This window comes from Bacillus rossius (genome assembly GCF_032445375.1).
Source record: "Bacillus rossius redtenbacheri isolate Brsri chromosome 9 unlocalized genomic scaffold, Brsri_v3 Brsri_v3_scf9_2, whole genome shotgun sequence".
In the NCBI taxonomy this organism is placed as follows: domain Eukaryota; kingdom Metazoa; phylum Arthropoda; class Insecta; order Phasmatodea; family Bacillidae; genus Bacillus; species Bacillus rossius.
This window is the reverse complement of record NW_026962013.1, coordinates 36,499,102-36,571,190: the sequence shown is the minus strand read 5'-3', so window position 1 is coordinate 36,571,190 and position 72,089 is coordinate 36,499,102. Positions and strand designations below refer to the sequence as shown.

Sequence of the window (72,089 nt, the reverse complement as noted above, 5' to 3'; positions counted from 1 at the left end):
TTACGTCCGGGAAAGGGAGCATTTGTATGATATATATAGCAAAGACTATCGGGATAAGCAACTGAGGGAAAAATCCTGGATATAAATAGCTTCTTTCTGTTTCCTTTGACGCAGTAATAAAAGAAGCATAATTTTATTTATTGCTGGCATGACTAATGTTATTTTTAAGACGGCACCCGTTTAATCCACTTGTCAAAGCCTGTCAACTTATTATCACATTCATAAAAACAAAAGTTAATTATCCCAAGTAAATTATTTTCACCAAAAGTTAACCTACAATTGAGAAAGTATGTGGCGGAAAGTTGTAGCACTGATATTTTAGAATAGTGACGGACGGACAGAGGGCGGATGTTTGAGAGTCGGTAATAATTGCCGAGAGAAATAACGGACCGAAATTGACGGACGGACGGGTGACGGACGGATGAAACGGATGATTGGGAGTCCAGCTTAAAGAAAAAATATTAATAGTGTTATTCCACAAGCACAAGGCAAATACACGACTATACAGAGAGTATAATAATTATCTCTTAAGTTTGTATTTACCACTAAATCTTTAAGTCGAATAAGAGAACTTATTCTCTTTTCTATAATTATGGTTTGCATTTTCCAATTTGCACTATAATTAGCAACAGACATGTAAAGTGATGAATGATAAATTTTCCTGTGACTATAAGTGAGACTTTCATTACTTTGATATATCAGTACGACATTGAATTCATGTTAGTATCACGTATCAATTTAAACTTCTGTTACTTAGGTTATACTGGAAGAAAATAATCGTATTTTTCCTTGTCTACATCAGCTAACAAGGAGTCCTTAGCGTTTCACCAGCTACTGTTGAGTCTGAACAGTTTTTTTTTCAGTACAGCTGGACTTGTGGACAAGAAAAGAAGTAACCCTGATCTCGAAAGAGTACACTTGCTCTTTATTTTCATAATAAAATTGGTAAACTTTGTGGAACTTAAAACACTGTGACTATTTTTTCCAGTGCTATTTTTAATATATATGTACATCTTATTTGTGAAAAATTCTGTCCTAATTGTATGTTAGGATTTATAAAATATTTTATCTAAAATTGTTTCTGGACATGCAAAATCGTTTTTTTAAATTTTGACTGTATTATGAAGAATTAGTTTGTATTTACTAATAGTATCAAGTATTGAGGGTATGGTGCTAAAAAAGCATAAAATATCAAGCACTGTAATCATGGTATCGCCCAGACACTACCCGAAGACCATCAACATTCTAGGCTTCTGCAATTACTGTTTTTTTTTAAATCAAATTTTTAATTGAATATCAAAATATTCACAAATATCAAATATTTTTCTAATTTAATTTTAATATACAATAATTTATTTTTTTACACTTCACATGAGTCCAAGAAAAATTTATCAAAAATACAGTAAAATTAAAATGTAAGGAACATACATGGAACCATAAAATTAAGGTGTAAAATTAAGGAAAATAAAAAAAAAACCTGGCAATGCATTTTCTTAAACCAGTAAAATATTTTGTTTTGTTAATCTGATTATGTATATACGTAAGAAAGATACATTTTAAATCATAATCACTGATTATTTATTTGTTAAATATAAAAACAATTTTTTAGGATGTAGAAAACAAATCTAAATTCCTCAGTAAAACATCTTAGCCTCATACGTTACTTTTTTTTTTTCCCAAAAAAAATATTTAGCAGACAAGTATAATCACAAATACACGTTAAATGCCTTTTTTAAATTCTACACATAATACTGCAATCAGCTGATATAGAGATACGCTCACGGGACAAACCACACTTCTAGAGCTGAGGAGCAGTTGGTCGGATACTCGGAGCACTGACCCGTGGTGTGTTCCGCAGACGGCTCGGACCACCGCAGCTGCTGCGCGCAGTGGGGCGTCCCCAGGAGGTGCCTGGACTGGTGTCGCGGGGAGCCGCTCCTCAACAACAAGTTCTGCGTGCTGTCCTACACCAAGCAGATCATGGCCTGCTTCCACCAGGGCCGAGGTGGGTGGTCGCTTGCACTGCCCGGGCAAACCTGCTCGCTCTGGTCCTTCCACCACGCCGAGTAGTATGAACTACCAAGACTTGACCTATCGTCCACGTCGGGTCATTAGGGACAATTGACAGGATGCATCGTGAAAGAAACTGGAGCAATCCAGGAAAAACCACGGCAACATCCATCATGTTTCCTAATTGAGAAAAATCTAGGTTTGATCAATCGCGGATCACGTGCTGGATTGCTCAGAGTGAGCCATCTGAATGCTCAACCACATTGACCCCTGCTCAATTTGCACTTGAAAGGCCCAGCTAATCAGGAGTGTATTTGTGTTATTCAGGTGGGATTTTAAGTGTGATGCTCGCTTGTGCTTCTAGCACGGTATCGCCTATAAGGGCAAGGCTGTGGACTGGCACACAGTATTCTCGTCATGCATAGGGCAACTATGAGATATGCAGGGTGTCTACCGACCCTGGAAAACCTGGAAAACCTGGAAAAATCAGGGAATATTGTAATCAGGGAAAAATCAGGGAATTTTTGTTTGGTAGGTTGTAGTTGGCAATACGTTTTTTGTTTATTGATCTGCTTGCATTGACGTAGCATCAAGTGTATCGCGTCCCATTATTTTATTTTTGGATGGAAAATAATGAACAGTTCCCACGTCCATTTTCTTTTATTTACCATCGAATTCGGAAGTGGCGTTAAATCACGTGATACAAACTGGTTCAAGCTGGTCTGTTATCCTGCTGACGTACGTACTGCAGCATGTGCTTCCCACGTTCGGATTATACCGACAGGTGCATTTAATTTTAAGTATCTATGGATGCCCTCAACGTAAACTGGGCATTTTTGTTAGCTTTGAAAATACATATCACATACACTTTTGGTGAAGATTCGCCATCGTTGCTAGAAATTGGTAGCTGTGGGCTTCATACGGTCCATGGTGCTTTCAAAACTGGAATTTCTGCTGCACAATGGGACGTTGTTAGTTTCTTGAGGCACAGTTACTATTTATTTAAGCATGTACCTGCAAGGAGGGCAGATTACATTAGAATAACTGGATCAGAGCTTTTTCCCAAGAAATTTTGTGCAATCAGATGGAATACTGCAGTTGCTGAGCATGCCATGAAAACGTTACCCCAACTAAATAAATTTGTTAGTGAAGTTTCTATTTCATCTGTGTCTTTCAGTGTAGTGAAAAGTGCTCTTGAAGATAATCTTCTAGAAGTAAAATTGACATTCTTCCACTCTTTGGCACCAGAGCTGGAATTGTTTCTCACAATGTTCCAAAGTGAAGCACCCATGGCACTTTTTCTCTATGATTCACTGGTAGACATTTTATTAGCTTTGGCAGGAAAGTTTTTGAAACCAGAGGTACTGAAGAGATTTAGGGAGAAACACAATGTATCTCTATTGGATGTAGATAACCAGAAAAATCTATTGACTGCTAACAATATCAAGTTGGGTTATTGTTGGAAGAAACTAATTACATCATAGCAAAGACACTTCGTTTATTTACTTCTTCACTTACAAAGCTCACTCACATAATTTTATACATCGATGACAACTAAAAGACAATGCAGGGCTGCAACTCCAACACATGAAATATCACTAATATAATAATTTACTTCCCAACACTTCCCTTTAAATTATTAATAGTTATATGTGTGCATATATATACACATATATATACATATATATATGTATCATATATGTGTATCATAAGGTACAATGCACTAGACAAGACCCATTTCAATCAAAAATTTGCAATGTTTCTCCTTTGACAAAGGTTTTGTCAGCATGTCCGATACCATTTGTTCAGTAGGTAAATAACATACTTGGATGGTCTTTTGCTGGACATGTTCTCTCAGGAAATGGTAACGTATGTCAATGTGCTTAGACCTCTGACTCACGACTCTGTTTTTTGACAGACAAATGGCCCCTCTGTTATCACAATATATGATGGATGGTCCAACCTCCTGAGGCTGCAATTCTTTTATCAATTCCCTAAGCCACAGAACCTCTTGGACAGTGAAACTGAGTGCTATATATTCTGCTTCCACTGTGCTCAGTGCCACTGTTCTTTGTTTCTTGCTGTGCCAGGAGATTAGACCCCCCATGAATTTAGAACTACAACCTGTTACTGAGTGCCTCCTGTTATTTTCGCTGCCCCAGTCTGCATCACTGAAAGCAATCATTTCCGGGTCAGAGTTCCTGTCATATTGCAGTTTCAGATTCTTTGTACCATTCAGGTACCTGAGGATGCGTTTAACGGCAACCCAATGACACATCATTGGATTACTGTTGAACTGACTGACGCAATTTACAGCTTGTGCAATGTCGGGCCTAGATATCTGACACAAATACAACAAACTACCAACCGCCTGCTGAAAAGGAACCTCTGTGTCATCTTTCTCGCTTTCTTCATAGCACTCATCACCTTCACTAAATTCTGTTGTATTTCTCGGAGTTCCCTGAAGTTTCACACCTAAATCCATGGGAGTTGCGATGGGCTTACTGTCAGACATTTTGAAGCGTACAAGGATCTCGTCGATATAGGGGCGTTGATCAATCCATAACTTGCCAGAGACACGATCCCTGGTGATGGACATCCCGAGGCAATATTTGGCTTCCCCTAGGTCCTTCATGTTGAACTTCATTTCAAGGCTTGACTTAACCATGTTTTTAAGATTTTCGTCGTTGGAGAACAACAGGAGGTCATCAACATATATAGCGACAACAATAACACTCTCGCCTTGATGTGTGAAGTAGATGCAAGGGTCTGCTTTTGATTGGTTAAGACCCATTTCGATGAGAACTTCATGGAGGCGTTGATTCCAACACCTACCACTCTGCTTTAGGCCATACATGGCCCTCCTCAGTCGCCAGACTTTGTTGTTTGGCTTTTCTCCAATTTCATCGGGTGGTTGTACGTAAATCTCTTCTTCGAGAAAACCATGTAGGTAAGCTGCCTTGACATCCATGTGTGCAATATTGAGATCGTCTTTCGTGGCTAGGGCAAACAGGTACCTGAGTGAGGAGTATTTGACAACTGGGGAGAACACATCTTCGTAATCTATACCTGGCCTTTGGCTACATCCTTTGACGACCAAGCGAGCTTTGTAATTTGGCTGATCTGAGGAGGAGTTCTTAAGCTTGAATACCCACTTGGTTTTCAAAGGTACTCTCCCTTTTGGTAAATCAGTCCACTCATATGTTTCATTGCATGAAAAAGATTTCAACTCTTCGTCCATTGCTGCTTTCCACTTCGAAGCCTGTGGACTCTCCAGAGCTTCCCTTGGAGTCAAGGGCTCATCTTTACCTGAAGCAAAGTATGATACAAAGTCCTTGTCACTTTTAGTTTTTCGGAGGCGTGTAGACCGTCGTAGGTGGAGTTCCTGTTCCAAAGGTTCCTTATCAGAAAAACCATAGAAAGGTTCTTCGGCACTGTCGGACATGTCTTCATTGGGATCACAACTGTCATGAGTTTCTTGATCCTCACTAGTACCATCTACCTCACAACTCTCGTTTGGAAGATCAGTCAGGGGCATTGTTAAAACATCCTTGTTAGGGCTGTCTTGCGTGTGACTTCTTTCTGGTGGACTCATGACTAAAGGGTTGCTCTGGCTAAGCATTTTGCCTTCCAGAAAAATTACATCACGGCTGACAGTTATTGCTTTGGTGGTAGGGTTTATCAAGCGATATCCCTTTGTGTCTTCACTATATCCCACGAATTTCATCTTCTCAGAACGGGCGTCCCATTTTTTTCTCTTTTCTTTGGGTACTTGAACCATGGCTTCACACCCAAACAACTTCAGATGGCTCAGGTTTGGTTTCTTCGAGTACCAAGCTTCATACGGGGTTTGGCCTTGGAGGGCTTTGGTGGGACTTCTATTATTCAAGTATACCGCTGTTGTAACAGCTTCTGCCCAGTATTCTTTAGGGAGGTGAGCATCTTGTAATAAACACCTAGCCTTATCGACTGTCTTTCTAATTGACCGTTCTCCCACTCCGTTCTGTTGAGGTGTATAGATGACAGTCCTTTGGTGCCTTATGCCTTTCTCTTTTAGGTATTGTGACATTTTATAATTCACGTACTCCGTCCCATTGTCTGATCGCAGCATTTTTATCTTCCTGTTGAGCTGGTTCTCTACCAACGCACAGTACTCTCTGAAAAAGTCAGGCACTTGATCCTTGGACTTTAAGACGTAGACATGGGTGTACCTGGAATAGTCGTCCACTAAGATAAAGAAGTACCTGTTGCCTCCAAGGGAAGTGGTTTCCATCGGTCCGCACAAGTCCGTGTGAATCAATTCAAGTGGTTCCTTAGACCGATATTCACTTCTTTTGAAGGGCTGTCGACTGTGCTTCCCTAAAATGCACACTTCACAGGGTTTTGCACTGTATTCAACACTCTCGACACCGATGGCCATACACTTTAGTGAAGCCATATCTTTCCTGTTTAGGTGACCTAATCGCCTATGCCATAAATCCTGTTGTAAGGTGATGACACAGGCCCGGTGATTAGTTGGTGTATCAAGCTGGTAAACTCCTCCATGTTCTGTTGCTGTGGCAATAAGCTTGTCCTCGCTGTTGTAGATTTTTCCACCATCACCATCAAAAATGACCTTGTTGCCCTTCTGTACAATTTTGTTGACAGAGAGAAGGTTAGTGGTAATGTTTGGTGAGTAGAACACATCCCTAACCTCAACAACATCGTCTCTCCCAGACACTGAAACACTGATATTTATGTTCCCCACTGATTCTGTTTTAATTGTCTCGCCATTCGCAGTGAAGATTTCCAGCTCACTTTTATTTGAATCCTTAGAATGTCTGTACTTGGTGATGTGCATTGAGGCACATGAGTCTAGATACCAACGTTCACATTCATTTGATGAATTAGAGAATAAGCATGCAAGAAATGCACTTCGGTCCTCTCCCTCCATCCGTTTTCCTCTACCATCACCAGTTCTAGTTTGGCTTCGGCACTCAGCCGCAAAATGTCCTACCTTGTTGCAATTATAACATCGGAATGTGTGAGGCCATCTCCTTTCAGGTTTGTTTACATTTAAGTAGTTCCTGTTGTTGCTGGCGGGATGTGTCTTATTTCGTTGACCACTGTAGAGTGCTGAATCTCCTGGTTTGCTTTCACTACATTTTACATCCTGCAAAAGCTTGATTTTAATGGTGTCTGCGGTAATCTGAGTACCAGAATTCTCTAATGCCATTATCATTGGTTTGTATTCGTCCGGTAGGCCTGCCAGCAACAACGTGCCAATCCATTCGTCTGAGATGTCAAATTTTAATTTCCCGGAGCCGCTGTGCCGTAGATATAATTTGATTGACGTACTCTTCGACAGAACTGCAATTATCTAGCCGGGTGAGGATCAGTTGTCTGAGTAACCCTACCTTGCGAGTCAGTCCCGAGTCCTCAAACAAAGTTTGTATGGTGTCCCAAGCTTCTTTCGATGTACAGCATTTTTCAATGTGGTGGATTAGGTCCTTTTCCACCAGAAACGATATCTTCGCTAGTGCTTTACCGTCTTTTCGTTTTTCGTTTTCATCTGTGATACCCTCATTTACGACATCCCAGTGGTCATCCAGCTTTAAAAGGGCCCTCATGTGGAATTTCCAAGAACAGTAGTTCTCGCGCCCTTTTAATTTCTCAACGAAGTTCAATGCATTCGCCGCCATGATACTTAAGTTGCGGAAAAACAAACAAAACAAAATTAAAATATTCGCGTACGCGCACGAATGTCTCCGATTTCTTTTTCAATTACAGTTCCTGGGCCCATAACCCATGTTGGAAGAAACTAATTACATCATAGCAAAGACACTTCGTTTATTTACTTCTTCACTTACAAAGCTCACTCACATAATTTTATACATCGATGACAACTAAAAGACAATGCAGGGCTGCAACTCCAACACATGAAATATCACTAATATAATAATTTACTTCCCAACAGTTATGCAGTACGCCATGCCATCAAGAAAGAGAAAGTACCAGAAAAGTCTGTCCTGTTACTGAAAAATTATGTTAGGACTTGTCTAAAGGTTATGGTAAAAAAAACTTCAAGACAAAAATCCCCTGAAGTACAAACTTACCAAGGGAATTTCCTGCTTATGTCCGTCTGTGGCTTTAAATTCGGGTGTGAGGAAACAGCGTTGTCTTCAAAAAAGGTGGCTATCAGGACAAAAAGCTGATAACATTGAGTGATCATATCAGTTGGTATGTTCCTCGCAAGATTCTGAAGCACTGTTCACGTCTTTTTCTTGAGAAGACAGGCCTTGATCACTTGTGGATGCTCATTCTTAAGGCACATACAGTAGCTGCCAAAACAGGCCTTCTAAAGTTTGTGAGGATGATGTTGGTACTTTCCCATTGAAATGCATCATTGGAAAGAGGATTTTCAGTGAATTCTAATCTGCTGACTGAAAACTTGCAGGAAGAAATACTGATCGCACAAAGACAGATGTACGACTTTGTTCAACGTTCTGGAGGTGTAGAGCATGTTGATACCTATCACCAAGTCCATGTTACAGTATGTAAGAAATGCTAGTTGTAGGCGTAAGGAAGCCCTGCAAACAAAACAAAAAGAAAAGGAAGCTACAGACAAGAAGAATGCAGAAAAAAGAAGAGTTGAAGAGGAGATCAAGGCATTGCAGTTGAAGATGGCTCGAGTGTTGGATTTGGCTCGTTCTGAAGCAAGTGCAATAGACGCAAAAGTTGAGTCACTGCAAAATTGATGGGAGCTTCCTTTTACTAATGTTTTTGCAAAAGTAAGTGTGTGAAATATTTGTAGCAGCATGTTTTATTTGCCATCAATTAAGTCACTTTGGCCACGTCTGGAAGAAGGTATTTTTTTTACTAATTTAAGTGAGTTGAAATAGGCTACTTTGAAACTCGTCAATGTACTGTTATGCAGTTTTTTCAGTTTCGTGGAATGTCGTAACTGTGTTAAAGAAAACCTGGAAAAATTCAGTTTTAGACCTGGAAAACCTGGAAAAATCAGGGAATTTCATTTACTAGATCTGGTAGACACCCTGGATATGGCAGAGAAATAAAGATAAAAGTGTAATGCAAGGCCCTTGAGTTCTTTCAAGAATCTTCACCTGGTATTTCATGCTTAAAAATTACTCTAAAAACACACATTTTAGTCATTTTCACTCTCTTAAAAATACAGTTTAAAAACTAATTACATAAACAGAACTATTCATCCACCCTCAGCGTATCCTTAATGGCTTTTTTTTTAATAGATTGTATATCTTGAGAAGTTTTCAAATCGCTTGGTTTCACACTGTATGTGCGCCTAAGTATGCAGACCCCTTTTTCTCTTTGTGAATTGTTTTCTCATCACATGGTGTCATAATAATTCTGTTATGTGTTCTCCCCTGTCATCTTGCATTATTCTTGCAAAGGCCAGCATACAACAGGGATCGGGAATAGTAAGTCCTAGTAATAAGCCACTAACTACCAAAAGATTCTGTACCATCATACATATTTTTAAGTAAAATATACCCACACTAAACCATACAACAAATTTTTTACTATAGCCATCTATCAATTTCCATAGTGTTTTCCACAGATAAAGTTTATAAATATTTTCATGATAATCTAAATGTTTCTATGTATTTAATTGTATCTTATACTGAAATTTTATAATTTTACTTTAATTTAACTAGAAAAAAAAACATTACTAGACGTAACTTAGATCTGTTTTTCATGAAATGTCTTTTTATATCCTTAACAAGTAAAAAAAAAAGTGAATATACTTGTTTGCTTTAAGATCGCCTGCCGGGACCTCCACAGAATGTAGCCGTGGAAGTCATAGACGCACACTCTGTACGTGTGAAGTGGGAACCTCCCGTGAAGAACCCGTCCAAGGTTGAAATGTACAGGTCTGTACACAAGTACAAGTCTTCTCTGATCTCTGTCTAACTTTTACTGGCTATGAACAGATGTATTATTTTTATTAATAACTTATCAAGTTATGTTGATCAAGTATGGATTATGATTAAGAACATTCCATTGGGTACACTTTACACAAGTTTTACTTAGGTTCTCAAAATTTGCAAAACAGAAATACAGATCAAAAAATGCTTATCTTATTAAAGTACGCAAGTAAAAGTGATATTGTTTAAAATTGGTTCTCTGAATGTGTATACAGTGTCGTCTCTACTTCTGATAGAGGTCAACATTCTGTCAACTATTTGAGAGATTTTAGATGTTTTTTGGTTCAGTTATGTTGCTTTATTTCTAATGCCATGTTTTTTTTTAATGTCTATACTATCTTAATCATACTTTTTGTTTTGTATTTATGATGTAGGAACAAAGTATTTATAAAGTATAAATAAAATTATTTCAAGAAGTCTTTAAATAAAACACTTATATCAACACTTATATCAACAATTATGTTGTCAGCTATTGTATTGTTTTTATTATTGAACTTTTTTTTACCATTTTCATAATATTTTGGGAAGAATGGTTCAACAAGGGCCAAGGCAGGAGAGATGTGAAATGTCAGTGAGAGAAGCAGAGTCAAAGACATAAACCAAGGGACTGGGAGCAAATAATTTTGCTGAGCCTCCTCCCTATTTTTACTGTACAACTTTTCAGATCCCACAATTCAAATGAAAATCTAATGACTGTCAATATTACAGTGGCCATAACTGTAAATGTTACCTGTGCGTATCCCATAACTTGTAATGTTTCCTGTAATTCTGTTAACCATATATTTATAATTTTTGTCATGACAGGGTAAATCGAAACTGATTCTGGGGCGTGCCTGGGCCTTCAGGATTCTGTCCCTTCTGAACGTCCCTGAAGAGAAGCTCTGAGTGGTGACACGTGAGTGTGTGTGAACAGGGTGTTCTGGAGGCAGCACATGGGCGGGGCCCGAGTGCCGCTGAAGAACGACACTGAGGCGACCAGCCTGGTGATCAAGGGGCTGAAGGAGGGAGTCACCTACGAGTGCGTGGTGAAGGCGGGCAACCACTACGGAACCAGCACGCTCACCGAGCCTACGCGCTTCATCACCGGCTCCTACATCACGTCCGCCGCCAGCCTAGGTGCGTGTCCCTGCAGCCAAGCAAAGCTCTAAGTAAAAGTCCCACCCAAGGCGATCCGGGTTTGATTCCCGTAAGGTTAGAGCTAGGATTTTAGGTGGATTTGGTGTATATTCTCAGGATACTCCCTTTTCTCTCACCCATTCATTTTATCGATGCTCCATCCTTATCTCATCACCTCTCCTCTCTAATGATTACCTATGTTAAAGGGACATAAAAAATCTTCAGGACCCCACCTACCAGGGAACACATAAGGTGTGCAGAACTTCAGAAAAACCACATAATTTAAAACTGTTCATGATATCCGAGTGCTAAGGGTGGTTGAGTAGTACTGTTTCTGTATTTTGTTTTTAAAATATATTTTCAGACAAATGAAAATGGCTAAAACACGTGTTTTACTGAATAACTGGTAGTATGAAATATCCAGTATAGATTTAGAAAGCACTCAAAGGGACTTACATTACACCGTTCTCTTCATTTCTCAGCCATATATTGTTATTGTTTTCACTCAGATCTCATATTTGTCCTATGCACGATAAAGAAAGCACACCAGTCCACAGCCACTCTTAGAAGCACCAGAGCTTTTTATCTCGCCTCATCAATGCAAATACAGCCCTGACTAGATGGGCCACTTAATTCATTCATTCATTCTACAAAAAGGCATCAAAGAGAGGAGATAACCCTTGCTGAATTTCAAAACAACAAAATGTATTCAGTTATTTGTTTGAAGAGCAATACTTGCACACATAATGGGTTAAAGTTAAAATGTTAGCTTCGAGCATCCTAGAAAAAAATCCTTCAATTTGATTCTAGGGTGTGTTAAAGTGATGTGACTGTTGATCTTGCCGATAGCCTGAGTTGGAAATGTTTCAGTCAAGCAGGTTGTATGAAATCATAAATATTTATAAATACTTCAGCATAACTACCGTATTTTTGCGTGTATAGGCCCCGCGCGTGTACAGGCCGCACCATAGATTTAAAAATTAAAAATTGGAAAAATAAAAAACTTGTGTACAGGCCGCACGAGGAATTTTAAGCGCCGGAGTGTTCATTATCGCCATCGGTAATAGGTGGCAACTGCACGCTCCCATGAAGCGACTGTAGGCCGCGCGTACTCTTGGCAACGCTGCAGTTACATGTGTTGTGCAGCACGACCTTGGCGCGTGACCTTGCCAGCTAGTCGCCTAGCCCGCGCCATGTTGATCAGCCTGTTGCTTCAGATCATCACGTGTGCGCGCTGCCTACAACCTTTCTCGGTCAAAACAAGTTCTTACACGTGAAAATGGGTAAAGTACGTGCAATGTACAGCGCTAAATTTAAACTACAAGTAGTTAGTTACGCGTTAGAACACGGAAAAAGGGCAGCTGCCCAAAAATTCAGTGTCGATGAAAAGAATGTTCGGCGTTGGTACAAGGAAAAAAATACGCTAGAATCATTACCGAAAAACAATGCTGTTTTATGCTGGTATCGGGCCTTTGGTGTTACTTTATTGTAATAGAAAATTGTTTCCTAGGTTAAAAAGAAAGTAAATAAATAAGTTGCGTGGATAGGCCGCACCCTAACTTTTTATCTAAAATTTAAGTAAAAAATGTGCGGCCTATACACGCAAAAATACGGTATTCCAAAAGCTTCCGTGCTAGACCAGGAGTGGGGATAACTGTCAACCCTCCAACGCACTGACCATTTTGTGTTTTGATAAACTATCTTCATTACTGGCATGGCAATAGTGATGCCGGAAGTTACTATGCGTGGAGTGAACCTTTTTTTTGGCACGGTGTGGCACGTAGGCAACGGCAGTTCGCACGTGGGTGTCGCAGTGGGCGTGGTGTTGGCGCTCGTGATAGTGGCGGCCGTCGTGGCCGGCGCAGTGTGGTTCCTGCGGAGCCGGCGCATGCTTGGCCGCAAGTCGAACGGGGGCGTGGCCTTCGAGAACCCCAGCTACCTGCGCGAGGTCAACATGGACCACATCACGGTAGGCGGACAGCCATGACACCCAGCAACTTATGTGAGGTGTGGCTGTGACAAGGCCTTGTTGTAGCACGCTTGTGTTAACCAATCTACTACAATATTCAAAATTAATTCAGACACATTCAGGGGAGGGGGGTCCCATTTCAGGTTGTTATTTTATATTGACGTTAAACACTGTTAAACTTGTAGACTTTATGAGTAGCTTAAATTACACTTTATATAGACATATATCATGGGACAGTGTTTTGTATTTATTAGGTCTCACTGTCACATTTGTATGCAATAATTAGTTGCAAGCATAGTTTATAGAATAAAGTAGTCATTAACCATGCACACCAGTAAAATACTCTTAATGTACCTTATACGGCTTATACCATTAAATGTATAATTGGATGTACAATAACCAAGCAGCTCATACCACACAATAAATTACCGTTATTTTTGGAACTGCTACAAAAAAATCTTAATTCTAGTTGTAATTATTATGTATTATGCTTTGTATGTAGCTTTGTGCTATACATTCAAATTTAAAAATTAATTTCAATTATTCATTATGTAAAATATTAGACATTCAACGACCTACTATAAAATAAAGGAACTAATTCAGCGGCTACAAAAGACATGATTTTTCAAATTCATGTATGCTCTAGAGTCAAGAGTATGAATTTATTGCAACTATTCTAGGTGAAGACTTATTTTACAGGTTTAGTTTTTCCCCCTTAATTAAACTTTCCTTTAAGTTTTTATGGTCACACAAAAAATTATTTGTCAAAGGGCTACATTATTTTCATTAGATTCATACATGATAGAAAATAATATTTAAGAACCACAATTTTTTTTCCCCCCTATGACAAATATTTCAAAATAGACCTCTCATCTCTAGTTACACAGTGATAAGAGTACTGATGTGTTTCTAAATTTGTCATTTTTCTAATAGTGATATTTCAACAACGGTAAAATTTAAAATATGTATCTGTATATTGTGTTGTTTCAAAATAATTTTTAAAGGATGAGTGATGTATTGAAACTTAATGCCATTGGCACTGTTTTTGAAAACTGTCAAAACTAAGAGAACTAAAATGACACCCAGTGTGTATGCTTTACTCAGGAACAAATATATGGATATTAGGTAAGCTGAAGAAAGTATGTATATTGTTTGAGGGAAAGGAAATTTATTTTGACATCACACTGATGCTAAAGAAAGACCTATAAGGGGCCCTGGGTTGAAGACTGAACTAAATACAATAACATTTGAATTGGTTTCGATTTAATGGCAAATTATTTAATTCCTAAACCTAAAGCACTTATGCTCCAAGGCAACTAAAATTGGTATCCAAGTTAGTTGACCGAACAAAGCAAGGTCTCATTAACTAGATGCTCGTATTTATTTATGTATGTGACTTTGTCCGACAATAACTTCCAAACCATTGTTTGGAATTTCATAAAATTTAATATAAAGGCAGGTATAGCCAATGGACTTTTTAAGTTCCTGTTTAAGCAAATTTTATCAAGGGGTTTGGATGTATTTAATATATACACATGCAGCTTTGAAAATCATAGGCATTACTTTAACTATTGGCTTGGAATCAGAAGAGATTTAGTTGTTGGTTGTCCATTACATTACAAATATGAATTATTAGGTTGGCATTATTTTAATTTAAACTGTATCCTAAACTTTGCCTCAGTATTAATAACTGATTTAATTTGGAAAATATTAATTAGTAGGTTGGTAGTATTTTACTTCAAACTGTTTCCTTGGTTTGTTCTTATGATAAGTAAGTAATTGCTAAATCTGATCAGTATTTACTTAACCTAAAAATGGAACATTGCAAAGTCTCAGTTTGGGGCGAACTACTAATAGTAATTGTGTTTCATGGTACCAGTAGTAGATGATGCATATTGGTTGTGTTTGACACAGATGCCTGCTAGTCAAGGGGACGGGACACTGCCCAACGGAACGGCCAATGGCGTCAACCCGTCCGGGGGCCAAGTGCCCCACCAGCAGGGCTGGAAGCACGAGACCCTGCATGTCCCGGCGCAGGCCGCGGAGGTGGCGCCCTCTCTCTACGAGGAGCTGAAGCTGGGCCACGACGGGGCGGGCTTCAAGCGGCTTAAATAGTACCGGCGGTTCCGTTTCGAGTCCGCGTTCTAAGCGCGTTCCGCTCCCCCGCCAGCGGTGGAGGAACAACAAGCGTGAGTCTCGAGAAACTGCGTCGTGATCGAACGGCTGACGGAATGAGGAGGACATTCCGAAGAGCACCAGTGAGATGGTTTCGTGGTTAGTTCTCGAACGCGCAAACACATGTGCTATGTTAACGTGTTGGAGTGACTTTTCCCAACTTGTAACAAAAAAAAAACTGTTTGTTACACCTTATCGTACATGCTGTTGATGGTTTTATTTAGCATGAGAAATTTTTCACTTTGTGTATCACTATTGATGCAAGTTGCAATTCGAAAAGTTAACACATTATGCTCTTGTTTTAGCAAAATTGTATGGTTAGTTAGAAAAGTTCACCAAACTCCAGAGAGAAAAAAAGTATATATCTGAAAAACTGTACTTATTTTGAAAAATATGTTTAAAAATATTACTGAAACATTAGCTCATTGTCATGATTTGACAAAAAAAAAATATTTCACAGAATATCTGACATTGTAAAGTATTAAGTCCAAATGGTTAGCATGTTGTGGAGATTTACAGTTGCCAGCAGTATGTGTCAAAGATTGTCACAGTATACTGTGTTATTAAACAAGTCACTAGTTTTATATTTTTAGTGAGTAAACAATTTAAACAAAAAAAATAAAATTAAGGTATGGTTAACATATTTCCCTTATCTCCTCATTCACTGGCTCTCAGTTGATTACTTTGACAAACATATCATACCATAAAATAAGTTTCCAATGTGCTTACTACACACCCTTTTTTTTAAAACAACATGCACTACATAATGTCATATATTCACTGTAAGAAACAATTCACAATGCATGCAGATAATTACAAAGGCCATTATAATTCATGCACTTTCTTAAATATTTATTACAAACCTAATTTATATCATGATTCATGACCCACAGAGTTTGATATATAATATATATAAAAATAATTTTAAAACATTATTGGCCATGTACAATCCTTACCTTCATTACATCTGCATTCACACACAATCACTCTCTCTCTCTCTCTCTCTCTCTCTCTCTCTCTCTCTCTCTCTCTCTCTCTCTCTCTCTCTCTCTCTCTTCCAAAATGGTATATTTTTTAAGTTTTAACTTACTCATTCTTTCATTTTCATATTTTTGATTAGAAACTCAGCATACATTTTACATAAAATCAAAAAATTACAAAATGTCAATTGGAGGTTTTATATACTATTTTAGCATTAACTTAAACAAATTTACATTTACTTCATTATTTACACCCACAAGCTAATTTCAGCCTTGTCTAACTAGGGTCAAAGGCACCCACAATATGAGGCTTATCAACTTGTTTCCTAGAGTTAAAAGTTGAGTTTTTCACAAACTTGCTTGCCTACCTCACACAAATCATTTTGTAAGCACAACAGTTATTTTAACTGTACATTATACATAATTGATATTTTAATTAAATGTTTTGTTCAGAAAACAATACATAGGAATTTAATTTGTCAAACTGCGAAACTTGGTTTCTTCCAGTGCTTAATTCAAACCAAAGTATGCAAGTGAACTGTAGTAACCTAAAATATTGAAAATAATTTAGGCACACAGTTTTGGAAATGCTAATTTATAATTTTATCTTCTCAAAAACACTTAACTAAATGCTGTTATAATCATTTATGTGAAGAGTAATTCAAACTATAATAAACTAATTATAATTAATGTCTTTTGACTTATAAACCTAATTAAAGATATTATGATGCAAATATGCTACCAAATGTGTTTCCATTCCATTCTCTGAAATTAAGCACTGGTATTACCTTACAAGAGCATTATGCAGCAGACATGGCAAATAACTAAGTCGGTTCAGTGGACCCTGGCTATTTTATGCACATTCTTCTCTTTAATCCCAATTAATTTCCATGAATTCTATTCCACTTCATTCACACTTTCCTAAAAGTTAAAATTTCTTTAACCCTACATAAGAGTGAAGTAATGGTTTTATTACAAGAACTGAAGTGTCATTTTCATTAATATATAGTAATAATAAACCATTCATACAAAATAATTAATGACCAGACAGACATATCTGCTCCCCATGCTGGATTGTGCCTTTCTCAGAAAAAAAATAAAAGAAACTGTCGTGTAAAAATGGTGGTAACCAGTGTCTATGTGTATGTATAGATGTGAACCAGCAGACCACGAATGATGAAACATGTTTCTTTATTGTCCCGTGCCACAAGCTGATTCTCTCATGAGACATAAGTGTGCCGAGTGTGAGGAATAGTTTTGCGTCTACTGTCTTGTCGATTAGGAAGCCTATCTTTTGTACAACATAGATTATAGAACAAATATGAACACACATTCTGTACAAAGATTAATGTAAAAAGAACACAGTGAAAAATAAACTAGATTTTCCCAAAAATAAAAGAATGTGACCTTTTACTTTTTTCTCTGTCTATATAAACAGTTCCTCCCTAATCCAATCCAGTAAAAATTAAGAATTACATTTTTGTTGCTACAAATATGTGTTAAAAGTGTAATGAGCTTTAAATACTAAATCATTACACACAAAGGTAAACAGATTTTCTTCAGTTTAAGGAGCCAGTTCCAATGCAGTTGGTATAGGGAAAAAAAATAACTTGTAAACTGTAATTGGAATAAATATAAAATAATTTTACAGTAATGCAATAGATAAGAAATACAATCACATACTTTAAGTACATTTCCAGTAATATCAACTGATATCAAGCTTTATAATAAAAAAAAGATAAATAATTTGGTAGAACATCCAAATCCATTTAGCTCATAAATATTAATTTATTGCACACCAAGAAAGGAAAGAAAATCTACAAAACAATAATGTTTAAATTAATGAATGTTGATGATTCACACACCTTTTTTTTTGCCAACCCAAACCTCTGGCTAGCTCAAGTGACGCTTTGCGACTTTTCCCACGAGACACATCACATGATCTAATTTCCCACGCATGAAGTACATGTCTCTCTCTAATGATGATGTAAACTGGCAAAACTATTGCATCAGCCTGTCTAGCTGGGAGAGAACCCCAACAATTCGCTCGTTGGCCAGACAGTCTTGGCATGCGACAGTGGCCAGAGCTGGAACTAGTCTGCAGCTGTGGTCGCACCGCTGGGGTTCCAGCCATTTCCCTCCCCTTTCACGAAGAGTCACAACCTGAAATACCGTGTATCTAAACCACCCACTACTGCTGCTCTAAGCCGTGTGTTTCCTTCAACAAGCCATCACGTTCACCTAAGACCTAATAGGACTCACGAAAAAAATTCTAAACCTAAAGTCACTAGTCAGTTTTTAGTTTGGCAGTGTACGTATTATGATAAACATAATATAGAAAATAAAATAAATTTCTAAAATTTCACCCTACAAATTACTGCTAAAACTTTTTTTTAAATTTAAGTCATCAGTATGGTAAACATTATATCAAATAAGTCAAAACAATATCAATCTAAAGTAAAAATATAAGTTATAAAACTGACATGAATCCTTTATTTTGAAGATTAATCCAGAAATCTCTTAACCAGTCCAGGAACACTACATTCTTTAGCTACCATTTTACCACATCATATGTGAGATTGACCTACAGGATGTGTCCAGGTCCGACATTTCATATACATATCAGTTTGAAATAATAAAGGAGGGAAACAATTTGTATTAGTTTGTTCAGTTATTTTACATTATATCTGTCCGTGATTTGAAAAATTCCTTTGTAATAATTTTATAGGTTTTATTTAGTCTTGACACTATGGATAATCCATTTGGTAATTGAAGACATTTGAAGGGTGCAGGGGAAAAACCAACAGGGTCCATAAAACTAAATTGTGCAGGAGAGAGAAAAGAAAGTTTGAAACGTTATAAGTGATATAATGTAGTGTCCATGTTTGTATAAATTATTTAAAAAATTAGTTTAGACCTCGTTGTGTTCCCCTTGAAAATACAGTAATATTCTGTTTTTATTTTATTGCACAATTAATTATTTACTGAAACAGTGACTGGACTCTGTTGGTTATTCCCCTGGATTTTGTAATAGGCTCAATATATTTCTGGAAATATTGTTTATTATTGAATGTTTTATTAGACTATTAAGTCTGAAAACAACAAGAAACAATCTACAGAGTATATACCTTCGTTAAATTATTTGAGGTCAATGGTTTCTTTTTATGTTCAACTAACATTAAAACAATATAAGATATAAAATTCTGATAGCAAAAAAAAAAGATGATTTTCTATTTAATTGTGTGACAGTATCTTTCCACAGATATCTTTATAATATTGAAATTATCAGCACACATCTAGATATCACTTTCCTCATCAGGGATGTCATTATCATGGCTGTGCTGATGAATAGCAAGAAGTTGTCTGTAGTATTCCTTGGATCCCTCATCTTCACAGAACTTTGACAGGATTTCCAGGTCTCGACACTTCTCATTGGGCAGAGGAATAGGTGCAAGGTAGAGCTGGGCAGGTTCTTGAAGATTTGGCAGTGTGGATTTTTTCTGCCGCTTCTTCAATTGATCCTTTACAAGTGCAGAGAAGAACACTCCATTGTACATTTCTCTGTGATCTACGGTTTTTGGATCTGATTGAACGAATCTTAGCTGTTTTACTGGCCTTATAGCAAAAGGAAGCTTCTTCTTGTACAATTTTGAAGAAAGAAATCCACCCCAGGCTTTGAACATTGTTTGGCCACATGATACAACAACAAACGGATTCGGCTTGGCTCTGGCCCCTTCGATAACTTCTCTCCAGGCATTAGGAGTTTCAGCCTTTGCATGCTTAAGGATTAATCCCATATTTTTATCAGGTTCCATGAAAGAATGGCCACGCACCGGGTATGTAACAGTAACCATCTCAAAACGCCTTAATTCTGTAGTTACATAGTGCAGGAACTGAATGATATTATGATTTTTGTTTTGTCCTGCACATGAGTCGGCGAAGATATGAAGCTTTTGAATGCCAGTGTCCAGATAGGTGTAGAAAAAATGATACAGCATTGAGCAAACATCATCTGACCCCTTTTTTGCCACTGTCTGGTGATAGGTATACATTATTGAGGAGCCACTTGATAAAACATGTACATTGAAGATGTAAAACGCAAGCTGTCTTCTAAAGTACACCTCACTTGAGGTTATGTTTGGCGTAGGAAGATTTGCCCCGAAATCAATAGCAATGGCCTCAACAGTTGGAGACTGCATAGCTTCCTTTTTGGCACTTCTTTTCTTTTTGTATAACCAGTCAGCTTTCTTGAGGTGAAGTGTTCTCTCATCTTCTAGCCTCCTATGATCCTCCTGCAACTTCACTAGATCCTCATTACTTGTAGCACTGTCAATTTTTCTAGCGGTATCGGTGAGTTTGGCTTTATGTTCATCACACCAACAGCATGTTTCGGTTCGAGGATAGCCGAAAGCAATGTTGAACTCAGACACGAAAATTTTTCGGAATGTTTCATAAGAGATGTCAATATTGAGATGTTTAGTCAAAAATAGCCCAAGAAGTTTTTTGACATTCAATTCCTCTGGAAGATACACTTTTTGAGAGTCTTTCAAGCTGTAGTGTGCTTTACGTCCCTTTAAACTACCAAAAAACTGCATCACAGCTTCACGGGTCTGTTCAGTGAACTTATGAGGGCGATTAGCGTGTTTGCCTCGTCCATCAATAGGTGACGTGCCTGTTGTTCTCAAAGATGTTTTGATTGTGTGTAACCGGGAGGGTTTAATTCCAAACAGTGACTGGAACCCTTTAAAGAATACTGGTACTTATACTGTACAGCCACTCCTTACCACACGAACTTTGTAGCTATAGGAACTATCATTTAACCTAGCATCTTCTACATTCTTCCTTGGTCTTCGCCGTGCCACAGGATGTGTTGAAATAAGGCCTGAGAGATAACTGTTCTGTGCATTAGTACCACCTTCATGTCCAATGTTGTTGAATGTTCTTATTAATTCATTTCGTTCAGCCAAAGAAATATTCTGAAAACATTCAAACCGTTTACACTGACAGTCAACTCCAGTTTCAAATGTCGTTGCCCGCAGCTGCTTGGTAACATCTTTGAGGCGACCAAATTTCATGCGTTTTTTCGTTGTTGTTTCATCACGTGCATGTACATTTTCATCACTCACTTCACTTTCAAGTAATTGAAATTCGTCTTCAATCATTGTTTGCACACAAGTTACTACAGAAATTGAAGAATTATTTCATTCACCATGAAACATTGATTGTAAGAATCTTTTATAACTGGTATAACACAATACAATCTGCATCAATAAACACAAACACACAAACAACATAAAACAATAAAAACCGTCTGGGCCAAAGATAATATAACACACAGCAGTGCAATACCCTACAAGAATCACATAAGTCAGAACTAGGACTGTGTTGGTTATTCCCCTGTTTCAGATGGACTCTGTTGGTTTTTCCCCTGCACTATAAAAATAAAAGCTGCAATACCTTTGGACTGCATCGTTTTTTCCATTTTATCAACTTGCAATGTTACAATAAAGCATGACAGCACTGAATTACAATCATAACCTCAATTTTAACTTTTTTGGACTCTGTTGGATTTTCCCCTGCACCCTTCATTTGTTAAGTGTAGTCATGTGTTATTTATCCTAAATAAGTACACACTTAAAGACAAATACAAACAGTAAGTAATTTTTCTGTACCAAATTCAACAAAAACACATCAATATGTTAATTTTATTACAATTTCTATTAAGCCAAATTTAGGCAAAATCATACCAAACATGGATCAAATCATAACTTTTGATCCTAAAGTTTTAAATAAATGGATTAATTAAATATAAAAACCAAACCAAAATAACCAAAATAATAACAAACTAAGAAATGTCAACATTGCCTTCACTTTAATTGTACTCATAGTACATAATAGGGATATCTGTAATTGCTATCTAGACTCCATTAAAATGTCCAATAAATTTTAAAAGTCAGGGTGCAATCCTTTTCGTTCACATGCAAATATAACCTGAGAAAAGAGCATATTTCTATAATTTTGTAGGCGCACTGGCCAACATGATTTATATGCATTAATGGTACAATAAGTTCTTTCAACAAGATATGCAAAGTGATAAATAGTGGCATTTAGCGAGGATACAAAAAATTGCAATACATGACAATTTACGCAGGACATCACTTAGATTGATGCAAATAACAACGGAGCAGAAATTTTTTTTAATTCAAGCTGTAATAAAAAATTAAAAAGCCAGCTACTATAATCATGAGGGTTCTTAACATGCATGTGTACGGTAGACTACATTTAGACCTTTATCTAATAAGCACACGCTCAACCATCATATAGGATAAAATGCGTGATTTTAAATATATGAATTCAATACATAAATGCACTGTCAGAGCTGCTTCCCACAAAACTGTGTGTTAATTTCTGAATTGTAAAATCATTACAATTTTCCTTTGATTTTCATAGAGAATCAAACCATTAAATCCCTTTCACAAGAGTGGTTTGTTGATGCAGTCACAGTGCCACCAGGTACTCTGTGGTGAATGGTTACTTTAGTGTTGGGCAACTCTCATGCAATGCAACATTTTTGGTATTTGAAATCCACAACAAAATATTCAAACAAGATCAAGTATTTTAAAACAATCTTACCATGAACACTTAATCTAAGCATCTTTAACTAAATGAAGAATAGTAATTATCACTTTTTATTAATTATTATTTGTGAAGTCTAGGGCTTCTAGTCACATACTAATACCAAGTAAATTTATAAGTAAAATATAATTACTCTTATCAATCCAAATCATGCAGCAATGTGTATTGTAAAGAAGTTATATGCAATTGTTCAATTATAGTTTGCAGTACCTAATTTAAAAAAACATTAGTTATTGTTGAGTTTTTATACTTTATCTCATTGCAAAACACGAAGCATAAATCACAGTCAAAATCACATTACAGTAAATCCCTGTTGATAAATTTCTCAAGGTACAATTTAGACTTGTTACCAGAAAATCTTATTAAAAGGTTAAATTTGTATGTGTTAATAAAATAGGTCAAATTATAAATTTTTTAAACTTAGTATTCAGGAAATTTACTTGAGTGGGAATTTCTTAAGAGGGTTATACTGTATTTCATATTAAAAATGATTCATAAAAATAAAACTACAAAATCTTCTTCCTAACCATGAAATTTCAAAGGTTTTCCTACACACAGAAAAAAAAACAAAAATGGAAAACAAAGTGATTTATTTCATCACACATAAAACAACCATAACAAGGAACAACAAATGAACTAACAAAAATATAATCTCGATTACAACTTATTTTAACAGAAACTAAGACTCCTCGCTGTCTTTGCGCAAAAACCTGTATTAATTCAGAAGCAAACTGGCACTTCTGCCACCATCACAGTCCCCGACAGGATGCATCGCACAGCAACTGAACACCAAGTGTCCAGTGCAGCCTCAAACTGGCCAAGCTTTGAATTAATATACAAGTCTACCTCCGGCCAGTTACTCTAGTCTGCGGACATCAATATTCTGCCAGCAGAATATTAACTGCCTCAGTAGTCTGACATTTCACTTGAACCATTTAAAATTTGTGCAATAAAACCAAGTATGTTTATGTGGCCACTGCATAACTAGTTTCCATGCAATAAACTGATCTGAGCACTGATACAGTATAAATACCAATAATATTCCATTATTCCACAGTCTAATTAACACAATATGAACAAGAAAATTTTAATTTATTTTAACAATATACTTAATTATCTGAATCTTGAGTTAAAAACAAGTTTTTATCACCATACCAACTAAATACTTTCAACCTACAAAAAAAATATACTTAAAGAGACTGTACATCTAATAATTGTACCACCAAACAAATAAGTTTCCTTATTAAATCAAAACTTGCATCAACTAAAAAAACTACAAATATTTCTGAGTATTATTTATTTGAACAGATCCTGCAGCAAAACGGGGTTCACAATCGGAAGCCTACGCATGCACACATGTATTCGCACATGTAGAAGGATGCTGAGCAAGAAGGACCACCCAGCAGGGCTGACGTGACGTTACCTGTCCAGGTCAAGTTCCAACAAGTGAGCAGACAACCTTCAACTGCACCACTCAGCTTCCCCAGGTCTGAACACATGGATACCTCAAACTCCTGCCCGCGTGGGTGTCTACCCTGAGGGTGGGAGGGGAGGTGAGGGGATTAAAACACCGCCTGCCCCAAAAGAAGGGCTGCTGAATGCAAGAAGCAAATTTTTTTGATTATTTGCAATTAAATTCAGGATTGTAACCTGCATTTCAGTCACTTTCATTCCAACTAGCATGAAGCAAGCATGCTAATCAACTTGTCTTCCAACCATCTCTAATGTTCACTTCCAACTATGTATTCCATTGTGTACTGCTGTAACAAGTTAAGACGTAGTTAAATTTTAAAAAAATTTAATTCACACTGATGCTTCATGTTACCCTAATCTTTGAAGACAATGTTTTTAATTTATCTAGACACCCTTTAGTAGTCTTAGAGTTACCAATTCTATAATTATAAAAATCTATGAAATATAATTTACAGTATTTAACCGCATATAGAATGCACATTTATGTTGATTTTTAGTGTAAAAAAATGTAGTGCAACCACATGTAAGTTTTTTATACTTTGGATTTAATAATAATAATAATAATAATAATGCAATATGTGGTTGAATATGTGCGTAAATAGCTAACCTATGTTGATTTTTAATAAATACAATACAAGTAAGTATACATAATTTGTTTAGTCAAAATATTGCAGCAGTCGTGAGAAGCTCCGTAAAAAGCACAGTTGTAGGTGTGAACTTATCTGCCGCTGGCTAGTGTGGCAAGTAACTTGCACTGCTCTGGCTACGAGAGGAGGGGAAAATCTAAAAATAAACCAACCAGAAAGAGAATAAGTGTGTTTGTGTGAGAGTGTGCATATGAGTGAGGCCGTGGCAGTGTTGATGGTTCTTCCTTCCTCTCATCGTTGTAAATGTCCCGTGAACTGGCACCCAGACAATTAATTTACTATCTATCTTGACATGTTTTTATGAGACAACTGTCCCCCAACCATTATTGTTTTTGCATGAGATTTCCCATGCTATTTTGTGAAAAAACTGCAGCTATTTTGCTTTTTATACATGTACCTTTTATATTCCTTCAGGCCCCCACAAGTTTGCTGGTACCTAATGCGAGTGCTAGTTTTTATAGAAAGCACTGACAAAGAGTAGCTTTCCCCTCTTCTCTCTCTGGCAAAGGGATGCATAAAAAAATGAAATAAAATAGATGAAAGGGAAACAAGGATATAGTGAGCCATCTCACACTCTCCCACAGTAAACAGAAAAAGAAGAACAGAGGATCAACACCAGTGCTGTTATTTCTTACGCACCAATAAGCTTAGATATGGAAAACAAAGACTTCAATTGTATCTGTGGAACTCTAGTGAAGACAGATATACGGTGCAACCCATATGGTGAAAATGTTTGATTTTTTTTGAGCAAACTTAAAGGTGCAACCCATAAGCAAGGGCAACCCTTTTGCGGGTAAATACAGTAATTCAATTCAAATAATCTTGCAGTATATCATAAGGTTTCATGTTGTTGCAATCTGTTTTTGTTGATGTTCTTGGAAGAAAATTGAGGAATAACATACAATATACAAATATGAAAGCCCCACTGGAACTTGAGCTAGATCGATGCCTCAACACAAGCACATGCTGTTTGGGGACTTAGCTCTACAAACCTGTAATGAACTATACAAATACCTATGTACCCAATATCAGCCTTTCTACCATGACCTACCTACCTTACTGTTTAAAATGGTACAAAGCACACTTTCTGCACAAAAATCCAAAATTTTTCAAATGCAACTAAACTATTTTTGACATCTTTTTGTAACAAAGTATTACATATGGAGGAAATGTACTACCATCACTTCTATTCTAAAGTACAGCCATTGTTTGTCATAGTCTTACTGCAACAAGATGTTTTTTTACAATAATCATGCACAGTTTCTTGTAACAATCTGTTATTATACAAAAAAAATTATCCAAACTCGTCATAGATGCAACTAAGGTTTAGAAGGCTTGAGTAATTTGAAAATATTACAGTTACCAAACAGGAAACATAGTATTTACCATTTATAACCATTATTTTGACATCTGAGCAAGCCAAAAGTTGTGGTACTAGAACATGTTACAATACTTCAAATAGCATTTCACATCAATGGCTACATCTACAAAGTTTGATTTAAAATTAAATTTAAAAAGGTCATTTTAGCAGGTAATACAAAAATAATGAATCATTAAATATATATTTAAACACAAAAAATATCAGGTAGTGTGTGAAAAATGAATTTTTATAAAGCACGTTGCAGGCTGCTTTAAATAGTCCATAAATATTCTTTGATCAAAAACTCTACAATGTTGAGAAAAAATTTAATGCTGAACAAACACAAAATAAACGTATTAGAATTCTTCTTTTGTAATGTATGCACATGATATGAACTATTTGTCTTGCTTAAAGAGTTAAGGTCTCTGTCCAAAGATAATAAATTCTAGATTTAAAATTACTACCATGGTGCGACTTCTGAAAATTTTTTATACAGTTGTTCGTTTCATTGTCCATAGACCCCAAAAACATAGTCAACTCAAAATTTTATATACATATACACACACATATATCACAATTTTATGGACACGATAACTACCTTAATTTTAAACCAATAACTTCCCAACTGATATATCAAATCAAGTAATGGAATTTTTTGGTTAAGTTCGTTAACGGGCAAACTTCCAACAAAGAGGGGAAGGTTTTTTGCAAAACAAAAAAATTGCTACAATTCCCATAATATGTCAAATATCCCATCTGTTTGAAAGTATTACCACTTTTGTCTAAATACATTTTTGACAAATTTTGTCTAAATACATTTTTGATACGACCAACCATAACACTAAAGGTGGAAAAAACAAGGGTTGGAGGAGAAATAAAATTTAAAACTCCCTTAGTAGGCACACTGTCAATTCCATTCAAATTATTTGTAAATGGTATAATTATTATCTAAAACTCTTGTCTGAAACAATGTTTGATAAAAAGAACCATTGCAACAAGGAGTAGAAAAAAAAGGGATGAAGGACAAAAAAAATGCATAACTCCCTTAGTATGCACACCATCAAATACGTTAATACTGTTTTTTTTAATATTATAACTTTAATCAAAAAATTTTTGTCTCAAACAATTTTTGATAAAACTAACCATTCCTGCAGGAGGTTGTAAAAAAACAGGGGTGGAAATAAAAAAATTGTAATTGCTGTACTATATACAGTGTTGATAAAAGTACTCGGATAAAGTAATTGGGCTCAATTATAATTACTGTGGTGACAATGTAACTAATTACAAGTAAAAATTACTTTACATAGAAGTAATCAGTAAAATTACAATTACAATTACTTTCCGCTACCATTTTAAAACTGACTTACGATTCAATTTTTTTACACACTGTTACATTAATATACATACATATGTTTTGTTTAAAAAAATGATTTCATGTAATGATTAAATTTATTATCTTTAATTAAATGAATAATATTTGAGGACAAACTTTCTTCAATAACATCAAAAGACTTCATACAAGTAGCTACCTGTAATAAAAGTAACATTCTTTAAATTTTGGAATTGACCTAACAAAACAATTACAATCGTGGAAATACAGTAGCTAATGTCAGTAAATGAGTAAATGTTGTAAAAAACAGTGTTAATACATATCATTAATAAAATTCATTATCTAGTTTGCTTACCATGATGTGTTTCCTTAAATTTGAAGCAGTGCTCCATGCTGATCTGAGTACATATTTTATTTCCCAAAAATAACTTACACTTCACAGACATATTCTCTTTGCTCTGCTTCCCAGATAATTCAAAATATTTATCAAGGTAACTAAACGGAAAAATTCTATCTTCATTACTAACGACTTCTTCAGCATTTGAATTTGTTGCAGTATCACTTCGGTTACCTATACCATCCATGATTGTGAAGCATTTGCGAGTAGTGGACACAACAAAAGTAAACAAAGTGAAGACAAGACAAGAAGGCAATGATATCTAGAACCTGACAAGCCACTTATGTGCTTTGTCATTTTTGATCATAGATGTTGTGCATACGATCGTAGCACTTCAAGCGTAAAATTATAAACTTTACCAATACATAAATGTATATTCTTTTTGTTCTTAATTGTATTCATTATACGTTCCGAGAATAAAAGTAACGGCAAGTATATATAAAGTATCGCTTACCTTAATGTATCGATTACAATTAATGTTATGTATTCCGATTACAAGTACGAATTACATTTTTTAAATGTAACTCATTACAAGTATAAATTACTTGAAAAGTAATCGTTACAAGTAATCCGATTACATGTAATTCGTTACTTAACAACACTGACTATATACACTATTAAATTCATTTTTATTTACTGTGAAACCCTAAAATATTATCTAAAACTTTGGTCTGAAAAAATTTTTGTTTAGACAAATCATTACTGTAAGGGGTTGAAAAAACATGTTTAAACAAAAATATTAATAAAACTTCCGTACCTCATACACTATTAAATCCGTTTTTATTCATTTTAACTTCCTAAATTTGGTCTAAAACTTTTGCATATAGTAAATTTTTATGTAACCAACCATTAACGTAAGGTATGGAAATAACATGAGTTAAAAACAAAAAAAAAAATTAGTTAGGTATACTATCAAATCAGTTATAATTTATTGTAAAAATCCTGAACATAATCTTAAACTATTGGCTGAAACAATTTTTGATGAAACAAACTATTACAGTAAAAACAGAGGAAGTTGTAACTAAGAATATTTAAACTTCTTAAATATCAAAATTGTTGGAATTTATTTCTAACCGTGTTAATATTATCATAAGCCTTGGTCCAAAGAAAATTTTTATACGCAAGGGATAAAGAAATAGTGTTTGATGATCAAAAAAATTCACTGCTACCTTAGTAGGCATACTATTAAAAATTGTTCTAAGCTATTCTATGCTGGATGCATTGAGTTAAAAACATTCAAAATATTTTCACTGCATGGATTATTAAAAAAATGTCCTTTTTTTTAATGTTCCAGAAGTTTATAGAAGTTTCACGAACAACTCCTGAATAAGAAGGTTCTTCAAAATCTACCTAAGCCTGTAGGCTGTGACAAAAATATTTTTTTCTTTGAGGTTATTAACACAAAAATCATTAAAATATTTGAGTACTTTTTTGTGTGCAAATGCTAACTGCGTGTGATTTTCGTATACAGAAATAAGTACAAAAAATTTTCTCTAATGAGAGAAAATCTGTAATTACATACATGCAGTATATTAAAAAAAAAATTAATTAAAACGACAGACATTAATACATCCTGTAATTAAATATTATTGCTACAAAATATTTTAGCCATGGAACAATTCCAAAATAAAAGACTGTAACAATCATTCGGCCTTTGAAATATGAAATATACAGGGTTGTATTTGTCAAGAAGTTTATGACACAAAACAAAATGTATTGAACACTACACTTACAGCATCACTATCATGTTTAAATGAACTAGAAAAAGAAAATTTAAATATTTTATTACAAAAAATGTAAATAACATTTAAAACAAAATGAAGTAGGGTTAAGCCTTGGGTAAATATATTACAGGTAACAAATTAAAAGAAATAATAGGTTCACTGGCTATTATTACATTTTTGACATTGACATTACAAATAATTATGCAACCGATCACAAATAATTTTACAGTAATTTAAATATTTTCAATATTTTCTTAATAAGTGTACTCACTGAAACTTTTCTTTTAAAGCCATACAATACAAGAATCTGCATTACACTTAATTTCTTTGCTTTGCACACATTGACAAGAAACTGTGCATTTTCAGAATACAGTGTAAACTCTATATAACGACACTTAATGGACTCAGCATTTTTCGGCGTTATAGAGAGTGGTCGTTAAATGGAGAGAAATAAAAGATATAGGTAATTTTACTATTCTATAATAATATGTATTTACTAATATAGTACACATTTTACACATGAACATTAATATTCCTACAAATAACAACAGGAACACTTATTGCGTATAGTCTATTATTTTTTCTTTTTTTTTCCCATATTGTAGACACGGTAGAGCGACTAAACCGTAAATCCAAAGCGTCTTCCAACATCACTGATCTTTTCTCTTGCCTCTATTGAGCGTATTAATACAACATTTTCGTCAAAACACGAATATTTACATTTACTTGCCATGTTTACATTTCAAAAGTCTGTAAGCAACTGCGATAATGATAAAGTGTAACAACATGACAAAAGTCTAGTGACCTAGGTAAACTTGTGCAAGTTCATCATACAAAAACCAAAGACAAAACATCTTAGAATCTCCGGTACATCAGTCGAAGTAAATACGTGCTATATAATACAACATAACAGCAAACAAAAGAACGTACACAGCTGCAGTTCTTATCAACTTCGACAACTTAGACAGTACTGCTTAATGATTTATAATGCAGTATTGTCGTCGTTAAATAGAGTGAGCGTGACGCTATAAAGAGTGTATTATTGTATAGAAAACAAGGTAAACCAACCAAAGTCAAGCAATTTCAACGTTTTAACAAGTTTGTCGTTAAATCGAGTGACGTTATAAAGAGTTTACACTGTATTTCATATCGCAGAAGCATCTGTGTGTTTAATGAAATAAAAAAATTTCTATGTAAAAATAACTATGTATTCTATATAATCTTTGAACAAAAATCAGCAAAGGGTCAACAGGTACAATGATCACAACATGAGCAACCAGAGATTCATTTTGTGGTACACCCCACACAGCATTAAAATGATGAGCATGCCAACAAAATTGTGTTGCAAGCTCAACAAATAAAAAACAAATCTAGTACTCCAAAACTCCTAAACACCCCTTAGGAAATAGATATCAACACAAACATATGTCATTCACAATAAATGATTTCATCAATTTTCATGTTACGAATAATAAGTTACCTACTTATACTAATATAATCCTGCATAAAAACTATACTGAAACACAATATCACATACACATGATGACATATTAAAAGTATGGGTCCAAATATCATTGTGTATACAAGATAACTTTGAAGATTGTTTTACAAATTACACACCTAAATATTGCTGTGTACAATATAGTCACTATAAAATTACCTACTTAAGTTTCCAAATGATAACTTGTTATGACGTGGATCTTGCCGTTTCCTAAAGGGCAAGATGATGATGGCATATCTAACATTCAAATGTTCAGCAGGCTCAAGTGATGACCAGTAAAAATGATGTCAAGTTGTTCCGTCGAGAAAGTCCTACAAAATGCACACACCAATAAATACTTAACCGAACTCATTCTCATTCTTAAAAACAACCAACAGTAAAGGATTAGTGTTCAGTCAATGTGCACCAAACAATTCCAATCCAAATACTTGTTCAAATATTATCTAACAGTGCTAAATCATTGATTACATTTTCTATTTCCTGACAAACATAAAGTAGGCGAGTGAGTAGTGAATCCTGCTCACTTTAACTTGCATAATACAGTTAAGTTTGTGCAATGACTCTACATGCTGCATTGAAGATACATAAAATAAATGATGATGAGTCTTTTTACCCATTACTGGGTGTCCTGAGCACAGGCAAGGTCACGGTGAAGACAGCCGTTACGTCCCTACGCTTGCCAAGGGGGACGGTTCCGCGGTGGTTTGCCACTACTTCCCGCAGGATGAGGGTGAAAGGGTCATCACAAACACCCTGTCCTGAACCCAGGGAGGAGGTTTGAAAAATCCTTGGCCCGCCAGCCAGACACGCCTACTATACTGAATTACGTGTACAGGCATAAAATAAATAATAATGCAAAAATAATCCTCAGGGGAACACTTAGAAAAATTAAATAATTGGTTTTAAAAATTATATTTTCTAACTATATTGTGCTAATACTGAAAACAGGCTTCATAAAACAAGTTAAAAAAAGTTCCTGGAAATTATTTTTCATGTCTTCCACCACCATTACTGTTTATTTTAGGGCTTTTTCATTACTTTCGTAACCAGTCCTCTTGTAACATTCGTGCCTGAAGAGAGAGTACCTGTGGCAAGTGCTAAGGATCTGCTCCATGCTCCGGCTGTCCTTGCTCCTCTGCCTCCTTGCCGCCGTAGTGGTGGTACTGGACGTACCGCCCCAGCTGCACCACCTGGGCACACTCGTTGGTGAAGTGGCACGCAAACAGCAGCATGTTCCTCGGCTGCACTCGCACAGCGAACCTCATGAACATCAGCGAGTACACGCACAGAGCTGGAACAGGGAAGACCGCACTCACGTCACGTCCGAGCTCAAGTGTGAACTACGGCATGCAGTCACGTCGACGTCTGGGTTCATTTGAGACCACAAGTGGTGGTGAGATGGAAGAGAAGCACTGTCAGAATAATTAACGAGTGTGAGAAGTTGGAGTCCCCAAGAAAATCCGTTGCCTCATTGACTATGTTTTCCACTTGTGAAAAACCTTTGCGTCAGCCCAACGGGAATCAAACACTGTGATACCTTATAGTACAATAATAGTACAGTAGTGAAAATTATGGTGCAGGTATAACAAATTTTCAGAAAAATTACTTTTGTAGGAGGTTTAACATTTTAAAAGTGCTCTTACCATTTTTATAACCTACTTTTGGACATTGAACCCTGTATACTAGTAAAAACTTAACCAACTTGAAAAAAGAATTGGCTAGGTTTATCCAAGGTGCCTTAGTTTTCCCACATCTAGGTGACCGTAACTAAAGTAAAAGGTTTGGTTACGTTTGGTCAAACATATTACAAATAACTTTAAATCATTGAAGTTCAACAATTAATTTTCTTACTTTACCAAACAGTGAACATTGCCGCCATTTTACATCAAGAAAAACAAAAAACTTGTGGTACAAAAACTAAACTTTCCACAGAAAATCTTTTCATCTCTTGGGCACTATTTAATTACAGTTCGTTTGTAGCATTGCAGAACCCTACCCTCCTAAATAAATAATTTTCTTTTAAACTTCTTTTTTTATAAGTAAATATAAATAAGTTAATGTTTTTAGAGTGGTGTGTATGTTATGAGACAGTATAATCAGACGTTATGGCTATAATTATATGTTATTTTCACTTGCTATGTGTTTTAAGAATGTACCTTATATTTTAACAGACATTTTCTATCATTAGTAATTTTTATGTAATTATTCACAAATGAGCCGTTGTACTATAATTTTACCTGTTTAGGCCTACTTTTTCAGGTTTTTCTCAATAAGTTTAATTTTTGTAAAGTAATTTGTATTATGATTGCTGTTCTTAATTTTTATTAACGTGTTGTAATATAATTATAAATCACGGGACTGTGTCTGGGCTGGTGTGATGGTTAGAAAGAGAGGCATGAGAGGCCTGTAAGTGTAAGTGAGAAAGAAACAGTGCTTCCCCGCCAACCGAGATAAAGACGGTAATTCCCCCACTGCGTGGGAACTGAGTGATAACTGCTGTCTCACGGTGTGGGAGAGAGAACGAGAATGGAAGTCCCCGTTTCGATGTGAAATTGAAAAGAGATAGATCAGGGGAAGCCCAGAGTTCTGTATGTAAAAGGTTTTTTCATGTATTGTAACTTGTTCTGTGATTGGCTTGTATCTGTAAGCGTGAATGAAGCGTGCGTGTGATTGGTCGGTGAGGTCATGTGACGTCTACTCCCTGCGTGGAGAAGAGTGTGGCAGGACTTCACCAGTCGTCTGTCGATCGCTGCCAGGCGAGGCCGCGTTTCGGCGGCTCGCTGTTTTTCGCTGGGTGCGGCCCTGTTCGAGGTCGCACCATCTTCGTGTACTTGCAGTAAATCATTACTGAAGGACTTCATCTGCACTATTTTTTTGTTAATTCTCATCACGCGAACTGCGGGCATTTTTCGACGGGCAGATGTATGTGGAATGAGTGAGAAACCTCTTTTGAAAGTGTTTGGATTCGACTGTGCATTCTAATTGGAAAGAATAAAACTAAAACTACAATCGACGCATTAAATCTTTTTATTTTTGTAAATAACGAACCGTTACACGTTGTCTACTTGGCAGGGTTACCATTTACACAAAGGGTTCCACATAGGGGCCTGCATTGCCATCTGGGACGTAAAATTGTAAATTAACAATGTCCTAAAAAATGTTTAACAGCACGGCCCGGACCAAAAATGTCAAATTCAACTACATCAAATTTTTAAATTTGACGAGCCACCACTCAGGAAACCTACTCTCGCAGATGCCCAAGTAGTGACTAACACGGCAACCTACGAATCAGGCTTCTTGCCGACCGGGAATAAACTGCACTTGTGACAGACACCCTCAACAACCAATCACAGAGCATCTTACAATTATGACTAATGACAAAAAAAATTTTGATAGTGAAAACGGACCATGATGTCTCAAGACACCTATAAGCCCCATCATGTGATCGTTTTTCCCACACTCAATACCTGTCTCTATCTTATCACTTCTTTAATTGATAAAAAGTTGCATCAGCCCAAATATTCTAGAACCTCCTAGAACTATCACTGTATCCACACACTAATAAATAAAGAAATATAATAAACACACCTAAAAAATAAGTGAAAGCCCAAGCAAAAATTCGTGAAAATAATTTCAAGCCATTTGATCACAATAAAGTAAATAAACCATAAATATATATTTTTTAACTCTTAAATTATGTAAATTATGATCATGAAACACATGGCAAACACAATAATACCTCTAATAAGAAAAAAACAGTCATTGCAATTAGAAAACCTAACCATCCACTGAAAATGATCAGAAATGATATTAATTACATATTAAAACTATTTAAAACGTGGAGAAACTCGGATTGTTACAACCTGAAGAAAAAGGTTTAGCTCAGATTATTAAAGTCAATGATTTATCAAGAAATTATAATTACAGCTTCAATAAAATATATTGTAAACAGTTTGTTGCTATTTATTCTTCCTTTAAAGGAAATACTAAAATTGTTACAATGTCGCCAGTTCATTATTACAACACCGTTCTATACAAAGGGTTTCACACACAATTTGAACTTCCCCAAACTAGCTCAACGCTCAGAAACAAATGACCAAATGTTTGACTTTACTTTATAAAAAATACAATGATTACATCCCATGATTTCTTTTCTGCAGATTAATATGTACTGTTCAAATAAAAAAATTTTGTTCCTATACGTTGGTCGTGGGTGGTATGGGTTCTACACAACTTTCAAATTTTAAGTGAGCCATTAGGTAGTAAAGAAATGTACAAAATGTATTTTATTTGTGTGTTTCTGTGAAAGTTCAACTCGGTAAATTTTTCCAAAAATACTTTTCCAGAACACTAACATTCCTAATGGTACATACCTACAAATCTGCAAAAAATAAATTATTGTATTAAATACATCAAACTTTCTTAAATTATGTAAATATATGTTGGTAATGGAAAAGTAAAATTTTCCAGAATGCTGTCACCTGTGATAAAAATTCATAGATAAATTTGTCCCAAACAACAGACTATACAGCATGGTCAAACCACAGATGTAACTGTCTCTTCACGCCACAGAAATATTAATTTGTGAGCCATCGGCCGACCACTAACCACCCTGGCAACTTCCGAAGATTGACTGAATACAAAGGTGGATGATGCGTTGCACCCTCTTCTCCAGGCGAGATGGAAGTGAACGCTTGGCCCAATCACAACACATCTTTCACACACCAGCCTCTGAAAGAGCTTTTTATAATACAAGAAACCATCCACAATCCCTAGCGATATTACTACCATGTACCTAGATAATGAAAAAAATTTATCTCTTCCTCAACCATACTCTCTGCCTCTCTATTAACACATTGATAAAATGTCTGTAAAGCTCTATTTTCACACTATTGTTTTTATTACATCATTTAAATGTTCTACAACAATTCCAGTACCAGAGCATTGGTAAATAAATGAATAGGTAGAGCAAATAAAAAAATTAAACATAACCTACTGCATAATATTACTAAAATACATACATCCCCTTTACCATTAATACAATCCAACCATACAATCCACTGGTATTTATGAAATGAATGGAACTGCATACTGAAATGAGCAGAGGTACTGAAATGTTATAATTAATTATATAATGTAAGATTTGGGAATATTTATTTCTTATTTAGAAAAATATCTAAGAATAATTTAATAATCAAAAGGCAGATCTGGGACAAAATATAACTACATTTGTTGGATTAGAATATTTATATCTTGTTAGGTTATCCACTAAATTTTTGCTTGATCAATATGGTTAAGACCTAATTAAATAAAATCTAATTTAGACTAATTATAAGAATAAAATGAATTGTTAGTATTATTATAGACAAATTAAATAACTTAAATAACTAACTTTAACATAACCTAACATTTACTCACCAACTGTCATTTTTCCACTAATGAACTTGGGACTTTTCTGAGTGTCTGCAATTGCTGCAATTGGTATACCCCAGTTGGCTATAGGTCCCCAAAAATGTGTACTGCAAAAATAAATAAAAATCCATGCCAAAATGTCTAAAATTTATTCATTTATCATTCACTCATGTCCATAAAAAAGAACATGGGACTTTGTCCACATTAAATTTATACAAATACATATGTGTACACATTTAAGCTAAAACTACACAGGAAATAAGCAAATTTTTTTTTTAAATGTATTAAATTATTGTTATACAATATAGGTAAATGTATACATTTTGTTTCATATTTATGTTTACTTTTATCATGCCTAACTAAATTTATTTTCATTGTCACTGTTACAAAAATTTAGGTCAACTTTACATCTCTATACTAGATATCACCTATGTGATAGTAGGGGAAATGCGTGACGTATGGAAATTGGCGAATGAAAAGTGAAATGGTGGAAGAAACATTCAGTCTGTTACTTTGGTATCAATGGAAGACAGAGCAATGATGATGTTTGTTATTCCAGCAGAATTATATACATATTTTATTTTACAAAACAACAATTCTTGGCTATCGAAGTGTATACAACAGTCCCTCCCAGTCTCATATATATACTGTGACACTGGTGTTTAAATTTTTAAAAATTATGATGGTGTCGCTTACGTCCTTAACACCTCTATACATTCTTACGAGACAATCAATAACAAAAATTCAAAGACCTGACATAATTTGTTTGTGTGTGTGTGTATATATATATACACACACACACACAAGTTTTTTTTTGGCAAGGATCTTTCGACATACAAAATAAAAACAGCAAACCTTGTGTACCACCAAGGCTGGGTACCCAATTAAAAAACATACACAAGTGCATAGCAGGCCAAGTGCATGGATGTGCACACAACTTGTGTGAAATTGATTCACAATTAAAATCTTACTGTTAATTTTAGCCAGTGAAATTTTGTGACGTGTCCTACATCTGTTGGCAGTGTAAATAACTACATTAACTACCAAATGATTATCCTGTGACATCTGACCAGCAATTTGTGAGCACAATAAGAGTTATATAAAATTTTTAGTTAACTATTTTAAACAAAACACTTTTTTTTTTTTTTTTTTTTTTTTTACAATTTTTCCTAGTGACATATAAGTAATAGCATTAATTTATTTTTAAAGCATGAATTCCACCTAAGCATTGTGCGCACGACCTACTGTTAATGTAACTGTATTACATTTTCAATTGTGCACACAGCTCAGTGTTGCCAGCCATAATACACACAAATTTGGGCACACTCAGATCTACATTCAGGTACTTTTGGGTACAAGTTCTCAGTTCAGGTGTCAATCTAGTACATACAAAAAATACATACGGAAACAAAATATTGCTGTCTTCTTTAATACAAATATGATACACACTGCTCTGTTAAATCTCATAATAGCATGATGACATAACATTCATAGGTTTAATACAATATTGGCAGTGCGTATGGTTTTAAAATGGGTTGTTGAGTTGTTGGATTTTGTGGGCCAGGACGAGAGGGAATAATGTAAACGTTGACTACTACTATTCAAACTACACATAAAAAATTGTATTTTCAGGTTAAAGGTTAGTGTAAAATTATTGTAAATATTGACAAATATAAATACGGAGACACAAGTTTGTTCTGTACTTTAATTTTATAGCCGACACTGTTTTCAATGAGAGATATCTTTGATCAGTTGTCGTGACCCTACTGTTTATTTGATACAAGCTGCAACTTGATCCTGTGGTTCTCCAAAAGACAGAGATGTTTAATACAGTATGTTACAGTCAGGAAAAAGATGGTTTTCCGCTCTAATTGGTTTTCCATTCCAAGTAAATATTATTTAATATTTATTTTCTAAAAAAACATTTTCCTTAATTCGGGTACATTTGCATACCCGAGCGCATGGGCGTATATAAGGGAGGGGTTCAGGGGGTCCAGACCCCCCCCCCCTTAGCATACGACATAATTAAAATTAGCAGAATATTGATGACGGATAATATAATTTGTGCCACAAAATATGAGCACTCGTCACAACAATGAACTACCTATATATGCTACGTGGACACTGCGCCTTGCACATCCCCCCTCCCGACTCTTGCGCACCATTCATACTGCACATGTGCCGCACCCGCCTCCCGCACGATGCGCTTACTGCGCATACGCACAACAGTCGAGTCTCGCGACCTTGATAGAACCACGCGCCAACATGTTTTTTCAAACCATCTTTTGTTGCTATTAAATGTCTACTCTTGAATAAAAATTTATTATGAAACGGTCAACAAACCAAGTATCACTTTTGGATTTTTTTTTGCAAAAAATGAGAGAGTGAAATCCCACCTTGAAGAAGTTGACTGACTGCTCGACTGGAAAATCTGTCATCCGAGAAGATTTACTAGAATTTATCAACGTAGAAGATGTTTCAGCTCAAGCGTTAGCGAAGACTATTATAACGCATCTCTTAAGCTATAATTTGAACATGGATAAATTTATTGGACAAGGGTTTGATGGTGCTGCAGTGATGAGTGGTCGCTTACGAGGCGTGAGAACAATTATCGCAGAACAATACCCAAAAGCGCAATTCGTACACTATGTGGCTCACGTTCTGAATTTGGTTCTAGCGCATTCAAGTGAGGTAACCATGATAAGAAACTGTATCAGAACCATAAAAAGTATATAGTAAACTTTTTTTCGTCAATCTCCACTTAGAGACAGTCTTATGAAGAAAATTGCGGATCAAAATAACTAATCTCATTCAATGCTTCTCTCTTTGTGAGACGCGATGGACAGAAAAACATGTGGCTGTTGAGAGATTCGCAGAAATGCTTCCAGTAGTACGCAGCACTTGAAACACTTCAGGATTCTGCTAATAGAAATGTCAGCACTGAAGCATACCAAATGCAAACAGCTATGGAAAACAGCCAATCAACGTGTCATTAGTTGTACCGAGAAAAGTATTTTCATATACAGTAAATCTAAATAAGGCAATGCAAAAGATCAATGTCGATTTTACCAATATTTGCAGTTGTGTAAAAACAATAAAAAATACTTTACAAAATATTCGGAATGAAAACGAGTTCGCGATCCTTTTCGAGCAAGCAAAGAATATCAGTTTAAACGACATAAATGTTCCAAGAACGACTGGAAGGCAAACTCAGCGCAGTAATGTTCCAGGAGAAACTGCTGAGATATATTATTGTCGAAAAGTATTTTACCCTTTCATTGACCATGTGATTACAAAACTTGATGCACGTTTTAAACCACATGAAGAAACAATAGAAGGGATTCAAATGCTTCTGCCTGAGAAGATCAATAAGGATCCAGGATAAGTGAAAGGCTTAAAAAAAAAAATAGCACTATTATTTTTGGGAGAAACTGAGGCAAATAATTTTTCAAGTGAATATGAAATATGGCAGAATCATTGGGAACATATGGCCAACAAACCATTCACCGCACTAGAAAGTCTAGATCAGTGCGAGAATCAATTTTTTCCTACTATAAAAAAGCTGCTCACTATTTTGGCCACACTCCCAGTGTCCACAGCAACCCCAGAAAGATGTTTTTCAACCCTAAAGAGGTAAAAAACTACTTAAGAAACAGCATGGGAAATGAACGACTAACTGGGCTTGCGTTGATGAGCGTTCATCATGACATAGTTTCTGAACTGGATTCAGATTAAATCATAAATATGTTCGCCATAAGACGTAAAAGGCTAAATTTAATACTTTGAAGTTTTCAATTTTTTAACTTTTTACCTATAATTTATTATTTTATTTTGAAGGGTTTTTTATGCCAAATTTTAATTGATTATAGTCTTTTTATGTCAAAATGTTTTATGTTGATTGTGCAATATGGAAATAAATAAAAACCGGAGCATCACAAACAAAGATAAAATAAAAATAACTATGTAGTTTAAAAAAAATAATATTTATATACAATATTATGTTTATGTTATCTATCTTCTACTTTGTTACTTTTATTATAGTTAAATAAATTCTTTACGAACATTACTTACAAATTTTATTTTAATGTAGGTACTTAAAGTAACTATGGTAAATCTGTATTGTACGGATTAGCGCCAAAAAAAATCGTACAAATATGAAATAACTTTCATTATATGCTATCTTACGTCCTCTTTTCAGAACCGCCTGCGGAGATAAAAAATTCCAATTACTTTTGGAGATATCGAATTTTTTAATATTCATTTTTTGGCGATTTTTTTAAAAAAAAAATTTAAAAATCCGAAAATACCTTTATTCTGTGCTCTTTAACTTCCTCTTTTCATTAAACCCGGCGGAGATCAGAAATTCCAAATACTTTAGGAGATATTGAATTTTTTAATTTTCATGTTGTGCACTGATGCGACGTTAAGCGGGAAGCCTACGATTCACACATCTTTCTGGACATACCCGAATACTCACGTTGGCAAGCCTTCTTTTATTAAAATTAGCAAGAAGTAATTAAAAATACTTTAAAACATTGTACATGGTTGGTTCTATTAGGTAACTATAGCAACATTAAAAAAACTGTATAATCATTTTATGGTCGCTTAGCAAATAACATTTTAATATGTAGCTATCCAACGCTAGGAAACCGTTTACATGATTTCACAGTATTTTTAATGTAGCTATCCTAACCAAATCAACCATCCACAATGTTTTGAAGTATTTATAATGTAGCTAACAACCTAATTGACCATTAGTTTTCATGAGTTGCAAATTTATTTACAATAAACAAAAAAAAAAAAACGAAGATGCACGATCGGGCGTCTGCCTCTCGTCTGTTGAAACAAGGCTTGCCAACGTGAGTATTCGGGTATGTCCAGAAGGATGAGTGAATCGTAGGCTTCCCGCGTTCACCATTGTTGCTTGTTTACAAGTATTATTATTTATTTTTTTCGCGACTTAGTTCAACGACTACATCACGTAAAAAGAAAATTACGTGAGTTCCTACTGTTCATCCATTTTCCCGGTTTGTTAGGTCAGGTCAGCTACATTATAAATACTTTAAAACTAAACAACCATTAAAATTAATTTTTATTATTTTTAATGTCCGTTCAGTTTCAAAGTATTTATACTGTAGCTGACCTGACCTAATCTACCTTTGTCCCGTTTTGTTAGGTCAGGTCAGGTCAGATCAGTTACATTATAAATACTTAAAACTATACAAGTAAAATTAATTGATATTATTTTTAATTTCCGTTTATTTTGAAGTATTTATCATGTAACTAACGTTACCTAATGGAAAATTTCTGTTATTTAGGCATTCACGCGCACACGGCAAAATATAAAATGGCGTCTGTTGAATGATTACATAGGGCTTGTATTGCAAAATAAGAACGGCTATATCTCCAGAAGTAATTGGAATTTTTAATCTCCGCAGGCAGTTTTGAAAAGAGGACGATAAAGAGCATATAATGAAAGTTTTTTCATATTTGTACGATTTTTTTTGGCGCTAATCCGTACAATACAGATTTACCGTAACTATTGTTTGTATGTAGCTTAATTATATGTAGCTGAACTAGGGTGTGCCCATTTCATGTTTAAGTAATTTCTAAATGACTATGATTTGAGCGTTTAGATTTTTAGCTTTTACCCGCGGACCCCCTCCATGTGAAAGCTATTGCTACGGCCATGCCCGAGCGGACTTCTCGGGTACCAGGTACAGACATAAATATCTGGGTACGCGTACCCGAATTCGGATACATCTGTCAACACTGACTCAGCTTAAAATTTGCAGTATGTTGGTGAATTTTTTTTAAGAGCAAAAACTTGTATCTTATTTATTTTTTTTTTTTGCAGATTCTTCAAAAAATTAAGTTATTCCATCTTTAATTACATAAAAATAAGACTAGATGAAAATTGCAAATGATACAAATCCATACAATTTAAAAAATAAAAAGAACGTAACTTTTTAAAAACATTTTCTTACCTCATTAAATAATCACGAAACTCTTTGCTTTTCAATTGGGTCATTAATTTAGCACCTAAAGCTGCCATTATCAAATTTAAATCACGTACCAATGTTTCAGAAATAATATAGTTTTAATATATTTAGTGTTTTACTATAACTTACACCAAAACGATACTTTATTACAAAAAAAAGTTCGTCTGATTTCGTCATAACACATAGAAGTTAGAACTGGTTTGGTATGGCGCTCTGAGATAATATTTTAGTTGTACAAATTTGTGGTCCCAATAATGTTTTTTTACGAGGCTGCATTTTCCGGGTCTCGTGGAAACATGGTGACGAAACATAACGAACATGTATGTGTTCAATCACAACAATGCGCCTTGTCACACAGCCATTTCATTAAACAAGATTTTGGTCAGTTAAAACATTCTTATGGCACCTTATTCGCCTGACTTGAGTCCTTGTGACTTTGCCCTAACCAAGGGCGCCCATATGATAAATTGTAGGGGGGGGCCAGACTTAGGGATCGTCCATTAATCACGTGAGGCTCGAAAAGGGGGGGGGGGGGGTGTCGGGAAAAATCACGAAATATCACAATGTTGGAGGGGGGGGGTGTATAGAGATATCACGTGTATTTATTTTTTCGCCCGATTTCTACTAAACCGAAAAGCTATGCGTGACCTTGACTCGCCCTAGCCAGGCAACAATATCCCCGCCCGCCGCAACATGAACCACCCGGCTCGGCTTGCCAGTCGCCAGTAAGACTGTGAATGTGGCGCCGAATACATGGGTAAATCACATATAAGCCTTTCCTTTATTATTTTTATGCTAGTGAGAATAAACCTGCAACCTTAATGTGTGTCTGGACATTTTTATCACTGTGCTTAATTTTAACATACTAGGAAGAAGATAATATTCTGAATTTTTGAAAAATATTTTGTACCAAAAAAATACACGTGATTTATTGTGAGGGGGGGGGGGGGTAGTCTAAAACCTCGCCACAAATCACTAAGGGTGAGGGGGGGTTAAAAATTTGCTTAAAAAAAAACATCACGTGATTAATGGACGACCCCTTAGGGGTATGAAGTATTTTTAATATTTTGGAGGACTTAACTGCGGCTTGTTACTAGCCATAAAATAGTTCCAGTTCTGACCCTATTAAAATTTTTTGTCCAGTTACTAAAATACTAGACCACAGTACTCATTTGCCATAAAAAAATCTATATTAGCTACTTTATTAATTAATTATTAACTATTTTATTGAAACAAATGAATTTTTAGCAACAAAAATGCAGGAATACAGTCCTTATACTTTTACCGCGTCTTGGGTACACGGATATTAAGAATACAGTTCTTCAACTAATTCCTCTCTTTGCCCATAAATAAATATCGCGTACAAATTAAATTAAAATAATTATAAAGTTTAAAACGTGTTGGTCAAAAGATTCAACTTTGGGAGAGAAACGATTTAAATATGTTATCACAGTCAGAAAACAGTTGTTTTTAAATGTAACACCTGTACTACGCTTATAATTATAGTCAATAATTGTTTCACAATTAAATGAATATTACTATGTTTCGATATGAATCATAATTGCTTATCATTTAGAATTAGCACAGATGGATTCAGTTGTCGAGGACTATAAGTTTATTTAGTGATAGAAAAGCGCAGAAAAAATTAGTTTATTATTTAACTAGACAATTTAACCAAACAGTATTTAGAGGTTAAGGAATTAAGTGACAACAAAACCAATGAAAATAATCGAAAATTTCTAAATGCTGACATAACTCATGTCAGCTTTCCACAGAAGAGTTTAGTTCAGCGCAATTAATCCACACAAAACAACTGGACACTATGTCGACGCGTATTTTAAGGATATAAGAAGATCCACGTCACAGTATATTTTTTTTTTTTCGTGTCGTGTGGTGCGGGCCCCCATTTGTGGTGCGGGCCCATAGGCTACAGCCTAGATAGCCTGATTTTACGGAGCCCGGACTCAACGAAGCCGCGATTTTACGAATACATTTTTCAGGAACCATCTAAAATTCGGAAAATTTGACACCAAAATTTATTTAATAAAAAATTAATAAACACTATGAAAACATATAAAAATATTAATTTTAATGCACAGCGTATTCATATTTTTAAGCTAATACAACATCCATTTACCGTTAGTGAATATTGTATACGTTATTGCGTCATCAAACTCAAAATCGAAAAGAAAAAATGGACTAGGTACACTATTTGTCGCATAGTTCGAAATTTCTTCGATTGAAAAATTATGTCAAGGCCGTAAAAATATTTATTTTACCGCAAATGAACTATACTCAACATTCCTTACCCATTCCAACATTTCCAGCTCGTGAGCATAGCAACTGAGCTTGAAACCTTGTGAAGCGTGAGAGAAAGAAACGATATTGAGTAGCTACTTCCTCTCCTTTCCGCTAATATCCAGCAACCCATGCCATTAGGCATTATCTTGACATGTGTCGCATTCATTACCTTCGCTGCATCGGTTTGCCAGTAAAAAACGCTCAAAAATGGTATAAGTGACGCAGCAAGTAGACGTGACGAGCGGTTTTTTAACTAAGCATTTTTTAACTTACTATACAAACAAATAATTCCCTATGGCTATCACAAATTCAAGGGATGCTCGCACTAAAATGTACTGTGTTTTTAATGAATGTCTGTCGTTACAGAGCAGCGTTTTTCTTCACCAAATAAGCCTATGATTAGAGACCGTAAAAATTCGCGGATTCCTTTCGAGACAGGCTGGAATCCAAACTCGTTTAGCTTAATGCTGCGTCAGTGATTGGACCGCAATTTACCTGAAGGACTCTGAGCCAATGGCAAACACTCAACAAAAGAAGTATCGAATCATAAGAATCGCAATAAACAGGTGTCCCGAGTCGGTAGCCAATAGCCAGGTGATATTTGCCCGAGTACATAGAGAATCGTGGAGTCTATCCTAGTGGTCATTGAAACCGCGAATTTTTCCAATCCCTACCTATGATCACTTTTATGAAACAGTACAGGTGTACACTGAACTGTGTGCTTGTTCTCCTCGATTATGTTACTAAAAGTGCGTTCATTAATATTTTTCAAGCCGATCTGTTAAAGATTAACTGATAAATATGATAAGGTAAAGTCCATAAAAATGCAAGGCAGGGAATTCTTCCAGCTCATCAACCCTACCCTGGATAGTCTCGTCTGTGTTCAGTCGTCTCTGGCAAGGAGTGGACAAGTTTGCAAACTCAAATATAAATTTATTTTAGTAGCACGCGTCTTACGAAAAGGAAAGATATCCAAGAAAGGCATGTCGGACAACCTACTGTCACCACACAAAAGTTAACATGATGCAATGCGTGGTGCAACTGTGTTTAGTCGCTGTGATGTCACTTTTATATCACTCGTGCAATGAGGCAAGTTGTGGAATGTTAAAAAAAATAAGGGAACGCAGGGGAGGGCAGAGGGCAGACGGCAGTCATTGTTTTTACCATTTAATATTATATATATTCCGTTCAATAAATTATAACATCTATCTTCACGGGATGGGGTGTTTAAAATTTTATGAAGATAACGATTTTACGAATGCAATCCAAACGACCGTGAGCGTACGTAAAATCGAGATTCCAGTGTAAATTGCTTCCGAGTCTACTGAAGGTAGCGGAATCCTTATTCCTTTAAACACTTTTGAAGGGAAAAAGTGGTTTTCCTCTAAATTCAAAATTCCAAAATAAATTTTACGTTGTAGACTTTTCTGAAAAATAATTCTTATTTGAGTAACTTTAAAGGTGTTAGCTTACCTTAAAAATTGTGAATATTTTGAGCGGATGTGACGAATGAGGAAAACTAAGAAACACTACATAATAACAATCGTTTTTATCTTTACACTTTTCACTGATTTATTTACACTTAAGTTATTTATACTGACTGAATACACTAAACTAAATCTATACCAGATGCATAAAAATGTAGACCTAAAGACTATTGAAAAATCTCTGTTTTGAGATGTTATTTGTGAACATTCACATTATTATGACGAAAAAGTAGCAAAACATTTCGCCGTCTACAAGTACATGTCAACTGTCGCGTCGTCTAACTCTGACTTGTCTAAATCTGTTGTGTTGTGTTATCGCGTGAGCTTGGGCGGGATTACGAAGGGGAATGACTCGCCATGGGCGTTGCGCTTGAACAGCGTTTTCTCCCTGTTCACAACACCTTATATCGCAGCAGCAGAAACTAATGCTTGAACTAACATTAAAAATGAAGTAGACGTGTAAAAAACGATATACAATAATATCTTCGTGTTGAAACATTTCTACATAATACCGAATTTAAATAATTTTCTTTAAAGTAAAACACCTGACTACACTATATATTTTTCCTTTTCTGAAAGCTAGGGGGGGGCCACGGCCCCCCCCTGCCCCCGGGTATGGGCGCCCTTGGCCCTAACCCAAGTTTATTAAACCACATCAAGGAAAGTCATTTTTGGACACTCGAAAACAAATGACTGTAATCAAAAATCTCAAGGCTATTTTAATATTCGAAGTAGCACTATTATGACAATTGGAAAAACCATCTTCAGCGTCGTGGACCCGGCACGAGAGGCAGCGGACGTATGAGCGACGTCGCTCCGGGATGGTAAGAGAGGACACGAGCAGGTGTGGTATCATTAGTAGCTTTAAGCTGTGCCGTGCGGGAGTATCACAGTTTTTTCAGTCGCACAGCTTTCCAGTCACGTCATAGTCATAGTCATTTTCTCATGCGTGTTCTGAACTTAAGTTTTGCGAGTCATGGAGTATTTTTGGTAAATTGGACAATCGTCGTCACAAGTATTGCTTTCTTCCGTGTCTCCCCAGTCAATGTGTTGTACAGTTGGACAGTTATCATATCGAACTCGAGTCATTGCGTGTTTAAGTCTTTGCTGCTTGGGTATTTATTGTCACGGGCGAGACGTCCCATATTTTCAGTATAATAAAAGTGCGCGGAACTGGGCTACGCCCTATAGAGATTGTCACAGGCGGACCCACGGCATCCCCATGTAAAGTGTTTGCCGAAATGTGTATAAAGGACCTGGAAACTTTATTTAATTTTCTTTTAATTCTGGAGACTAGATCCCTCGGCCATGTGACCCGAACCCCCCTCTACCGAACCCCTGAGTAGCAGGCAATTCCGAAGCAATTTCAGGGACTAGTCGACCAGTTTACGATAATAGTGTTGTAGCATGCTATATGCTAGTTGTAAATCCCGGAAGGGAAGATGTCTGTTGAGAGGTATAAATGACGCGGCAGTGAGACTTCAGAATACCCTTAACGCTAATATTGAGTTAGTTTACTAAGTTTTTTTTTTAAATTGGAAACCATACCCACATCCTAACTATTCTCAATAATTATTTCGTCTTCAATAAAAATACTAATAATGTATCTATATATTTCACTTTTGTCGCACACACGAACTTTTTTATTACGAATCTTGATTTAAACTGAATTTCAGATGTTTAACAGGTAAATAAATGTACAAAGTCATAAAATGTTCAAAATTTAATCCATGATTGTGAGCCATTATTTTAATTTCAAAATAATATTAAGATTGAAATGATTAAGTTACTTAGTTCCGCATTAAAATTAATAGATTTCAAGAGTTAAAACTTAAATCTTATTTTGACATGGCATCGTTTCTGGACCGTGCGAAAATGTGATGGACGTCTATTCGATTTTGATTTTTTTTTCACGTAAAAAAAAATTCTCTAAGTATGAAAATGTTTTATCAAATTTACTGTGAAGTACTATTTGTTACTATTAACTGTTATACACAACTAAAATAGAAAAAGAAGTAATGTGATGCCCAAAATAGTAAAAAAAAAATATATATATTAAAAAAAGGAACTTAATAATGAACTAAGGACCACGTGAAAATGAAAGGTAGTAGGTCAGCGTTGCGGTAGTACGTAGTAGGGTGTTTGTCTTTAAGAAATAGATTGTTTAATATCTTATGTGTAAATATATAAAACGTGTTGTGCACTAGTGAAGACGGAACACTTTTTAAGGAATATTGATTACGAAAATATTTTAAATGCAGGTATGACCTACAAAATATTTACAATACCATATTAGGTCATAGGTCGTAATCCATGCTTTGGTCAAAACACGTGTTTCATTTTGTAGGGTAATGAAAGGCAATATTGCATGCACAAAGTGCTCTCCTAATTATTACTTAGTCAGTCCAGAAAATGATTTAAAAATCATCGTAATCGTTAATCATCACAAACAGTGTTATTCTATAGTTGTGGTGTCTTTGGGAAGGGAAAAAAATTAAATTCCGAAATGACTAAAGGGCCGCATACTCGAAGTTTAACCGTCAGTTTAAATGAATCCTGATAGGAAGAATAAACTTAACTATTAACTAAAATGAGTAAATGGAGCCACAGCTTATCTTTGTCTAGTTTTAGAGTATTTCCTTTAGTTGTGTAAGATATCTTGTAAAATTTTTTTTACCACTTCACGATTAGCATGTGGTTTTAATTACTTTTACCTTTTTCACTTGTACATCGTAGGAGGTGGCCTTTTTGAATTTATTTCAAATGCCACAGCTTGAGAAGGGATCTGTACGTTTCTATAAATGTAGTAGGCTCTCCCGTTTTGAAGCGGCCATCGTGAAATCATCCATGCAACTGACGAATCTGAACAATCACTTGAATTAACTGCCAGTCAAACGGAGGGAACAGAGGATTCAGGGCTCAGGAAATATGCTGGAGGTCTCGTTGGATAGAACTGCGCAGTTACTTCAGTTAATCGTTCAGACAGGAACGGGAAACTTAAAAGATAAACTGAGCATGTACAAATCATTTACAAATAGTACTAATAAAATTATAAGCTCTATTAAGAGGTGTGGTGGTTGAGTGGTCAGAACACTGGCCTCCCACCAAGGGGACTGGGGTTTAGTTCCCGGTGGGGTCAAAACTAGATTCTCGCCAGTGGGGAACATGGCAGATGTTGCCATGGCCTGTGGGTTTTCTTGGGACACTCCCATTTCCTCCCACCAATACATTCCTTTACTGCTACATATCACATCTCATCTCACCTCGCACATCCTTCCGGGACGAAACAACTGGTCAGTCCAGTCCTTAGGGTAGGGCAGCTAGCTCTTATGAGTGTCAGCCCTATTCCAACCATGAAGACCCTGCCTCAGGTGGGAAACTAGATGTCGACTTTCAATTTCATGCAGTCTATAACCAAATTAACAAGTTCATTTGGTTTGAAATAAATTTTCTTGAATTAAAAACTTGTTAAAGCAATCAAATTAGTCATACAAACAATCTTAAGTATTACCAAACTCTTTTGTCTAAAAATTTTTTTGATAAGTGCAACCTCTAGTGAAAGTGCAAATAATTTTTTTTTTTATGCTTAACTTACCATTTCGCTAACAAATTTTGTCTTGTTCTGCACACATACATCAGTTGGAGGTACTGCAGTCAATATTGGAGCTAATGTAGCATTGGTTTTAATGGTAGTTTGATAATATGAAATGAGGAAATACTTAACTGTTGTAATATGGTTGCCCGAACAAAAGTGATCAAAACTATAACATGACAGAATTGAGTGGTGGTTTTGTTCAAAAAGACAAATTTTAACAGTGATTAATCACAACGCAAGGTAGGCAGTGTTTAATAAATAATAAAATTAGATTGTTATGGTAACTGATCTTTATAAAATGTTTTTTTTTTTGTGTGTATGCCTGGGCTTAACAGTTGAGCAAAAATAAAGAATTGTATTTTTAATTGGCTTTCTAAACTTTATCTTTGTTACAAATGTAGGTAGGATACAGCTACACATTTACTGTTAACTGAATTATTAGTATTGATGTTTATGTTTCATTTAGCCACCAAATGACTCTTATATTGTCACATGAATTTTTATGTTTAGCCAATTTGTAATATTTGATGAACTTATCTTAACTTTGGACTATTGATTAGAAACTGAAAACAAAAATTTCCAGTTAATTAAATTTTAACTTTCTTTTATGGTCTGTTGATATCAATAACAAAAATTGGTTGAATATAAATTTGAAATGTTTATCTTCATGTGTCTAGAGTAGGTTTTACTTAGTTTTCTAGGTAATTATTATTGTTAATATTCTGAAAATGTTTTTTTAATAAAGTTCTGAAAATGTTTTTTTGAGTTTACTTCATGATATGTGATGTTTCTGTAAATTAGCATTGAGATATTTCAAGAAGTGTACTGTTATCTATTTGAATAGAATGTTAGATTATATTCGGTTAGCTTTAATTTTTTTAATGGCTGGTTAGGTTTGCTTAGCTACGTTAAAAATACGCAAGTCTTATTTCAAATGCTGTAAAATAGTGTGAGTGATAGGTTAGGTCATGCAATCTGTATTTAAAATACTATAAATTGGTGTAAATGGTTGGTAAGGTAGCTTAGCAACATTTAAAAAAAACTCATTTTTCAGGACAAGTAATACTCATAAAAATAATTTTTTTTACAAAACGTTTTTTAGATTTATGAAATTATTAATAAACATGAAATATTTTGTATAATGTTTGATATTGCAAAGATAACTAATTATTCATTTTCTATCTTCAATTTTTGAAATCAATGGCTTTTTTGGAAGATAGTAAACTAACCAATGAAACTATTTTTTTCCCCCCATCATTTACAATTACCACTTTATTATTTTCCCATGTAGTAGTTTATTATAAGCAATTTTTTTAATACATAGACTATTTTATTGCGTATTTGTTGAGTGGCACTTGTCACAACCGTGGCAAACAATTAACTGGAGTAACTGCTAGAAATTATAACTTTATTTTAGCCAAACTTAGGTTGTAAATGTATTTCACTAAAACAAAAACTCATTTTATATATATATATATATATATATATATATATATATATATATATATATATAAAAGACAATTTTAAATGCTCTTGTAGGTATTGTCCATTTGAAACCTATTTTGGCGGTAAGAAACTTATTTAGAAATAATGAGGCCATTAAATTACTTTTAGATAGGTATCAAATGTCTTCTAATTTACTGCCTTAAACTTCAACATTTGTTGATCGTCACCGTTTGAACAACATGTAAGCAGTATACAAAAATGCTGAATGCATTGAACAGCATATTAAACATTTCAGCAGTAAGAAATATGCAAACATGTTTTATCAGCCCCTTTAGAATATTGAGAATATATAGGATGCTTTATACATTTTTCCAGAAATTTCTGGAATGTTTCAAATTTTTCCATAAATTTACTAAATAAATATAAACTTTGAAATCTACCTGTGCCTTGAAACCTAGCTGATATTTTATTTATTTATTTTTTAATTGTTGGTACTGTAAAACTGGGTGAATAGGATCAAAAGTTTGTAATATTATACTTTGAAACATAATACAGCAGAAAAAAATTATACATTGTTTTAATAGTTCTAATGATATTTCTAATGCATAGTTTCATGTTTAGTTCTTTTCTGCTAAATTATTTTTCATAGTATAATGTTACAAACTTTTGATCCTATTCACCCCGTTTTACGGCAGCTAAATGATTAAACTTATGTGTGTGTATAATCATTTGTTGCAGAGCCAAAATGAAGATACTGAGTGGAATGACATCCTCAGAAGCAAAGGGATTCTTCCTCCAAAAGAGAAGGAAATCAAGGAGGAAGATATTGTCAATATGTTGGAAACAACAATTGAATCAAAACAAGCATCTGGTTGGTTTCGGATTATAAACACTACACATTTCATCTACATTTATTAATTATAATAGCACTTGTTACAGCAGTGTCGAAATTTCAACAGAATGAGGAAAAGTTTTTTGGTGATGCCAGTAGTTGTTAGTAATTTTTTAATGATATAGGGCAATTTGAGAATTAAATTCACTTTTTTATTTTATTTTTAAGTATAGCTGCCATAATGAAGGGTGTAAAATAATATGTTAATTTAGTAGATATTTATAAGTTGTGAATTCTTAAAATCTAGACCTGGGGATGCATTAGTTAAAGGCAAGTGTTGGGACTATACCCACTAGGTGGCCAAGGGCAGAATCAACATGAGCTTATGGTTATGACTTGCACTTGCTGGCTTTCATGAAGAACCACAATGATTTAATGTTATAGTATGTAATTTAAAGTGACATTAAGTTGGGGAAAACTTCCATTGTTGCTACAGAAATTCAAGATCAAATTTCCTGGACTTTTCCAGGTTATCCTAAAAAAAAAAAACTTCCAGTATTTCTTTGAAAATAAACATAAATAGGTGCTTTCTCAATGAAATGTGTGCACCAAAATACAAAATACAATATTTTAACTTATTTTAAGTTGATTTCTGTAGAAACTAAACCATGAGATCTTGGACTACTCATAATTAGCCAATGTTTTGTGTCCTCGTCTATGGTACAATGTTTATTTTATTCAATGCCAGTTTCACTTGTAATTCAAATGAATACACTGACAACCAATGTTTTTGCAGTTTAAGAGTACTATAGGTCTTAGAGAAATTATTTATATAACACTTTCAGATTAAAATTCACAGCTGAGTGATTTTTTTTACTGAAGTTTAATACTTTTTTCTGACCACTTTATTATATGATACTTTTTTTTTTTATTCTATCCGGCATTTCACATAACTTATGCTAGTAAATTTCCAGTTCTGGTTGCCAGCTTATCGAGCCTGGAGGAGGAGTGGTGGACAGACAGAGGAAGGTGGAGGCTGTTCTGGTCAAACTGCGTGGTTGCAGGGCAGAAGCAGGTGCAAGAGATGTCACTGCACGAGCTGGAGGAGTGGTGGACAGACAGAGGAAGGTGGAGGCTGTTCTGGTCAGACTGCGTGGTTGCAGGGCAGAAGCAGGTGCAAGAGATGTCACTGCACGAGCTGGAGGAGTGGTGGACAGACAGAGGAAGGTGGAGGCTGTTCTGGTCAGACTAAGTGGTTGCAGGGCAGAAGCAGGTGCAGGAGATGTCGCTGGACGAGCTGGAGGAGTGGTGGACAGACAGAGGAAGGTGGAGGCTGTTCTGGTCAGACTGCGTGGTTGCAGGGCAGAAGCAGGTGCAGGAGATGTCGCTCGACGAGCTGGAGGAGTGGTGGACAGACAGAGGAAGGTGGAGACTGTTCTGGTCAAACTGCGTGGTTGCAGGGCAGAAGCAGGTGCAGGAGATGTCGCTGGACGAGCTGGAGGAGTGGTGGACAGACAGAGGAAAGTGGAGGCTGTTCTGGTTTAGACTGCGTGGTTGCAGGGCAGAAGCAGGTGCAGGAGATGTCGTTGGACGAGATGGAGGAGTGGTGGACAGACAGAGGAAGGTGGAGGCTGTTCTGGTCAGACTGCGTGGTTGCAGGGCAGAAGCAGGTGCAGGAGATGTCGCTGGACGAGCTGGAGGAGTGTTGGACAGACAGAGGAAGGTGGAGGCTGTTCTGGTCAGACTGCGTGGTTGCAGGGCAGAAGCAGGTGCAGGAGATGTCGCTGGACGAGCTGGAGGAGTGGTGGACAGACAGAGGAAGGTGGAGGCTGTTCTGGTCAGACTGCGTGGTTGCAGGGCAGAAGCAGGTGCAGGAGATGTCGCTGGACGAGCTGGAGGAGTGGTGGAAAGACAGAGGAAGGTGGAGGCTGTTCTGGTCAGACTGCGTGGTTGCAGGGCAGAAGCAGGTGCAGGAGATGTCGCTGGACGAGCTGGAGGAGTGGTGGTCAGACAGAGGAAGGTGGAGGCTGTTCTTGTCAGACTGCGTGGTTACAGGGCAGAAGCAGGTGCAGGAGATGTCGCTGGACGAGCTGGAGGAGTGGTGGACAGACAGAGGAAGGTGGAGGCTGTACTGGTCAGACTGCGTGGTTGCAGGGCAGAAGCAGGTGCAGGAGATGTCGCTGGATGAGCTGGAGGAGTGGTAGAGGGACAGAGGAAGGTGGATGCTGTTCTGGTCAGACTGCGTGGTTGCAGGGCAGAAGCAGGTGCAGGAGATGTCGCTGGACGAGCTGGAGGAGTGGTGGACAGACAGAGGAAGGTGGAGGCTGTTCTGGACAGACTGCGTGGTTGCAGGGCAGAAGCAGGTGCAGGAGATGTCGCTGGACGAGCTGGAGGAGTGGTGGAGGGACAGAGGAAGGTGGAGGCTGTTCTGGTCAGACTGCGTGGTTGCAGGGCAGAAGCAGGTGCAGGAGATGTCGCTGGACGAGGGGAGGAGTGGTGGAGGGACAGAGGAAGGTGGAGGCTGTTCTGGTCAGACTGCGTGGTTGCAGGGCAGAAGCAGGTGCAGGAGATGTCGCTGGACGAGCTGGAGGAGTGGTGGACAGACAGAGGAAGGTGGAGGCTGTTCTGGTCAGACTGCGTGGTTGCAGGGCAGAAGCAGGTGCAGGAGATGTCGCTGGACGAGCTGGACGAGCTGGAGGACGAGGAGGACGAGCGAGTGCTGCAGGAGTACCGCCGGCGCCGTATGGACGAGATGAGGGCGGCGGCGGGGCGCGCCCGCTACGGCGAGGTCGCCGACATCAGGGCGGAGGACTACGTGGAGCAAGTCAACAAGGCCGGGGAAGGTGTGTGGGTGGTGCTGCACCTCTACAAGCAAGGGTGAGGGACGCTTCTCCATTTCCATACTTCCTCCAACACTCGCACACAACACACACATACGTGTTTCAATTTGCAACACTGCAATCTGCCATACCAACTTGTCAGTACATTTTTGCTATTTTAAATATGCATCAAATAATTCTAAAAATAATTTTTTTTTTGGAAAAACAAATTACTCACATGGATAATTGAAATGGCTCTAAAACCCAAACTAAAAATGTGTATTATATGAGTCATGAATGTTCCTTCAGTCTTGAAAAAGTTTATAAATTATGTGAAATGAAATAAAAGGCCCCAAAAAATGTCTAGAATATTTTTATGTATTTTTTTTACAACTCTTGTAGAGAAATGTATATTGAAATTTGAGTTGAAACTAATTTTTTCAACAAAAAAATAAAAATAAAAGTTGAATGTCAGGGTCTCTAACAAAAGTACAGCATAAAAGTTTGAAATCTTTCATTTATTTTTATTAGGGTACAAGTAGAGGTGTAATAGTTTGACTCTCAGTCCAGCCAATCCTGAGTTTCCACAGTTATCTGACAACAGTCCAGGTAAATTCTGTGATAGTTTCTACCGTTCATGACCCATTTCTTTCCTGATGTCCTGAACAAGTGTTGTGTGTGACAAACGTAAAGCCCATTTAAACATAGTAATTTTGCATTATGTCTCAGAAATGGAGTGAGGTACCACATGTTTTTCGAGAGGACCCGCGTTTAAATCCTGGTCTGGTCACATTGATTTAGTGAGTTGCGATAAAGCCGAAATAACACAGAAAAGCGTGTCAATACACCTTATACCACCGTAATGCAATTAATACGCCACAGAGCACTGTAATTCAACAAACATTTCATGAAATATTAGCATATTTAATCAAAACTCTACTCAGATTGCAAAAACTTAATCTTTAAATGAATTAAATTCAATGTATATAAATTATTTAGTTTGGAGCTAGTACCAAATATGTATATACTAAGTAGATTGGGGAAAAGAAAATTTTTATTGCAACTGTTATTAGTTAGAATCGTAGTTTTTACATTACACCATTGGTACATTATTTTCAGGCAAATATACTTGGCTGATTTATGTTTATGGTTCCCAGTAGTTAGGCATGCTTATTAAAAATTATTATTTTGTAAAGGTTACTCATGTATGTATCAGTCAAAATGACACTGTTAAGGTGAATTGAACAAGTGAGAGTCGTATTAGTCGACAATTGTGCAACAGAGTTCATAAAAAATGAAAACAGTAACTTCGAAAGCTCTTTGTTTTAAAAACAAAATTGGCCAAAATATAAAACCATAAAATCTTGTCTCTACTCGTGGCAAATGTGGGGATGATTCCTTTCACACTAACGCTGTTGTGTGTCGTGTAGTATCTGTTGATGATGAACTCATTCTTTGACAAGACGTTATAGGAAAGAGAATAGAAATTCCAAGGTGTCTGCAGGTGAAAAAAGTCATTAAAAAGTAAAGAAATTGAAGAACTGGTCATGAAAGTTCATGCAAGATTTTTGAAATAAACCGTAACAGTGCTGGAATACATGAAACCTTAAGTTTCCAACAACAGCATACTGCTAACCTGCATTTGCATTTAGATGCTTCACTTTAGTTTATTGTCGTAATTAAATATAAATATTTGGAGAGTGCTTATTCAAAGCACATAGAAAATTGGCACGTTCCTGCAAATAGTAGGTAGATTTGTTTTGTACCATGTTTTGTTTACAGTTAAACCTCAATACCTAATACAAATTTGAATCGACCATAATTTTGTCACTTTGCAATAACAAGGTTTGTATTAACCTTACTATTACAAAATTTAATCACAATTTTTATATTAAAAATCAAATTCAAATAAAATTAAAAATACTTCTCTTTTTGGGAGATGCATAACACACCTAAAAAAAAATGATGCTCCAAGAAAACTTACATGCAATTTTATTCAGCATCATGTGTACTTTTCCTTGGAATATTAAGATAAAATTTTAGGATGGCTAAATATGTGGCTTTTAAAGAAAATTGTACTGTACTACTTTTTAATAGATTTAAGACATAAGGTTTATACATTATCTACAATAAGAAATACTACCATCATTTTGGAAGAATAGAATTTCTAATCTTTTCCATTCAACCTAGTGATGGCCCGATATCCAAAAACCCGATACCGATTCCGATTCCGATATTTCCAAATTTACCGATCCGATACCCGATATTCCGATAATAGGCCTATCTCATTTCTAACACTGATTCTATAAAATTGTGGTTCTGGAGTACTGTTAGAGACAATAATGAAAAATGTTAAATATTAAATATTATGTGAATGTATATTATTTTTATTAATTGTAAAATATTGTAAATTCACATTAAATGAAAGCTAATAATGAAGTAATCATAATGGCCTACAAATAAGCTCTCTAAATTCAAGGTCTTAAAAAATTAAATTGTTTTTCAAGGCCAGATAAAGCAATATTCTGGTATAGGTATTACCTACAGTATGCAAAAAACATATTGTAACTACAAGAAAACAAATTTCAGATTTTTGTGGAGAAATGTTGAGAAATCTTGTAGCTGTCCGGTATTAGTCTCTAGTATATTTGCTTATAATGTATGAATCACGAGTCACTGCATGTACTTAGTCCAGTCTCTCATCTGTAATCTACGAAAAATACCGTCCGAAAAACATCAAACTTTTGTACCCTTTGTAAAATTTCATCACGGAAAACGACACGCTAGAAAGGAAAGTCTTCAAGTAGCAAATTTTGTGACCATTGTTCAAGCGTATCACTCCATTTATTGGTGCGAAAACACGTTAAAAATACGTGAAAAGTAATTTCAATACAACTTTGAAACATACTGCAGAGTTTATAAAACCACACATCTTTATTTATGTTGTTGGCAAAGCACTCAATATAGCCAACATAATACCTTTGCTGCAACTTGCCCTACTTAAACACGTTTCATATTTTAGCTTTTGTAAAACTTACGTAACGTCTTTGTATAGAACAGCAGTTGGCGACCATGAAACGACACGGAAAAAAAATGCCTGTTATATCAAGCAGCAACTTTATTCTTCTTCATGTTTACTTACGGCTACACCACTTATTAAATTAAATATCGTAATTATTTTTTTTATGTTTTTTTTAATTTATGTACACTTAGTGAACTTTGAAAATTCACCAAGCGAAAACATTTTGCGAATATCTGAAACGAATAAATATGCACTAATGACTGGGATTTGTGTACACATGGAAGAATTGTACCGTCGGGATGCATTGCAGTAGGTATCAGAAAGAAGAAATAGGCTTGAAATTGTTTCAGTGGAAAATATGCTTGGAAGTACTAGGTAATATGGTGACGTAAAGAAAGATAAATTACGCCCGCGGAAAATAAGCTTGGAATTACGGTTAAGGTTATGTGAGAAGTATTATTGGCGAGAGCAAACATCGGTTATCAAAGTATCGCAAATATTTACCGATGTCCGATATTGAAATATGTGCCGATATTACCGATATCCGATATCGATCATCGAATATCGGGCCATCACTAATTCAACCTATAGATTGTTTAAAATTCACATTGTTCCTTTACATTATTCTGGGATATTTGTGGTAATCATGTGGTAATCATGCAGTTGTTTACCTTTGGAACAAAATCGTCTTTGTATTACATAATAACCATACTTTTGTATTAAATAAATTACGTAGCACTATAACTCCTATGTAATTTCTAGGCACCGTGAAAACCCTTTGTATTATTTAGAGTTTTGTATTAACAAGATTTTTATTAATGAAGTTTTACTGTATTGTATATGAAATTGGCCTTGTAATGTAAAAAAAGTTGTAAAAAAATGTTATAAAATGCCTGAAAAGGTATTGAAATTTGTTGACCAGGTATTTGCATACACCCTGAATTATGTCGGGGAAGTTACGTATTTCACGGTTGTAGTTTGTGTTGAAGGTGGCGCGTGAACCATTGTTCCAGGATCCCGCAGTGCACGCTCATCAACCAGCACCTGAGCACGCTGGCGGGGAAGTTCCCGGCCACCAAGTTCCTGCGAAGCGTCTCCACCACCTGCATCCCCAACTACCCCGACAAGAACCTGCCCACCATCTTCGTCTACTTGGAGGGCGAGATGAGGCAGCAGTTCATCGGCCCCCACCAGCTGCGGGGGACTTCGCTGTCTTGCGAAGGTACTCCCTGTCCTCTCCTGCTCCGAGTCTCTCCTCTACTGCAGTGCACACTGTCCTTTCCGTGTGCTCTGTTGTCGGATACACACCAAAAAAAATTGTTTCAAACACGACTTTTTCATGCATTGAAAATTTTTTGAAAAGTATCAGAAACATTGCTTGTGGAAAGTAAAATTTGGAATGAGAAATTTTGAAATATATTTTTGTGTTGTATTTCATCAAGAACTCTTCTGAAATATTTTTTTTATTGTTATTTCTCTGGAGTTTTAACTGAAAGATGCCATTTTGGTTTTAACTCTTTTTGTCTACAATTTTTTTTATATTATTTAATATTAAAGATTTTTGTTACTTTGAGCATAGTATATAGTTCCCTGGAAAGTCTTGTTTTTAATTGTTACGGACTGCTACAAATAGTTTCTTCTGTGAAATAATAATTGGTGGTTAGCATGAAATCTAGTGATGGGTCGATTCCGATTCCGGAATCGGTCGGTCCCACCGATTCCAGTATAATCGTGGGATTCAGAATACAATGGTTTTGGAATCGATCATGACCGATTCCTGCATTGTTTTTAAGTTTGCAAAATACATCTCCTACGCAACGTAAGAAAATACTAAAATGAATGCAAATATAATTTTTAAACTACGTAATACAATCTTTTTTACGGAACTGATTTACGAATTACGGTAATTAACGTATTTATTTACTTGCACCGCCATTTTCCCTATAGTACAAATGCAGTATCTACTTTCCCGCTTTAAGTGAAAGCATTTTTCGGAAATTACGTTGCAGCAGCACTGCATTTAATAGTAAACCTTCAAAAATAATTAGACAAAACCATAAATGTTTAAAGAAAATTATGTAAATGTAAACGGCAAGTAAAATAACGTAAACGTTAACTATTTGATCATGGCAGCTACATTTGCCATTGTAAACAACCTAATTTTTTGTTTGTGCTACCGGCCATGGTAAACCATACGGCCATGAACCAAATCTTTGGTGACGTGAACGTGAAAATTAAGATGTTTCACATCTCTGCAGTTTAAACTTTAAAGAATTAAAGGAAATAATTTTTTAACGAGATTTTACCCAAATTCACAGTGGATTACTGCGACCATATTAAAATAAGTTTAAAAGCAACATAACCAAATTGCTGTAAATCGGCGTTCTTGTGCGTGTTCAGCGATGCTCGTTTTACATTAGAAATATTTTGGAAAGGCAGTTGGCTAATCTGAATTTCCAAACATTGCTGCTGAAACGTTCGTAAAGTTTTATTACCAAACATAATCAATCTTTTAAAAGTAGCTGTGTTTAACAGAATTGTTTCCGATAAATTTCTGAAATGAATTTAATGTTAACACGCGATTATTTGAAGAGTTTAAATATTTTCTGTAAGAAAATCTCACCAAAAAATGTGGAAATTTTGAGATGCTAAAACATGCACAGAATGTTCTTAGTCAAGAACCGAAAATTTATTTTCTCTTTACGGTTGTGAAGAACTGCAAGACTGGATGGATTTATTCTTTTCACCAAGTGAGATAATTAAGTTCTAGGTAATATACTAAAACTTAAGCATCTCTGACATTTTATTTTAGTGTGGTGCATACAGTAAAACCTTTTTGTTGCGACCCCATTTATTGCGACCACCTCTCTATTACAACCCGATTTCGAGGAACCGTGAAAAAATTGCCGAAAATCCGAAGATAAACAGACAGAAAATAAGTTTCTTGTGGTGAGTAACGTGTTGCTGCGTTTCTCTTGCCGAGTGCTTCCTGTCGACCGCTGTCAGCGCTTAACAACCCCCATTCCACGTCCCTTTGTCGGCAGGGTGCAGATAAAGGTTTTTGTGGCAACGTGTTTACGTTTAGCTTATTGCGAGTGTCTAGTGTGGTACGCAGTTAAGGCAAAGCTACCTGCTGGATTTCTCTTGATTTTGATTACTATCGGTTGACAATACACAGCGACCGACTGGATGCACGCCCGCCTCGACTTGTTTTAACTGCCGCAGCGATGTTTATTTTGACAGCTCAAGCAATTAATTTTTCCCGTGGGTTGATAGAAAAAGGTCGCTTCACCCAGCATAAAAAAAAAGGCTACGCCACTTATTCCCCGCGCAGGAAACACACTGGCTGCCGTCTGTCTACCCCGCATTTATCTTTCTTCTAACATTCCACGTTCTCCTCTCGCGCGAGCAATAACTAGGGCCACGATTATATGGTGAATCGCGAAATCGCGAAATTTTCCGCGAATTTATATGGAAAATGCGAAAAAAGCGATTTTTAAGAAAAACCGCTAAATAACACCGAAATTACACAATACAAGTCTCTTATATTTTAATGTGAAAAGCTTAATAGTCAAGACTTGCCCGGGTCCTGGTTGATAAGCTGGAAAAATTTCCTGCCTTGCATTTCTACATGCTTCCTCTAATCAGCTTTAGGGCGCCGTCTGGTCAGCGTGTGTGTTAGTGAAGCGGGATGATAAGATCGACGCTCAATGGTAGTTCTAGCGCGGTAAAACCTCTAAGTGCAAGGCTTCTGAACTGGCGCGCAGTCATCTCGTTCCCGTCAGATAACAGTGAAATTTGAGCGGTGACCATAACATTATATGGCGGAAAAATAAAGATAAAGGTGTAATGCATTTCCCTATGATACTTTCAAGAAATTTGTAACGGGTTTTTTACACCTAAAACTTCGAAAACATGTCTTTTAGCCATTTTATCTCAAAAGAACCATTAACAAATTCTTAAATGCTTTTCGTAAACAGACTCCAGTCGGATATATAGTATAGTTTGGAAATTGCGTAGGTTTTTCGTGGCTGTGCGCGGCACACGACTGTAGTTGCCATGCGTCACGCGCCGAGAATGTTGTCCGGCAGGAAGGGCGAGTATAGTTCATTTGCGGCAAAAATGAATACTTTTACGGCCCTGCTAAATTTTTCCATTAAATAAATTTTGAAGTTTCAGTGATTTTCCTTCAGAAATAATGTTGTGTAACTAACAAACAATTTGTATCAAAACAATTAACGGTAAATGGCTGTCGCGGGGGCCCTTAAAAATTTTTCATTTTACCAGAACTGGACTATACAAACCTGGCTTTAGTCGCACACAGTTTGGTGAAGGTGAGGAAGGATGTTGACAGTTTCACATGCCAAAGGACGTTGAAGTAGGAGGGGGAGAGAGACACGATGGTTTGTATGCCTGGGAGGGATGAACCTTGAAGTCTAGACAAGGGAAGGAGAGGTAAGCCGTATGACGTCATGCATCCGCCGCCTGTGCTGCCGCCAGCCTGTCTAGACGATATTCCCGCGCTCCCACTTACGTTGCACAAGCTACTGCTGCCGTATTTTTAAAGGAAATGTCCCATTATTTTTTTGTTATTCTCACATGAACATTATTGGAAATATTAAAGCCGACACAAAAAATACGCTGTGTGTTAAAGTTAACAGATTTTAATAATCTTTCATTTTGTTTTGTTTTAAATTTTTTTTCTTCTGATTTTCACATTTTGGTCAAAATGTCCAATTTTTTGACGGTTCTCGAGAATGTATTCGTAAAATCACTGCTTCGTTAAATCCGGGGTTCGTGACATCGGGGTTCTAGTGTATTTAACTACGGCAAGCAAGAAATCGTACATGTAATCTAACCAGTAAAAATAAACTGTCTATTGACATATTTTCTTTAGAGGTGGCCTGTAGGGCGACGGACTTGTCATGAAGGTTTAAAGCACAGCCGTCTAGCATTGTGAGTGACAGCATCCTGCCATTGTATGGCTGGTTTCTTAGCGAGTAGCGGTTTGGGAAAAGGGGTTGGGGGGGGGGGGGGGTTGAAATCAACTGAAAATTTCGGAAAACATCTATTACGACCCCCCCTCTATTCCGACCCTATTCCTGGGAACCGTGAGGGGTCGTTTCAGAGAGGTTTGACTGTATTTGTTTCTTGTCATTTCCATCATAATGAGATAATAAAGTTTTATTTTTACATTTCCCCCATTTTATTTTTTTTCGCCCAGGTCCCTTGAAATATGTTTCAACGAGGTTATATTGTCATTTTATTTGTATCATTATTTAGTTGTGCTTGAAAATAAAATTCTTAACCTAAACGTACAAACCTCTTTTTTTTTTACAATTAATTAATTGAGTTGTTAATGTAAGGTATCTAAAGTTGGTTAAGTTATAACATTATTTACAAAATACGTCATAAGACATCTTTGATTATTGGCAGTGTTTGAACACATGTTTTGTCTAACTATATGCTAGGTTAAAAGGCCAAATTGTGCTAGAAATTCAAGGTAGCATAACTTTATGGTAATGAACATACTTTTTAACATTATATAAGCTGTATATAATGTTAATTTCTGCACAGAAAATGAAACACAATGCAATTATATTTTTAAAATCATAAACAACTTTTTTTCTGAGTATATTACTCTGTTGAACATTGTCAGCTAAAAATTAAGGAATCGGAATTGGATTCGAAGAATCGACCCTTTAATTTAAGAATCGAAAATGGAATCTGAATCGGTATATTTTAGGAATCGGCCCAACACTAATGGAATCATTTATTTTTGTCAGAATGACTGCAACTGTTATAATACTGTCTATAGACAATAACTAATGGTCTTTAAAAAAATGAACAATAGTAAAATTTAAAAATATATATAATTTTTTATTAATTGGATACTATTAATCTGGAAACAGTGTTTGCCATTTATTCTGTTATACAACCTAAGACAGACAGTAGGTACACCTAATTTGAATACATTATAATTTTTTTCTTTCGTGGGCTTAAAGTTTTGTCAGCAGCAAAGACATTATAGATGGGAACATTGAATAAATGGTCAAAAGTAAGAAATTTAGATGGGCTATACTGCAAATTTTTGGGTCAAGCTGAGCTAAATTCAGTGTTTATAAAGTTGGGTAAAATGGAATCCAGACAATCAATTTAGTTTAATCCTTAAAAATAGAGTGAAGCACGAGTAATTAGAGTTTAGTTTATTGCTGTAAAAAATTAAGTGTATTAGAATGGGTTATGTTATGCATAAAATCATAATAGTCAGAATAAATGCATGCAGAAAATTACAAAAATATATGGTATTTTAGTAATTGTTGATAGTAGGTAGCACCTGATTCGTACCAAATACATGCCTGCCAACTTGTACATTTTTCCGGAAAATGTACGAAAAATGGTTTCATTGTATGATTTTACGGACAAGTGTTATTTCGTACGAATTTTCCACAACTTTGGATAAGTTCTGCGTACCAGAACAATTTATCTCGAGTATTGTAATCAATATATCAATTTTATCCTTGGGAAACGATATATCTCGATTAGCGTATGTGTCGATACTGTTGTATCTTTTTTTTATCCCGTTTCTTGATGATGATTTTCTTTTCATTTGTTGCAGTCAAGATGGCGGTGTTTCAGCAGAGTTAATATATGCGTGATGTAATTTGATTTAAAGAATATTTTTTTAATGTAGCAGTATACCATTTGTGCAGCATGATTTGGTATTTTAACGTTTATTTTCGTTATTTATTATGGTTTCGACCTTTGAGGCACGAGTTTTTTGTTAGGTAAGCCCTAATCTTTTTCTCAGGTTATTGTTTGATTTAAACAATATGCTGTAAAAATAAGTACAAAGAAAAAACAAAGTGTATAATCAAGTATTTAGAGATCAGTACAGTTTTGAATTCCCTTTTATTAAGAAGACCGTAAAGGGTGAAGTTTTTTCTTATTGTACAGTTTGTCATTCCGACATAAATATAGCACATGGTGGGAAAACGGACATAACGGTTTAATGCTCGAAGCGTCAAACATGTCACAAATGTGAAATGCCAGGAAGAAGGCAGAAAATATCAACCTTTTTTTTTGTCAAATCGGGAAATGCCGACTTAGACGTGATAAAAGCAGAGTGCCTGTTTATGGCCTTTTTGGTAGAGCATAATATACCTTTGACTGCTGCAGATCATGCAGGTGCATTGCTACGGAAAATGTTTCCAAACTCGGAGACAGCTTGCAGTTCTATTTTATGTGGAACATTGATATAAATTTTGGTTTTATTGTTTATGTATGTTTTGAGAGTGCTTTAAAAATGTATTGTTATTTAAGGTACCAGAAAAACTTTTTAAAGAGTCAGATCTTTTATGCTGATACATACACATTTTGTGAATGCAGCTCACCGGTAGCAGTGAGTGCAGCATGTGTGTGAAGCGTTGTGGACGGAGGCAGCTGCGGCCTGGTGTTCCAGAGCTGGAGTGGATGCTGGGGCAGGCGGGAGCGGTCCAGACCCAGCTGGAGGAGGACCCTCGGCCGAAAGTCAGAGACGTGCTGTTCTCCAGACTGAACGCAGGCAAGGATGACTTGTCCGAAGACAACGATTGGCGCTTGTGAGCAAGCCATTTGTGATTGCGCGACCTAGCACCTTCTAACGGGGGCTGCGATTGTTGTGGTTTTGTGTGCCTGAGAAGTCGGGGGAAGCTTTTTCGCATGATGGTTGGAGGTGTGTAGAAAATGGGCTTGGAAGATGATGAGCCTCTTATTCATGTTACTGTACAGACAAAAGAGAGAAATTTATTTACTAACTTATTTATTTTGTTGTATCATTGATACATGATACAGAACTAAACTTATGGTTGTAGAAAATGGCGTACAGGTAATAAATTATATTACACAGTAAAAATGTAAAGATTCTGAATCAATAAAAATTCTCTTTTGATTTGTAATTCATTCACGTACAACATTGGGAGCTTCAGGGCAGTGAGTATACACAAATAACAAAAAGTGCAGTGACCACAACATATAAATTTTTAAGAGAGAATTCTTTATTTGTAGGGATAAAATGTTCTAGAACTTTGAACATGGGCAAATTATCCCCCCCCACCCCAAATGGCAACAGCAATTAGTAGAAGTTTGCCAACATGTTGGAGGCAGGCATGTAAGTATTTAAAAAGTACATTACTGAACACACGTCTTTACAATGAAAATGCACAGCAGTGCAAGTATTCAGAGGCTGGTACTTGAAGTAACACATCTGCTGTTGAGGAAGCAAGTTCAACTAACAAAGAAATGCCACGACTGGACAGATGTGTTTGTTGTAATCCCTATCTCTTTCCTTCATCCCACTCTTCCTCTGTCTCCCTCTCCTGCCCTTCTCCAGTTTTCTTACATACATACATACATAGTGATTCTTTTTATTTACCACTGCAGAAATTCTCAAAAAAATATCCCTTCTTAACACCAATTATTAGAGCCAAGATTATATGGTTTTATGCGAAATCGCGAATTTTCACGCGAAATTCATCCCAAACCGCGAAAAATGCGAAATGTTTACTAACCACAAATAAACACCTCAATATTGATTTAAATCGTTAACTACAGACTATTGGTTGATTGACAAAAATTCCGTATCTGTTTGTAGAAGAAATGGTCGTCATCCAACTGCAGTGTGGTCGTTATTTAATGCGTTAATTATTCATCTTAAAAAATTACAAGATATCACAAAAATTGACGATTTCACGAACAAAAAAAAGATCGTTATCGGAGTTAGGTTAGGGTTTTTAAACGCATCTAGCCACTAGAGATCACGCAATATTAACAACTGACGATCGTAAACTAAAATTAACAAGTTAACAAACACAACAACGTGAAAAATCTCAGCGCCTTGTTTGCTGTATCCTTTGAAAAATACACGTGAACAAAAACTGCATTCATTAAATAAATACGTATGAAAATAAAATAAAAGCGAACATTGATATTTAATGATCACTTGATGTTTAATGTAATTTCACTGTAACGCAATTTTGTGTGCTTGTTGAATAAGCAGTTTACAGTGAAGCCTTCATTTTCATTTCACACTTCACAGGCGAGAGAGCCAAAATCGTAACATAATATAAGTTTTCCGATCGCTAATGAAAAAGCACCATATTGCAAGGATTTATTTATTTTACGGTCATTAAATATTTTAAATAACGCTTACCTACCCAACCCTCCCGGAAAATAAATAAAAACATTTATTTCACTGACCTGACATAACCTAACCTTTTACTTCGGGTTGAGTATATGGCTCTCTCGCCTGTAAAAAGTAGGCTTCCCGCGGTTTATTTTTTCGCTACAACTTCAGTAAATACTAGTTTTTGGTACCTCCGGGCTTTGTTTACAAATGACGTGCATAAATGAAAGCTAAATTTCTTAATCATGCCGAAAAATAAAGCTACTGCGGCATCACGTGCTGACGAGTTTAAGAATGAGGGATTATATGTCAGTGACGGAAAAATACTTTTCTGTAAATATTATAATTGCCGTTTGGAACATGAACGTAAGGACACGGTAAACAAGCACATAATTAGCGACAAACATGTAAAAGCTAAACGATCCCCATGCACTTTGAAACGACAGCTTTCAATCCCTGAAGCAGGAGTGGCGCAGATATGCGCAAAAAAACAAAAGGAAGATTTTGTTCTCGAAACTGTTGAAGCCTTTGTAGCTGCAGGTATTCCTCTTGAGAAACTTGACAACAGCAAGCTGACTGCATGGATGCAGAAGCATGTAAGTGGTGCTGGTGATCTTCCAACAGCGGATTGGATGAGGAAAAAGTACATTCCCCTACTTAGAGAGAAAAAAGAAGTGGAAATCAAGCAGCAGCTCTTGGGGCAAGATGTGGTCATACTCGCAGATGAAACCACTGACAAGAGTAATAATTGTGTTTTCAACATCTTGTTTAAAATTCTGAAACCAGGTGCTGAACAAGATGTTATCTTAGGGGCTTCTTGTGTCCTTGATGCAGCAAATGCTGTTTGTTGTTCTCGGGCAGTGATTGATGTATGCTCCAAATATGAAGTCAAGGAAGAAAACATAATTGCGTATGTTACAGATAGTGCCAGGTACATGACAAAATCTGCTGGCACCCTTGAAGGTGTATTTGGTGACCACATGTACCACATACAATGTTGGGCCCATAAAGTAAACATTGTTGGGCAGATCTGGCAAAACAACTTGGAAGAACTGAACCTCTTCGTTTGTAAGGTAAAGATGGCCTTTCTTAACACCAGAAAGAGGAGGCATGCATACCTTCAATTTCTTCTCCAGAAACATGGAGAAAACAAGGCTCTGGTCAAGTTATTCCCCATGCCAGTTGTTACGCGTTGGAACACATGGTTTGAATCTGTATCATACCTCGCACTCCATCTGCACGACATTGTGGAATTCTTTGAGCAGCTTAGCGAAGATAACTCTGGTGTTAAATATATCAAGGGACTCCAGAAGGAAGAGTTACAATGTCTTGAGGCCACTCTTACATTTGTGGCTCAAAACTGTAACACCTTTGTAGAGCTAATTAATTTTCTTGAAGGAACAAAGTATCCTACTGCTCATCAGTTGTGCACAAAATTGAGTAAACTGCAAACTACTCTTGATGTCTTGGCTAAGGGAATATTTCCTGAAAATGTTGAAGACATTTTGGCTGAAATGAAAACTGTCAACTCTGCAGCCCTTAAAGAGCAGTTCAAGAACACAGCTAAACTCAGTCTTATAAAACTGATTGATCTGGTGAACACTGATCCATCTCGTCAACTATTTCTGGGAATCAGTGCTCTAATGAATCCTCAAAATGTAGGAAACATTCGTGTGGAGGAAAAAGAATTCCAGAAACATATTGGGAACCTACCTTTCCTTTGCAAGGTGCAGAAGACCTCTGTAGCGACAGGCTACATAACACTCCAAAACCTGGTTTCCCAAGAGCAGAAGAAACCGCATGTGAACTACATAGACATGGTGGACATACTATGTAAAATGAAAGCAGATTATCCTGAATTTGCAGCTGCTGCTTTAAAGTTAATATGGATACCTGCAAGGAATGTGGACTCAGAAAGATCTTTTTCTAAGTATTCTGTAGTTGTAAGTGACAGAAGATCTCTAAAACCAGAGAATGCTGAACTGCTGACAATGGTGGCTTTTTCCTGAGCTTAATTATATTGCATTTATAGAACAAAAGTTTAACTGTAGTTTCTATTTAAATTAATATAGACTCTCTCCTGAACTCAGGAACAGTACTTACCTGCATAAGAATACTGAATATTTTAGTTGTTAATTTTTTATGTACTCTCAACATAGTATTGTTTAATGTGCATATTTTAAGTCTCTAACCACAAATTATTGAAGCATTTGATCAAGGCAGCTCTGCTAGGTGTGTACATGTTATTACATGTGTTTTAATTTTTTATGACGATAAAGACGAAATCCACAATTCTTAATGACGAAAAGTCCTTTTTCATAACACCATAAAATCTTGGCTCTACCAATTATGTATTATTTCACTGGAGCAACTATTTGTAGCTGTTGGTAACTATTAATAACAAGACACACCATTAATTATGAATAGAGGCAGGCATTTTTCACGAAAAAAATCTGAACACACATTAGACTGTAACAAGGCATACCAACAGCTGTGGTTTCTGCCTTGTGATTGGCAACTGTCTGCAAGAGAAGTCTTTGCCTTATTTGACTGAGTCACTCAGGACGCATTTATATCTGCACTGAATCACTGTGATTGGTGTTGTTACAGTCAATATGTACCTGGGAGAAACTCAACCAATCACGAAACACAGATGATGCTACAGTGTTTTAACTTTAATCTAGTCACGAAATCTTTTCGCAAAATCTGAATGCCTTTAATTATGAACTATGGTCAAACAGAGCTACATTTTTAATATTTAATATTATCAAAAAATTTGTGTGGAAAAAAAAATATTTGAAACCATGGTGGGTTCTTTCAGTTACTATTTCTTAAAAGTAAGAATTTAAATATAATAAGAAAATGTATTTCCAAAATTCTCATTCTGAAATTTCATTTTGAAAAGTTTTTTTTTTGTTGATACATATTTAAAATTTTTCACTATGTTATAAAGTTGTGTCTAAAACTTTTGTTCTGTTTGGGTACATCTGCCAACACAGCATAAAGAAATAAGGACAGCACTAATAGCAGATATTGTGCATTGGAAAGAGAGTAAATGCCCATTAAAATGAACACTCCCATCAAGGATGAGACAGGCTATATTAATGTCCCTCTTCTTACACATTACCTTTGTATAGCCCATGATTTCAACCACAAAAAATGTACTGATCTTTAACCCAAATTAAATGTGAACTCTGAACATTTCAGTTTTTTTTTTTTTTTTTCCGGTTCTTAAAAGTTTTTCAGTTTTAGATTAACCACCACAAATTTCAAGTCACACCAAAGATAGTCTGCCCTAATAAATGGTGTGTTGGTTTAACATGACTTATCAGTTATCAGTGCCCCACTTTACCATAAGATTACATAAAAATGCCTGGAAACATTTCAAAACGAAGCAGAGGCAGTACAAGAGATAACCTACAAATGTCGTCGTCCATTGACAACCCAGCAGTGTGCACAGGACGACTCGGTCTGCAAACATGGAAACAGGGAGCAGTGGCGGTTTCAGTGTTCTCGATGCGGGAGAAAACACGAACTTTGGGCAGCATGTAGTGCAAGGAATAACATGCAATGGCACTAATCACTTTGCCAAATATTGTCGTTCTAAGAAGACTATTAGAGAAGTGCGTGAAATGTCCTCATCTTCTTCATCTCATGACATTAAGGTACAAATTTTTCATTTGCCATATGGTATATGTTCTGCTCCAGAGGTCTTCCACCGCAAGTATGTGGAAGTATTTGGAGGGTTGCCAGAGGTGCAAACCTTAGTTGATATCTGTTGGGGCAGTACCAAGTAGGAGCACTTTCAGAGACATGGCAGTAATGAAGAGAGCTCAAGATTATTTTGTTAGATTTAATCAAAAGAAAAGCAAAATACAGTAGAACCCTGATTTAACGAAGTGCTATGGTTACAGAAAATGTTTACTCTAAATCAATGTTTCGTTAAATCCGATTTACCGATTTTCAATGACCCCCGCACTCGTAATCGCGTCCCTACGTTTCCATATCGTAGACAGGGTCGACGCCGATATCTTGTGCTGTCGTGCTATCTCAGACTTTGTCAACTTTCCATCTTAAACATTTTTGATCTCGCACGTACGGCCCCCGGGTCGTACGTACAGATTTTCAGAAACCGTGAAAAATTAGGCAAAAAAAATTATGAAAAGTGTAAGAAATACGTTAAAGTTTATTAAAATACAGTCGCAACCTGCACCGTTTATAACAAATACGAGCTACATACACATTGCGTCACAGTAAAAATATTTAAAAAAAAAATGGCCGCAAATTGATGGAAATTTACCGTCAATAGCGCGCCGTACGCGGAGAAAGGTAATTAATTGTACTCGGTCAGCTGTTGTTACGGCGCGGCCCGCCGGCGGGCTCTCTCTGTTCGCTGAGCTGCGCATGCGCATTATAACTCACTCAACGCTCCGCCCAGACTCATGACCTTCCATCAGCAGCCAGCCAATAGACGCGAGCTTAGCGGGAAAAAAATAATAAAAGCTCCACCGCCCGTATCCCAGTTTTGTCCAATTCTAATACCAGTAACATAAACGAATCGTCAAAAAAATGTAACAAAGCCGATATCCAAAAACAGTAAATAAATTCATGTACAGTAGAATCCCACCGATGCACGAAAAGCCGTCTCAGCTGTCATGTTATCTTACCCGCCCGCACGAAAAGCTGCTGTGGTAGCTTCTGCGAGAGCGTAAGAAACCCATCCGGCCAGGCTGGCGATAGCGGTGGCTT

The 72,089-nt window shown here is 36.1% G+C and overlaps 2 protein-coding genes across 7 annotated transcripts in view; both read left to right on the top strand.

Moving 5' to 3' along the window:
• Window positions 1-17,594, top strand: part of LOC134543009 (Ig-like and fibronectin type-III domain-containing protein 1) — a 547,890-nt gene extending 530,296 nt beyond the window's left edge. For 4 of the 5 annotated variants that reach the window (XM_063387679.1, XM_063387678.1, XM_063387680.1 and 1 more), the window contains 5 exons: window positions 1,859-2,005; window positions 9,788-9,899; window positions 10,867-11,069; window positions 12,854-13,038; window positions 14,953-17,594. In XM_063387679.1, coding sequence (XP_063243749.1) covers window positions 1,859-2,005; window positions 9,788-9,899; window positions 10,867-11,069; window positions 12,854-13,038; window positions 14,953-15,153 — 848 coding nt within the window. In that variant the 3' untranslated portion in view covers window positions 15,154-17,594. The remainder of the gene's footprint in view (window positions 1-1,858; window positions 2,006-9,787; window positions 9,900-10,866; window positions 11,070-12,853; window positions 13,039-14,952) is intronic. The other variant, XM_063387682.1, reaches the window with a different exon arrangement.
• Window positions 17,595-48,286: 30,692 nt separating this feature from the next.
• LOC134543167 (viral IAP-associated factor homolog) lies at window positions 48,287-67,408 on the top strand. 2 transcript variants are annotated; one of them, XM_063388039.1, is made up of 5 exons: window positions 48,287-48,724; window positions 52,243-52,375; window positions 54,985-55,213; window positions 59,191-59,399; window positions 65,640-67,408. In XM_063388039.1, the coding sequence occupies exons 1-5, from the start codon at window positions 48,719-48,721 to the stop codon at window positions 65,780-65,782; spliced, it is 720 nt and encodes a 239-aa protein (XP_063244109.1). In that variant the 5' UTR covers window positions 48,287-48,718; the 3' UTR covers window positions 65,783-67,408. The 2 variants fall into 2 exon arrangements, with proteins under 2 accessions (XP_063244109.1, XP_063244108.1); XM_063388038.1 differs by lacking the exons at window positions 54,985-55,213; window positions 59,191-59,399; window positions 65,640-67,408 and adding an exon at window positions 53,599-54,802 and having other exon boundaries at window positions 48,305-48,724.
• The last annotated feature ends 4,681 nt before the right edge of the window (window positions 67,409-72,089 follow it).

Coding starts and splice junctions, on each gene's coding strand:
- LOC134543167 (XM_063388038.1), top strand. Junction 52,376..53,598: donor TGAATCAAAACAAGCATCTG/GTTGGTTTCGGA, acceptor AAGTGGTTGCAG/GGCAGAAGCAGGTGCAGGAG.